The 68,236-nt window shown below is 48.8% G+C and overlaps 5 protein-coding genes and 1 pseudogene across 5 annotated transcripts; all 6 read right to left on the bottom strand.

Moving 5' to 3' along the window:
* Positions 1–9,294: 9,294 nt before the first annotated feature.
* LOC131590777 (keratin, type II cytoskeletal 75-like) lies at positions 9,295–16,073 on the bottom strand (annotated as a pseudogene).
* A 1,994-nt stretch (positions 16,074–18,067) lies between these two features.
* On the bottom strand, positions 18,068–21,689 carry LOC131590913 (keratin, type II cytoskeletal 6A-like). The gene is made up of 9 exons (XM_058861312.1): positions 21,198–21,689; positions 20,623–20,837; positions 20,278–20,338; positions 20,073–20,168; positions 19,661–19,825; positions 19,284–19,409; positions 18,667–18,887; positions 18,396–18,430; positions 18,068–18,276 (listed from the first exon to the last, which is right to left on the bottom strand). Exons 1-9 carry the CDS (start codon positions 21,681–21,683, stop codon positions 18,068–18,070), a joined length of 1,614 nt encoding a protein of 537 aa, XP_058717295.1. The 5' UTR covers positions 21,684–21,689.
* Positions 21,690–26,283: 4,594 nt separating this feature from the next.
* On the bottom strand, positions 26,284–30,536 carry LOC131590906 (keratin, type II cytoskeletal 6A-like). The gene is made up of 9 exons (XM_058861301.1): positions 30,042–30,536; positions 28,879–29,093; positions 28,308–28,368; positions 28,019–28,114; positions 27,614–27,778; positions 27,312–27,437; positions 26,861–27,081; positions 26,587–26,618; positions 26,284–26,480 (listed from the first exon to the last, which is right to left on the bottom strand). Exons 1-9 carry the CDS (start codon positions 30,534–30,536, stop codon positions 26,284–26,286), a joined length of 1,608 nt encoding a protein of 535 aa, XP_058717284.1.
* Positions 30,537–38,068: 7,532 nt separating this feature from the next.
* Positions 38,069–43,966, bottom strand: LOC131590776 (keratin, type II cytoskeletal 6A-like). The gene is made up of 9 exons (XM_058861079.1): positions 43,397–43,966; positions 42,615–42,829; positions 40,919–40,979; positions 40,214–40,309; positions 39,799–39,963; positions 39,289–39,414; positions 38,864–39,084; positions 38,542–38,576; positions 38,069–38,379 (listed from the first exon to the last, which is right to left on the bottom strand). The coding sequence occupies exons 1-9, from the start codon at positions 43,964–43,966 to the stop codon at positions 38,069–38,071; spliced, it is 1,800 nt and encodes a 599-aa protein (XP_058717062.1).
* A 6,914-nt stretch (positions 43,967–50,880) lies between these two features.
* LOC131590907 (keratin, type II cytoskeletal 5-like) lies at positions 50,881–55,226 on the bottom strand. The gene is made up of 8 exons (XM_058861302.1): positions 54,968–55,226; positions 54,453–54,871; positions 53,404–53,624; positions 52,508–52,568; positions 51,888–51,983; positions 51,617–51,781; positions 51,375–51,500; positions 50,881–51,105 (listed from the first exon to the last, which is right to left on the bottom strand). Exons 1-8 carry the CDS (start codon positions 55,224–55,226, stop codon positions 50,881–50,883), a joined length of 1,572 nt encoding a protein of 523 aa, XP_058717285.1.
* A 4,178-nt stretch (positions 55,227–59,404) lies between these two features.
* Positions 59,405–66,563, bottom strand: LOC131590900 (keratin, type II cytoskeletal 7-like). The gene is made up of 9 exons (XM_058861296.1): positions 66,018–66,563; positions 64,703–64,917; positions 63,596–63,656; positions 63,233–63,328; positions 62,303–62,467; positions 61,766–61,891; positions 60,969–61,189; positions 60,586–60,614; positions 59,405–60,471 (listed from the first exon to the last, which is right to left on the bottom strand). The coding sequence occupies exons 1-9, from the start codon at positions 66,561–66,563 to the stop codon at positions 60,068–60,070; spliced, it is 1,863 nt and encodes a 620-aa protein (XP_058717279.1). The 3' UTR covers positions 59,405–60,067.
* Positions 66,564–68,236: the final 1,673 nt, after the last annotated feature.

Genomic DNA, 68,236 nt, shown 5'->3' with positions numbered 1-68,236 from the left:
AACAAGTGACACGGGCTGAAGAAGCTCCACCGTATAACCAGCTGCCAGCAGAAGAAACACGCTACGCTCTGTTCACTGATGGTTCCTGTCGCATCGTAGGGATGAACCGGAAGTGGAAAGCAGCCGTATGGAGCCCCACACGACAGGTCGCAGAGGCCACTGAAGGAGAAGGTGGATCAAGCCAACTTGCTGAACTCAAAGCTGTTCAACTGGCCCTGGACATTGCTGAAAGAGAGAGGTGGCCAAAGCTCTACCTCTACACAGATTCATGGATGGTAGCCAACGCTCTGTGGGGATGGTTAGAAAGGTGGAAAAAGGCCAACTGGCAACGCAGAGGAAAGCCAATCTGGGCTGCTGATGAGTGGAAAGACATCGCCACCAGGGTAGAGAAACTGTCTGTGAGGGTCCGTCATGTAGATGCCCATGTCCCCAAGAGTAGGGCTAATGAAGAGCACCGAAACAATGAGCAGGTGGATCAGGCTGCAAAGATAGAGGTGTCAAAGACAGACTTAGATTGGCAACACAAGGGAGAGTTGTTCCTAGCTCGATGGGCCCATGACGCCTCAGGTCATCAGGGTAGAGATGCCACCTATAAGTGGGCACGAGACCGAGGGGTGGATCTAACCATGGACAGTATTTCTCAGGTTATCCATGACTGTGAGACGTGTGCCACAATCAAGCAGGCCAAGCGGTTGAAGCCCCTCTGGTACAGTGGGCGGTGGTCCAGATACAAGTATGGGGAGGCCTGGCAGATTGACTACATCACACTGCCCCAAACCCGCCAAGGCAAGCGCTATGTGCTCACCATGGTAGAAGCCACCACTGGATGGTTGGAAACCTACCCTGTGCCTCATGCCACTGCCCGGAACACCATCCTGGGACTTGAAAAGCAGGTCCTTTGGAGGCATAGCACCCCTGAGAGGATTGAGTCAGACAATGGGACTCATTTCAAGAACAGCCTTATAAACAGCTGGGCTAGGGAACATGGCATTGAGTGGGTGTACCATATCCCCTACCATGCACCTGCTGCTGGAAAAGTTGAACGGTGCAATGGCCTGCTTAAAACCAGCTTGAAGGCGCTGGGTGGGGGAACTTTCAAGAACTGGGAGATTAATTTAGCAAAAGCCACATGGTTAGTGAACACCCGAGGTTCCACTAACCGAGCAGGCCCTGCCCAATCTGAGCCCTTTAGAACGACAGATGGAGATAAGGTTCCAGTGGTACATATGAGAGGTATGCTGGGAAAAACTGTTTGGGTTAATTCTGCCTCCAGCAAAGACAATCCAATCCGTGGGGTTGTCTTTGCTCAAGGACCGGGTTGCACTTGGTGAGTGATGCAAAAAGATGGAGAGACCCGGTGCATACCTCAAGGAGACCTGGTTTTAGGGTGAACTACCCATGACACTGTGCTTGTATCTGTATCTGCATGTACATATGTATATAGTTAAAGTAGTATGTGTTAGTGTATAATTTAAAGGTTTAATATTTGATGTAACATTTTGGTATGGGAAAAAATTCGGGGTGGATAGTGTTGAGGGTTAGGTGGGAATTTTTACCCATTATGTGCTAGGAAACCTAACTACCGGTACTTAAGGGTGCTCACGAAGGACAAAGAGTAGCCGGGCCCAGGGTGGCGGGGAAGGGGGCAGAAAAAGGAGGGTGGGGACAGTTTTTGGCTGGCTTTTTCCTCGGCTTCGGGGAAGAAGGACGTTGGTGCGCTGGGTCGCGGAGCTGCTTCTTCTCCTTCTCCCCTCTTGGTTGGTGGCCTCGCACCCGCTGTCCTGCCAGGCATCGCCGTGGAGCTGCTGATCCACCTCATCCACCAGCCCAGGATCGCAGCTCGTCCCTGCTGTCCCAGCTGACTGTTTCCTCGGAGCCCTGCAGGAGCACCGGGACTGACTGCCCGAGGGGTTTGTGAAAACAAAGCCTCTCCTCCATCCCGTCTCAGCCGAGAAAGCTGTCCCGGGGTCCCTGGTTCTGTTTTCTTGTTATTGCTGTAGTTATTGTTTGTTTGTTTACCTGGTTATACTAGTAAAGAACTGTTATTCCTATCCCCAGATCTCTGCCTGAAAGCCCCTGATTTCAAAATTATAATAATTCGGAGGGAAGGGGTCTACATTCTTTCATCCCAAGGGAGGCTCCTGCTCTCCCTAGCAGACACCTGTCTTCTAGAACCAAGACATGAGCTTAATTATCCAAATACAGCTTCAGGTTATGAAGTCCCATCCTCTCAGTTTGCTGCCCTCAATTCGATGTTGTTTATACTTTTTGGGCCTAAAGCTGCAACAGTGTCTTTGGTTCTCAGGCTGGAAAGGGATTGTTTCATCTCATTAAACTGTGAAAAGAACTTGCTAACACTTTATGTGAAGTTCAGAATTATATAACAATGTAGGAAAGAATCTAGAAAATATGAAAGCTAAAACTTAAGGCATCAGTGGGGGAGGTGGTGCAGCAGGTGATGGGGTGATGGTGCAGGGGGTGCTGGTGCAGCAGGTGATGGTGATGGGGTGATGGTGATGGGGTGATGGTGCAGCAGGTGCTGGTGCAGCAGGTGATGGTGATGGGGTGATGGTGATGGGGTGATGGTGATGGGGTGATGGTGCAGGAAGTGCTGGTGCAGCAGGTGATGGTGATGGGGTGATGGTGATGGGGTGATGGTGCAGCAGGTGATGGTGATGGGGTGATGGTGATGGGGGTGCTGGTGCAGCAGGTGATGGTGATGGGGTGATGGGGTGATGGTGCAGGAAGTGCTGGTGCAGCAGGTGATGGTGATGGGGTGATGGTGATGGGGTGATGGTGATGGGGTGATGGTGATGGGGGTGCTGGTGCAGCAGGTGATGGTGCAGCAGGTGATGGTGCAGCAGGTGATGGTGATGGGGTGATGGTGATGGGGGTGCTGGTGCAGCAGGTGATGGTGCAGCAGGTGATGGTGCAGCAGGTGATGGTGATGGGGTGATGGTGATGGGGGTGCTGGTGCAGCAGGTGATGGTGATGGGGTGATGGTGATGAGGTGATGGTGCAGGAAGTGCTGGTGCAGCAGGTGATGGTGCAGCAGGTGATGGTGATGGGGTGATGGTGCAGGAGGTGATGGTGATGGGGTGATGGTGATGGGGTGATGGTGATGGGGGTGCTGGTGCAGCAGGTGATGGTGATGGGGTGATGGTGATGAGGTGATGGTGCAGGAAGTGCTGGTGCAGCAGGTGATGGTGATGGGGTGATGGTGATGGGGGTGCTGGTGCAGCAGGTGATGGTGCAGCAGGTGATGGTGCAGCAGGTGATGGTGATGGGGTGATGGTGATGGGGGTGCTGGTGCAGCAGGTGATGGTGATGGGGTGATGGTGATGGGGTGATGGTGCAGGGCTGGGAGGCTCTGCCCAGCCTGGAACCAAAGTTGGCGCCACTGTAGCTGAACCCCGCTCTGGCTGCACCAAAACTGTGTCCACGTGTTGGAGGACAACTTCCACCAGCTCTTCTGGGCCCTGACCATGAACCATCACAGTTTCTGCTGCTGGAGCAGCCCAGAGCACCCCAGGGACACAGGGCAGTGCTGAAACCACACCAAGTTCTGGGAAGAGCTATAGAGGAAAAGACAAAATTCCCTTTGGCGTGGCTGCAGCCCATGCAGTAGGAGCAGCAGGACATGGTGAGTGCTGGGACAGAGGTTGGTGCTGGAAACGGATTTGTGGGTGCAGTTCCCTCTGCAGGGCACCTTTTCCTTTTATTTGTGTGGGAAATGGGGTGAAGCTGCACAAAACTTCCACAAAATGTTTGTGCTGCAAAGAATAGGGACTAATTAACATTATTTGTGCTTGGCAGCCAGAGCAGCACCTGGTTTGTCCTGTTAGAGTTTGAGGAATGATTTAAAGTCACAGGGACCGTAGTTAGGCCTTGTGTAAGAACAACAAAAATTAGGGAATTTGGGTCATGTGAATTATTTTTGGGTGAAAATTCCCCTTTTTGACTAGTTGGGTGAACTGAAATTGAGATTTCAAAGGTGTAAAATGCTTTTTATCCAAGGAGATCCTAATTTTTTGCTGGTCCCTCTGCTTTCAAGAGAGAGATTTGAAGGAAAGAATGACTCTGGTTGTTAATAAAACTCTCAGCAATAAATGGGAATTTACTGGGAATTAATAAAGTCTGGCTGCCAGGTTAAGGGTAAATGACCATTTTGTTGTTGGTTCTACCTAGATAAAGGTAGAACCCTTCATTTCAATGCCAGGAAACATCTACAGGGCCAAATCTATTTCCCAAGGTGGTTTTCCTGTAGGTTGCTGATCTGGGTGTTTTCCAACACATTCATTAATTTCAGAAAACTGCTGATTAGTTTGAACCGAAGCCAATGCCTGGAATGTGGTGGCTTTTTCTAGACACTCATCAGCCAAATCCTTGGAAAAGCAGCATCTCCTCATCCTTCACTTGAAGGTTGGTCCCACCTGGTTTGGGGCAGGGCCTCTCTTACATTGTGCCCTTGCAGTGTTGGGATTGGGTTCTTCCTGCTGCTCCTGTTCGTGTTGGATCCCTGGAAGGACCAGATAGCGTTGGAGCTATGTCTCTGCTTGGAAGGGTGGTGTTTTGTAGGGAAAAGGTGGAAGTTTCAGATGAAGGGTTTGGTTTTGTTCCATGTGTTTCTTTCCTCTTCCTTGTCTTGTGGTTGGTTGGGATTGGAGCCACAATCCCCAGTTTTGTTGGAGGTATTTGGGAGGTCTTGGATGTTCTGGCTCCAGGGCTCTTGGGCATCCTGAGGGAAACTGGGCAGGAGAAGAGACTGAGTTAACCCCATGGTTCTCCTCAATCCTCATGTTGCTTCAGGTTTGGTTTTGGTTTGGGGCTCTCTGGCTGCAGCTCCTTTCTCCACATTTTCATCCTCGGGAATTCTTTCTGCTTTGGATGAGCCAAGTAACACAGCCAGACCTGGGGCAGGAATCTGAGGGAGGGGTTGTGGGAGGAAGGGTCTGCAGGGGTCTGAACCCAGAGGAGGAAGGGGAGTGGGTGAAGTTGCACCTTCTCCAATGCAATAGGGATATGTGTTGGAAATGTTACCAAATGGACTCCAAAGAAACCTCATCCAAATCTGAAATGTTTTGAATGAGTTCAGCCAAATAGAATTGTGGAATCATGGAATGGTTAGGTTAGGAGGGACCTTAAAACTCATCCTGGGTTCACCCCTGCTATGGGCACCTTCCACTAGCCCAGGTTATTCCAAGCCCCATCCAACCTAGCCTTGGACACTTCCAAGGATTGAGAATGTTCCAGTTCACCTTGGCTGGAGTGGCAAAGGTGCCAAAGCCATGGCTGAGCCTGCAGCTGGATGAGATCTGAAGCTGCATAAAACCTCATCTTCATTCATTGGAGGTCTTCCATTTGGGGAAAACCCTGTAGGTTTAGGATCTTTTGACTGAGAAGCAATTGGGTCCTCAAATGCCTGGATTAAATGCTGTAAAGTGTTTTGGAAAATGCTTTGGAAAGTGTCACACCCTGGGAGGTGGGGTCTCGGTGGGATTTGCTGCAGTTCCAGAGGTGATGGTCTCTGCTGTGTCCTCACTGATGTTACAACTGATGGTAGCTCAGTCACTGGCTGTACCAGACCCTTTATTGGTGTTCAGGTTACTCATGAGCCTGAGAGGTGCAGCTCATCTGACTCCCATCAAACTGCCTTTATTATTCCCATGCTATGGAAGAGGTTTGGAAAACCACAAATTTGGATTGCAATGGACACCTCAGTGTCCTGAGTCATCCTTCCCTGGGCTTTTGTGTTTCCCTGTTCCAGGCAGTCTCAGGATCACCTCCACAATTGCAGTCTTTGTGTCCAAGGAACTGCTGTCATTCCAGTGGTTCCTCTTGGTGTCTCACATAGAGGAGAGCAGGAACATGAGGAATACAAACAGAGCAAGGAGATGAGTCACTGATCAAACCCTTGGTGGGATTTTGGGGCTGCAGTCCCAAATCTGGGACTTGTTTCTGGGGACACAAGTGACTCAGCAGCAGCAAGAAGTGGACAGAGAACATGTCATAGATAGGGAAATCCAGCAGGGGCTGGGAAAATTGACCTTTAAAAAGCCTTTTTAATACAAATTTGGAAATCTGAAGGATGAAGCCCTTGGGATCTCTCTTCCCCATCAGGTTGGAACAGATTCCTTGGGACCTTGCACAAATAGTGCAGGAGTAACCCCTTTGAAATCCAGAGAAATCAATTGATATATGCTTGGAATACCAAAAATTTCTGGGATTTAGTGATGGGTTGTGGGAGCCCATATCCACAGAACCCTGAAGGGACATGGCAAGGAGGAAGAGAAAAGGAACACGTTACAGAGGCTCTCCAGTGCCCTTGGATGAGGCACTCCACCTTGGCTTTCAGCTCATCTTTGCTCACAGAGGCACAGTCCGTGTGTCCTGGAGCACTTAAAGGGTTTGGGAAATGGAAAAGTGTTTAATTGCAGCAGAAAATGAGATTTCAAATTCCCAGGGCTGTTCTCTTCAAGGACACATTTCCCTTCCTCTCAGGAAGATGACGGATGTCACAGGACAGAGAAGAGGAGGAAGGATTTGGGCCAGTTGGGGTTTCTAAAAATCCTACATGAACACACTCGGCTAAAGTTCATCCACATAAGGTGGGATTCTACTCTTTTTAATTAAAATCTGCCCAAAAGTTGGCCTTTAGGTCCCTCTAAAGTCTCTGGAGAGAGAGGGGCCTCACCTTCCTTCCGACAACATTGGCTGCTGTTCTCCCTAAAAGCCTGGAATAAATGTTGTATTTGGTTGAAAGAGCTCTGAGCACAACAAACTCCTCCTGTGCACAGGCCTGGGGGGTGGGGTTTGCTCCTCACACATGCAAAGGGAATTAAAAAACATCACTTTGCTCCTCATTATTTAGGTTAAACGCAGGAACATGGTGGGATCCATGGGATTGTCCTGGGCAGGGCCAAGAGCTGGACCTGATGATCCTTTGGGAGCCTTCCAGCTCAGGATATTCCATGATTAAACAGGAACATTAATCTAATCCCCCTCTTCCACCTCCAAATGCCCAACCCCAGCAGCTGCTGATGGAAGTCACCCATGAGCATCTGGGACAGATTCTGATCCTTGTGCAGCCTTTGCCATCCCAAAGATTGGTTCCATAGAATGACACCTCTCATCACTTGCAGGAGTGTCTTCCATGGGGAATTGATGCTAGAAAAACCAGACCTGGGCATTCCTTTCTGCTGGAATCGTTGTGGGTTTGGACTGTACATGTATTAATTTTTCAGTGAAAGAGGTGGGTTCAGAGTGGCAAAACTGCAGGAAAAGCAGATAAATATTTCCTGCAGAAATGAAATAGGTGATTTTCAGTCTCATCCTTGCTGGAATATCAACAGGGCTCTGTGCCATGGGTGTAAACACTCTTAATTATTTTGGCTGCAATAGGATAAGGCTTAGCCCTGGAAATTCCTCTTCTGAAAGTGCTTTTGTGTGGTTTTTTTTTGGCATTCCCATGGGCTGGGAACATGTTCTGCTCCATGGAGAAGTTCTTGCACGCAATCCCAAAAGCCACTCAATCTTTTAGGGTGAAGCTGTGTGGAGTTCTGGGAGTTGAGCACTTTTTCTTGGATCCATCCTAAAAGGAGCTCAGAGAGCTCAGCATTTCCCTGGTTGGGCCCTGGGTGCCTGGGAGAGTTGGCATCTCCTGGGAAGTGGAAGGAGTGGGATTGGCTCATTGTCTCTGGATATTTAATTGTGGAGCTGGGCTGATCTCAGCACCTGCAGCCTGGCAGACCTGGCCCAAACCTTGGCTTGGGAGCTTCTCCCTGCCCTGGAATCCCATTCTTGGTAACGCCTGGCCTGGTGGCTCTGCCAGCGGCTCCAGAGAGGGGATGGAACTGCTTTCCTTCATCTGGAATGAGCCTTTCCAAAAGTTTAGTTCTGATCATTTGGATCCATCTTCCTTGGCTTTAAAATCCGCTTGGAACATTCCCCCTCTTCTGGCATCTCCAGGGACTGCCTAAATGCTCTCAGTCCATGGGGGCTGGGGGGGAGTTGCTCCTGGGGAACAACTTTTGACCCCAAATTCTTTCTGCTCTTTGGCTGGTTGGGATGGTGGTGTTCATGGCCAGGTGAAACTAGCCCCACCTTCTGGTCTCTGTTGGCTGTTAAACGTGGAAAACTTCCCAAGGTGCTGCTTTGGGATCTCTCCCAATGCTCCAGTGTTCCCCTTCCTCTCAGGACAGAGACAGGGAGGACTGGGAGATGGGAAGGCTCTGAGCAACAGCCGGTGATGAGGCCAGATCTAAAGTTACTCTAAAATGACACTTGCAAAGGAATTTAATGGTAGCACAGAAACCCTACACTAGTTGTAGTTTGATTGCAGTTTATTGAAGAAATTTCATAAAAATAATATAAAAAGTTCAGCAGGAACAGAGAATGGGAGGAACGAGCTGGTTACATTTTGGCACAAAATTTCCCAAATATTTTCTTTGCCTCTCTCCCCTTCCCATAAAAAAAAACAAACCAAAAACAACAACAAAAAACCAAACCAAACAAAAAAACTAAACCTGAATATGCTAAAACAGAGATGTTTTTCCAAGATATGTAAAATTTATGGTTTGGGTTCAACAATTCTTCCCCTGCTTCCCTGTGTTTCTAACCTGTCTCCATCTTCTGAGAAGAGGAATGCTTTTCTGCTGGGACACCTGTGTGATATGTGGGCTTTGGGCACTTAAAGGTATCCCTTTGGGGTGGGTAAGGAATTCATTGGACATTAGAGAGAGCCCTTTGATGTGTGGAAAATTAAGGCTGAATTTTGGGATGTAGGTAGAGCAGGAGAGCCCTGGAGTGAGCCAGCAATGCCAGAGGAATTGGGAAATGGCAAAACTGCCTATGGGAAGATGTTTTGTTTTCAATTCCTCAAGAATCTGGGGAGTGAGGAAGGAGTAGGTGGGAGGCAACACCACCATGGGCTCAACTCTCCTGGATTCCTGGGCAGGTGAAGGAACAGGCTCTATTTCCAGATGTAAACATAATTCTTGCCCCTCCTCTGGATTGGCACCGGGGCACTGGGAAGATGCTAACTGAGCTATGATGTTAATGAGATTCGTTAATGAGACAGCTGATTATTCACTGACAAGCTGCACTCACCAGCTGGGGGAGGGATATGCAGGGGAATTGTTTGGACTGGGACAGGGAGCACTCCCAAGCCGAGAAATAGCGCTGGGAAGGTTTTCCCTCAATGGCTAAGAGACAAGCAGGGATTTTGAGATGATTCCAGGCTTTGTGCTGGCAGGTGAAGGTGCTGCTTGCCCTCCTGTGCTCCAGGTGAGTGGCTCAGCTCAGGTGGCTTTTCTGGATGGTGCTTTTTGACACAAATCTCACGCTGGAGCTGCTTCCTGCTCCACAGCCAAATTCCCCCATTCCAAGCCTGTTGAAACTGGGTCCCAGCCCCAGTGTGTCCCCACCTCAGTAGCTGCTCCCAGATGAGACCATGGCTTCGATGGGAAAGCAGGGGCACAGAGTTTGTTTGGAAGAGTACAAAGGAATTTTAAGCTTTAGTTTTACACATTTCAGTTATTTCTTGGACAGTCTATCACTGACTAGATTTCACACATCTCTGGCTTTTCTTCCTGGCCTGAGGCATCTGAGTTTCCCAAGGGACAATCTCAATCTACAAATCCCTTCAAATTTAAATCTGGTTGAGGAAAATGTGCCTCAGGTTCTTTGGCCTCCCTAGTCCTACCTAAAGGGCTGGGAAAATTAATATAATTATATTATATATATATATATATAATATATATAATATATATTATATATAATATTAGGCAAAACCTAATTATATTAATTTTTGTGCAAATAACTACAAACTGCATCTTCCTTGTCTTATCCTCAGTTCCAAGTACAGTCAAGGAATCACTTAATATATTGTTTGTGAGATGGATTACTTACAAATATTCATGGCACCAACACCTTCTCCAGCCAGCCTGGAAGAAAGAGAGGATGGAGAAGTCAAGGCTCGTTATAAGGATAATTTCAAGTAATATTTTTGCACCAAGAACCTTGGAAAACAGACCCAAGGGGGGCTGGGTCTGATGGGGAGCATCCAAGAGGATTTGGAATGACACCTGTAACTGTGTAGGATGGGGATGAATTTTCTCTGCAAAATTTTGCTGCACTTTCATCTCCTTGCAAGGCAAAGGTGAGAACAGTCCTGGATTTGGTTTGCACGGAGAGTTCCCACCTGTTCTCCTCACCTTCCAGCAGCTTCCTGTTGGCTGTGATCTTGATGTTCAGGGCCAGCTTGACGTTCATGAACTCCTGGTAATCCTGGAGCTGCTGGGCCAGGTGTGCCTTGGCTTTCTGCAGAGCATCCTCCAGTTCCTCCAGCCTGGCTCTGGCATCCTGAGGGCAACGTCCCTGTGCTGCTCCATGTGTGCTCCATGGCTCTCTGCAGCCCAGCCACCTGCGGGGAACAAGTCCAGTGACCATGTGATGGGTCTGGAATTCCTGATTTCCAGGCCCCTTCCAGCCAGGGGTGAAGATGGGAGTACCCCACATCTGGGGAGGTCCTGTGCCTGTACCTATTTCTTCACACTGTCCATGCCTGAGTGGAGCTGCTGGACCAAGCGGTTCATCTCTGAGATCTCCACCCTGGTGTTCTGGAGGTCATCCCCATGCTGCTGAGACCTGCAGCTCCTCATACTGGATGGGCAGGGAGGTGACATGGGGGGACAGGCAGAGAGTGACCCTGTTCTGATCCTCTCTTGACCAGGACTTTCCACACTCATCTCTGTAATAAATTATTGTTTGTATTAAAAATTCGAAGTATATCAACAAGACAAATGTGTTTTGCAATGACATGAAAATATGAAATGTATAAAGGCCTCTCCTCAGAGCGGAACGGGGCTTTCTCCGAAAAACCACTGATTGCCAGCAACACCCAGATAACGAACTCAGGCCGGCCCATCAACTCGAACAAACAGACAGGACACGGACCATCAGAAAGACAATGGAGCTGGCTCGGGAAATTATCTGCCTCCGGACCCGAGCAACGCCCTGCAGATTCCGGTAGGAAAAGAAACTGATCAACGAAAAAGACAAGCTCCAAAAGATAGGCTTCGCCAGACCTGAACATCCCGGTGTTGAAAAGGCAATCAGGAAAGACAAAGGGGAAAAGCCCGGCCGAGATATCCATCGGCACCAGCCCGGATTCCACCACCCTGCCATGAAAACCTAACGTTGCAATACATACAGAATCTCCTTTACATATGAGGAGATTCTGTCCGGACACTAGTTAATGTCATTATTCCATGTCAGGAAATCCATTCACTGGACAATCAAGGACACTTGGTGAATGGAGCCTGCTTGGAATTTTAGCCTGAGGACTTAAAAATCCTATAAAACCCCAATCCTGAGAACGCTCAGACGTGGATTTGGGAGACCTATACCTCTGGTGTAGACCCTGTCCACCCAGCGCTGCGCTGATCTTTTTATTGTGGGTTTTTATCGCTGTTTCGCTTGTTGTTGTTTATTAATAAATTTCTCTTTTTCAATTCATATCACGAAATTGCCTTTGCATTTATAACATCTCCTTGAGCTTCTCCCTTCTGTGTCCTTCTGAGCTCTCAGTACCATTCCCGTAGGGAATCGGTGTCCGTAGGCAAGCACATCCATCAGGACCTCAAAGAGGCCCTTTCTGACATCCCCTCAGGGTACTGGGGGCCCTGCAGTCCTCCCCTGCCAGGCTCGAGGCCACCCACCCAGATCCCTTGAGATGTGGCCCCACGGGGACCTCCTGGGGCCCATCAGAGTCCCCAAGCCCTTGCCAAGGTGTGGGGTGTCTGTGGGAGGGGTCTCCTTCTGCTCCTCCACCTCTCATTATCAAAGCAGCAATTTCACATAGAATTTTGAAGAATCATGGAATCCTTAAGGTTGGAAAAGGCCTTTAAGATCATCAAGTCCAACTGCCAAACATCTCCAAGGGACTATTTGAACTCCTCTCCAAATCCACTTCATTTTACACCTTTTTCCCCTGTCCTTGCTGCTTTCTTTCTCCAGTATAAATCAGCCTTTGCAAAATGCTAAACAAAAATCTCCCTGTTTGTTTTCACTTCTTCACCTTCTTCTGGTACCAGGACTTGGCCTCAGCACAGCTCTGGTTGGCAATGTCCTTGTACTTTGCCTTGACATCAGTGGTGATGCTGTCCATGTCTGGATTCCCGTTGTTGTCCATGGCCAGGACTGTGGAGGTGTTGGAGATCTGGGTCTGCATCTGGGACAGCTGCTGTGAACAAATTCATTTTCTGTCCCAAATGTTTCACTGTTTGTTTGTCATGAGCTAAGGGGTAGAAGAGAGTTGGGGAGGTGCTGCAGCACTGACCAGCTCTTGGGCTCTTTGAGCCTCTGTAGACTGGGAAAATGGGGGAATAGCAGACTGGGAAATCTGGGATACTCTTACTGCTTTGTAGAGGGCTCACAGGAAGTTAATCTCATCTGTCAGGGCATCCACCTTGGTCCCCAGATTCACCTTGTTCACATCAGCAGCATCTGCATCCTGGAATGGGGGCAATGGAGGTTGGACCAGACCTTCTCTGAGCCCTTGGGCAAAGTCTTTGTATCTAGCACAAACCTTTGGAGTTTCAGATTAAATTAAGAACTGTAATTTCATATTAAACCAGAAACTGAGGATTTCTTGACCTCTGCACCTTTAAACAGAGCCAAGAGTAAACTGATTTCTCACCTCCACCTTTTTTTTTGGGAGGGGAGGGGAGGAGGGAGGATGTCCATGGATCCAAACAATGTCACACCACTGAAATTCCCTTTTCCTGCCAATGCCCAGACAGATATTTTGTACAATACTTGAAACAGTGTAAGCTTCTTATTGTGTCGTCTGCAGGTGGGACCAGGGGCTGTGGATGCTGGGATTGGACACAGAAATGCTGAGGACTGGCAGAGCATCTGGTGAAGGGACGAGAGCTGACCCAGAGCTGATCTGGGGGACCAGATCAGTGGGATCTGTGGAATCTGTGCTGGTCTGTGGGACACTCCTGAGTTTGGGATGAGGGACCTGAAACAAGGAGGAATTTCAGACCAGCACGGCCCCACTGGCACAACTGGGTGTTTCTGCTTCCTGGGATGACTCCACCTGTTCCCGGTGCTCAGGGCCTGGCATTGCTGCATACAAAGAGTGATTTGAATGTGGTTTGCCTTTGCAAAGCTGTCCCTGCTTTGGTGGTGGTGCCTCCTCACCTTCTTGAACATGACAAAGTTGTTCTCTGCTGTCCTGTGCTTGTTGATCTCCTCCTCGCACCTGTGGGGAGGGAGAGCTCAGAATCCCTTCACAGCCTCCACCAGGGGCCTGTGCAAACCCCCTCTTCACACGAGGAGAGACCAAGGGGTCTCCACAGATTTTTGGAGGGAGCAGCACTGGAACAGAGTCCTTGATGGAGTCTTATTGTTTCTACTTCTATGTCACTGGTAATGATAGAAAAGGCAGCATCCCGGAGATGGGAGGGGCCGTCTAGAAAAGCTGCAGGCCCTTATTAAAGGCACCTTTTATCCCGTGAATGGGAGCCCTGTGCTCCTAAAATGTTCTGGGTGGAGCCGGGGATGAGCTCATCACCACACCTGGTTAGTCAGGAGGGCTGGGATCTGCCATGCAGCTCCCGCGGGATGGCCGGGGAGGAGGGCGAGGGTGGCCAGCGCAGGGAGAGCCAAGGCCACGCTCTTGGGAAAGGTCAGAACCCAGCGGGAGCCTGGACTGATGCCCAGCTCCTACGGAATGCTTAAATGGGGGAGATGAAAGGGAGGAGTTCAAAGGAAGGAGTCCGTGCAGGTAATAAACCCTGGGCGTCTCCTGGCGCTTTCATGGGGGAGGATTTATTCCCATCAGGAATATCCGTCCCTGAAAATAATTTCCGTTAAGCAGAGCCCCATTTTTGCGTCCATTTGTGGGTCTCAAAGCCCTTGGCCATGTAGAAGAAAAAAATTAATATCTATTTTTCTGTTGTTGGATTAATGTTTGGCCCAGAGGAATCAGAGGTTTGAGTTTGAAGGGACCTTAAAGATCATGTCATTTCAATTCCCATATTAGAAAGAAAATTTGGAACCCAAAAAGTTTAAAATAGATAAAGGTGGGAAGGACAAACTCCTAGGAAGTGGGGCAGGAGCCTGATGTCCTTTTGTAGGTGTGGATGCAAGAGGATGGTCCCTGCCTAGCAATGTGTGTGACGTCATTGAGCTTCACTCCAGAATCCGCTGATCCCAAAGGAATAATTGCCACTTTGTCAGACACAAGGAGAGCTGTAGAGTCTAAACTGCATCTCTGATGTGACCTTTGACTGTCCAAGGATTTCATGTGCATGCGGATTTCTTTCTCCAGGGCAGTCAAGGATGTTTCAATGCTGCTTTGGGGCTGGAGGGAACTATTCCTGTTGGGAAAAGCTGGCACAAAGTGTCAGGCATGTGATCTTCTGGGAAAGGAGAGCAGAGGGTCCAGGCAGGATGCACATGGCCTTGTTGGGAGCTGGGATGAGCACTTTGCTCCCACCTTTCATTTTTCTGGCTCTACACTGGCAATTTAAGCTCCTCATTTTTTCACATCCATTCCCAGCAGATCCCTCATGGCCATGGGAGCAGACACAAATACTGGATGGACGTTTTCCCAAAGTGCAAAGAGCAGAGGAGAGAGGGAACTCCTGCTCCCAACAGCCCAAAGAGTTGCTGAGCTGAAACTCTCACCCAGAATTCTGGCAACTTTCCATGGGGCAGAAGGGAACTCCTCACTTTCCAAAGTGCTCAAACTATCCAATACATTGAATGAATTCTCATTCAGCTTTAAACTAAGAGAGGAGAGTTTTAGATGGGGTATTGGGAAGAAATTCCTCCCTGTGAAGGTGGGGAGGCCCTGGAAGGGATTTCTCATGGAAACCTGGGAGTGTCCAAGGCCAGGTTGGATGGGGCTTGGAGCAGCCTGGGATAGTGAGAGGTGTCCCTGCCCATGGCAAAGGCTGGAATGAGATGATCTTTAATGTCCCTTCCCATTCAAACCTTTCCATGATTCTGAGGTTTTTGAGCTGTCTTGGGCCTTTTCACTGATGTGGGAAGAACAGAGTGAAGGAAAACTGGACAGGTCTTTCTATGGGTGTTGCCTACCTGACCTTGAAGTCCTCTACCATGTCCTGCATGGCCTTGAGCTCGGAGCTGAGCTGCAGCCTCTCTCCTCCCAGAGTCTCCAGCTGCTGCCTCGTGCTGTTGGTGTGCAATTCAAATGTGGACTCCAGGTTATTCTGCACAATTTTTTGGTCTTTCAAGAGGCTCCATTTGGTCTCCAGAACTTTGCTTTGTTGCTCCAGGAACTGCACCTGAAACCCAACAGAGCAATATAGATAATTCAGGATCCTCTGCTCAAAACTTTCCTTGCTTTTCATGAAATGGAGGTTTAATATGGCAGGGGTTGTAAATATTTTCTGTAATTTAAAGCGTGATTTGATGGGCATGTCACCAGAAGATCATTGGTGGGAAGATTCGGGAGCCAGGAGAAATATCCTCTGCAAGGAAACCTGGAGAAATAATTTGCTCCACCTGTTGTCAAAAAGATCTGTACGGAGAGATGGACAAATGGATATGGAACAAAGTCCTGCACAAGATCCTTAATTCTGCTTTAATGATTTAGAATTAAATTTCTAACACTGAGAACTGCCTGACTCCATCTCCAGGTAATGCAGGAGCTGGAGGAGCAGAACGTGTCACACCTTGTTAATAAAGAAGGAAAATTTGTTGTTGAGGGATTTGATCTGATCCTTCTCCTCCTGCCATAGCTGCTGCATGTTGGGGTCAATCTCCAGGTTCAGGGGCACCAAGAGGCACTGGTTGACCATGACCTCTTGGATCCCTCCAGGGTCACATCCAAGCCCTGCTCCTCTAGCCCTGCCTCCTGCCCTGCGGCTGTATCCTGGTCTGGCAGCCCTGAGCCCTCCACTCACGGCCATCCTTGTGCTCACCCCAAGGTTGTGAAGGTTTCTCCTGCTGAAAGCTCCATTGATCCTCCCCACGCTTCCAGCAGGGCTGTGGGATACAGACACGGAGCTGAGTGTGCTGCACTGGGTGGGCATCACAGCAGGAGCAGCACCCAACTCCCAGAGACCCAACACTGAACGAGGACAATGAAGTGAGGTGGAAGAGCAGCAGGAATCTTTGGGAGCTGGGATCAGGAGTCCCCTCAGCCTTTTATGCTTTTGGAGAGCTGGGCTTGACCACAGCTCAAGGGAGTGAGCTCCTAGGTTTGGTGTCTGGCATCCAGCCACCCCCACCCACTCTAATGCCATGAGCTCCAGTGACAGCTCATTAATCTTTCTTACCCCTGTTTTCCAAGATGTTTTTCAAAGAGGAGATTACTGGTGGGGCAAAAAAAAATGCATTTCCATCCACAAGTTGCCTTTGGGCTTGATTTTAGCTTGGTTAATGTGGTTTCTGTTTAGTTTAAAGCTGATGGGACTGAAGTTGCCACAAGAGGGAATCCAGAGATGAGGAAAATGCCAGTTTGATGTGCTTTGCTAAAGAAAAAACCTGACTCTGACCCCAGATTTCCAGCCATTGTGGGGTAATGACAACCTGTGCTGATCCAGACAAGAAGCTCCTGTCTTGGTCTGCACTTCTGAGGTTTGCAGGCAGAACTTCACCTGCACTGAGGTGCTGCTGGTAAAGCTAGGGTTTTGGGAGGCATCAGTGCCTTTCTGGGAGCCCAGGTGCTTTGAGTCAAAATGCAGACTGATGAGAATTCTGAAAATCCAGGGTCCCCTGAGAGAAAACAGCCTGAGGTGTGAAAGTCTTGTTCATCAGAGGAGTCACAGAATGCTCTGGGCTGGAAGGCACCCACAGAGACCATCGAGTCCAACCCCTGGCCCTGCACAGACACTTCAAAATCCCATCCTGTACCAAAGGGCATTGTCCAAATGCTTCTAGAGCTCTGGCAGCCTTGGGGCTGTGACCATTCCCTGGGGAGCCTTTTCAGTGCCCCACCACCCTCTGAGGAAGAACCTTTCCTGATATCCAACCTAAACCTCCCCTGACACAGCTCCATCCATTCTCTGGGTCCCTGGTCCCCAGAGATCGGAGCTGCCCCTCAGGATGAAGCTTCAGACCCCACAGGGTCTCACCTCAGTCTCTTCTTTTCCAAGGTGGACAAACCAACCCTCAGCTGTTCCTTGTGTGGCCCCTGCAGACCCTTCCCCATCCATGTAGCTCTCGACTGAGCTTTGATGCTGGACAGTGCTTAAATAACAAACTAAACTCCAGCTCTGCTGCTGCCAGTGGGATGTGGACTGGAGATGAAAGATGGGCAGGTGCTGAAGACAACATGCCACTTCCTTTCCAGTGCCCTGAGGGTCTTTCACTGTCTCCCAACCTCCTCTGGAGACATTATTTCTCCCAAAGAGGGTTACTTTGGGCGTTTAACGAGTGTCTTCCATTTCTAATTGTGGTAATGGCAGTGAAGGTGTTTTATCAGTCCCTGCAGATGTGTGTGCAGAACAGATAGGCTACAGAACTCATTTTCTTGGGAAAACCAGGTTTATATCTCTCCATGACTCATCCCATTCAATTACAGAGGTTTGAGCATGACCACTGTGGCAAAAAAGGCTGAGATCTCTTAATGTAGGAATTAAGATAGGAGGACTTTCTCTTGTGCCAAGTAGGAGGGGTAGATATCTTCCCATCCTCATGGAAATGGAACATCCAAATGTTCTATTTCTGCTGGAGATGAGGTTCATGGAGTTGGAGAGGAAGGAGATGTCTCAATTTGCATGTGATTTTTTTTTACCTTCAAAGCAGCAAAGTTACTCTGCTGTACCAACCAGCCTTTGCCACAAGGTAGGATAAAATAATTGGAATTAAAAAGAGGATGCGACATAATTAATTCCACATGCCTTTTATTAGCCAAACACTGGGAAATGAGGGATGTTGAGGGTCAAAGGACAAATGGGAGCACAGCTTCTTTTATATAAATAATGATAGATGGGTTTGATTTTCAAATCTTTTGAAGAAGCTGGATAAGGATTGGACCCAAGAGGAGCCTCTGCTTGTGGCACTTGGGCCTGGAGTCAGTTCCTCAGTAACATCTCTTGGTGGAAGAGTTGGTAGAGATGGACTTGAAGCTGGAGCTGCTGTCTCTGACCATGCATGAGCCACCTGTGCCATGTCCAGTTCTGGAGATGGAGCCTATTCCCGTTCCAGCACAGACCCCACCTCCAGCCCCACCACTGAAGCTCAGGCAGTCCCCGCTTCCGTATCCTGTTCCTGATGTTGTTCTGGTCATGGCTGCCAGAGGAAAACGCCCTTGTGAGAGGAATCCACAGGCAGTATATGTGTGGGATGGGCTATGAGCAAGGGTGGGAGATAAATCTAGAAAGCGCCAAATATCTCTAGAAGTTACTTACAGATGTTCACTGAGCCAGAACCTTCTCCAGAGAGCCTGTCAGGGAGCAAAACAGAGCTGGTAAGAGTTCAAGGGGAACCTGTGAGCAGGACTTGCTCACAATGACAGGAAAATTTCCTTGGAATATTCTTGAAAGGTGAGAAGTTTGTATGAAAGGCTGCTGTTCCCAAACAACTCCTCTTCACAGGTACTCACTGAATGTGGGCTGAAACCTGAGCAGGGTCTGCAACTCCATTGCACCTCTGAAAACTGGGATACAAAATCTCACCCACCTGCTCTCCTCGCCCTCCAGCAGCTTCCTGTAGGTCGCAATCTCAATGTCCAGGGCCATCTTGACATTCATGAGCTCCTGGTACTCCCGGAGCTGCCGGGCCAGCTCAGCCTTGGCTTTCTGCAGGGCTGTCTCCAGTTCCTCCAGTTTGGCCCTGGCATCTTTGAGGGTCACCTCCCCATGCTGTTCAGCATCGGCGATGGCTGTCTGCAATGCAGTTACCTGCAGGGGAAAATCCAGGTTTTCATTTCTTATTGAGAGCATAATCCAACTCTTTGTATCCTGAGGTCCCAATCCCAGGTCTGATGTTTGGGTTAACATCAATATGTGTGATCTTAACCATCACTGATCCATGAATTGAATTCAATCCATTGAACTGATGCATGTTCTGAGCCAGGTCACAATCTGGATTTACCTCCACAGCTCTAAGAGTCTCCTTGGGGTCATTGATATTTCACTGAGTAACTCTTGGTGGTATCACTGCTCTGATATAAATCCTGTCATGTTCATTCCTGATCCAGCAGAAATCCCTTGGATGAATTTATTTTTATTCCCTGGACAACCCCGAGGTTGGGTCACAGCAGGAGTTACATTTGATGCATTGGTGATACCCTTTACCTGTTTTTTCACGCTGTCAATCTCAGATCGGAGCCGCTGGATGTGGCGGTTGAGCTCTGAGATCTCCTGCTTGGTGTTCCGGAGGTCGTCCCCATGCCTGCCAGCTGTGGCCTGCAGCTCCTCGTACTGTCACAGAGAGAAACAACCAGTCAAAGGAAAATAAGCTGGATTTGGAGCTCAACAGTGTGGGTTTGGGGGTGTTTGTGCTGTAAAATGTGTGTGTGTTCCCAATCCCAAATTAAGACTTCTGAATTTCATAGGGTTATTAAATCTGAAGACATTCTGTGTTTCAAAACCACAGCTGCACCCACTCACCAGAGGAATTTGGGGATGGGAGGGTGGTTTTCCCATTGCAGAAAGCCTTCCCAGGCACTTACCTTGGACTGGTACCAGGACTCAGCCTCAGCACGGCTCCGGTTGGCGATGTCCTCGTACTGCGCCTTCACCTCGGCGATGATGCTGTCCATGTCAAGGCTCCGGTTGTTGTCCATGGTCAGGATGATGGAAGTGTCAGAGATCTGCGTCTGCATCTGAGACAGCTCCTGCAAAAGTAGCAAATACTCCTGAGAGTTGTGACACAAATGTTGCTTGGAGGATGGAAAGCCCCAGGGTTAGAGGGGAGAGCTGAGCAAACAAAAGGATTTTTCCAAGACAGCTTCATGCAGAAATATGAAATGGAAAAACCATTGAATTATTTAGTGCAACAGAGGGGAAAATAATCAGCTCTGAGGCTCTGAAATGGGAAAGGAAGGCAAGGACTGGGACAAGGATATAAGTTCTGGTGCTCACAGCTTCGTAGAGAGCTCTGAGGAAGTTGATCTCCTCTGTGAGGGAATCCAGCCTGGCCTGCAGCTCTGTCTTGTCCAAGTAGGCAGTGTCCACCTCCTAGGAGAGGAAACACATCACCAGAACGGGGTGGGTTTCAGAGAAGCAGAGGAAAAGCTGGAGAAGAGGTTTCTTGCAGGCCTGGGAGGCCATGTGGGTGGGCACCCACCTTCTTCAGGGTCACAAACTTGCTCTCAATGGCCATGCGCTTGTTGAGCTCCTCTTCATATCTGTGGAATGGAGGTGGAGGGGTGGTCTAAGCTTGTTTTAATATTATTTCATGTATTCAGGACCAGCCTCTGATTTTTTTTTCTGTACGTACAGTTCCGTGCCTTTGCCCTGTCATTTTTTTATTCTTTTTGCCCTGTAATTTTCTGCCTGTGACTTTTCAGCCATATCTTGTGTTAAACTCAGGCCTTTCTCAGAAGATTTAATCAGCAAAAAAGCTTTTTTCTCCTGTTTTCTGCATCTGTTGCAGCCCACCCAGGCCCAGGCAGACCATGAACAGACTCACTTGTTCTTGAAGTCCTCAGCAAGGCTCTGCATCTTGCTCAGCTCCCCTCCCAGGTTCTCTCTGTCTGTCATTAGACTGCTCAGGTGGCTCCTGAGGTTATTCAGGTAGGTCTCAAAGAGGGGCTCAATGTCCTTTCTCACTGTTTTGTTCCCCTGTTCTTGCAGAAGGGCCCACTTGGTCTCCAGGACCTTGTTTTGTTGTTCAAGGAATCGGACCTGGGGAGAGAAAGGTGTTCTAAGATTTTCCTTGGAGATGTGAGGGACATTCTGCAAGGATTCACTTGCTGGAAGATGAAAGGTCTCAGCCCTTTGGGAACAGCTGGTAATTTAAACACTCCTGCTCTCTTTCCCGATTCTGCTTCCTTACATCCAGTACCGCCACTTTGTTCCTGTTTTCTGGTCTCACCTCAGCATTCCCAGAAGATTTAAATGACCTCAAAGATGGAAACCATCAGGATTTGTTCCCAGGCTGCTGGGATGTTAGAACAGGAGCAGCAAAATTGTGGCTAAAGATATAATTTTTGTACTTCCCCACCAAAGAATCCCCACAGCATAATCAAGAATCTCAGGTCTCACCTTGTCAATGAAGGAGGCAAATTTATTGTTGAGGGTTTGAATCTGATCCTTCTCATCCTTACGGATACTCTGGATGTTGGAGTCAATCTCCAGGTTGAGTGGCTTCAGAAGGCTCTGGTTGACTGACACTTCACGGATGCCCCCAAATGGGACACCAGGGAATCTAGGGTCACCACTAAACCCAAAGGGACCAGCAACTGCCCCACCAAACCCACAGGAGATCCCAGTGCCAGCACCAAAACCTGCAGGTCCATAGAAGCCACCACCTCTTCCAGCCACAGAGATCCTCTGGTATCCACCAAGGCTGTGGAGGCTCCTGCTTCCAAACCCTCCAGTGAACCTTCCACACCCAGTGGTGGTCCTGCAGCTTCCAGCTTGGGATGCAGGTTGCAGGCAGAGGCTGGAGCTGCTGGCATTTGGGATGAAGGCAGAAGCAGCGCTGAAGCTGTTTCTGCCCTGGCTCCTCACAGTGCACTGGCGAGACATGGCAGCTGCCAGGAGTGATCCGAGGAATAAAGGAATGAGAGGAAGTGGCTGGAGATGAAGTTGTGCTCCTCCAGCCTGGGACTGGCCTTTTATACCCTCCTGAGGAGGGGACATCTCCGGTGTGGGGCTCATTCTGCTGATTAACTGGGCCCGGCACACCCACAGTGAGTTCACCATAAGCACCTATGGAGCTTTCAAAAAAGTGCAGGGGTTGCATTATTTTGGTGTTGAAATAGCTGAGAAAACCTCAATAGTGGCTGCTCAGCTCCTGTTTGCAGCCACCCCTTTCCCACTCCCTCCTTCCACTGCTGCATGAGATGGTTCCTTGTTGGGTAAGTGCTCACTCATCTCCAGCCTATGGATGAATCAACCCAGGTTGTGTAAGGTTAATTTGGTTGATTTTGGAAGGTTGGTTCCTAGTGCAGGGTCTGAGCTCTGGAAAGTCTCTGATCATGGCTTGTGCTTTTGAGCAAACTCCAGAGGTGCATCAGCACCTCAGGCCCCAACCCGATGGAAACTGTTCCCTTGTTCTTCTGCCCAAATGAGAGTTCTATAAAGCAGAACTGGTACAGGACAGGGAAAGAGGTGATGGAGGGAGGGCCAGGGTGGTGATGGAGGAGTCTTGGCGCACCAGACACCAAAAATCAGCTGGGGAGTGGGAAGGATGTGGAGGGAATTGTATGAACAGTGTTCTCAGACCTTTTCTTTCTGTGAAAACTGTCCACATTCCACACAAGCATCAGGGTTGGAAGAGACCTTCCAGCATGACCTAGTCCAGCTGCCAGCCCAGCACCACCATGACCACCCTAAACCATGTCCCCAAATGTGCCAAATCACCCTGATTTGGACTGACAACAGATGGTGAAATATCAGAACCTGCCCCAGAAGGGAATTTCCATCATCTGTGATGCCACAAATGCTGACTCTGCAATTTCTCAGGGCTTCGCCTGCGAAGATTTTTGAGCTGTTTCCTGACTCATGGGATGACCTTGTCTCTACATGGTGTTACCAGGCTCCCCTCCCCATGCCTGTTGTCTTTCCCCTCTGATATCCGTTACTCACCAGGAAATTCAGTGCTTACAACATTGCTCACAGACACCTCTCTTCACTCCTACCCCCTGTGGCTTCCCAGGAAAGCCAAGCAGGTCATTTCCCCGGTGAAGGACATGGTGTCTCAGCTCTGGCACACAGGGGATTATCCTAGAGCAGGCAATATGCTCCCAAGTATCTCCCAGTCCCTTGTCTGGATGCCCAGGGGTGGGCATGCTTTTCCCAGCTCCTGCAGCCTCTGGGGTTGGTCAGAATTTGTCTCTGCTGTGAGTGCCCAAGCTGAGCACCCACTCCTTGGAGGAGGTGCAGCTTTCCCACAGAGCATTCCTGGGAATCCATGGCTTTCCCCATCCATGTCCAGGCACCGGGATATGCCGCAGGTGTTTGCAGGTGCATCTTTCAGGAGTTTGTCCTGGTACATGTGGCAGCCAGACGGAAAGCTGAATGTGATCAGAAGGTCTCAGGGGGGAAATGGGCACTTTCCCATCATATCTTTTTGCCTTTCAGCCAAGCTTTTTTATTTTTATTTCTATTTTTCTCTCTCTCTTCTTGTTGCATTTGCATTACACACCATGGAATGACAATAACTCTTGGGAGTGTTTCAGCTCCTTTGTGTAACAACAAACAGCTGTTTTTAAGAGAGAGGAGCTCCTGTGACTGAGCCTCAGGCTGTCCTAAAGAACTCTGTAAAATCCTTATGGACACCAACCTGCAATCAGCTCCCTCCACACACTGCAAATTCAGGCCCCTGAGTGCCAGCACCATCCATGTCATTATGACTAAGGCTTTAATCTTGGCTGGGCTAGGATTAATGGGGATCATCTTCTCCTACTGAAATACCAGCCCCAGGTCATGGCTGCAATCTGTCAGGATGCAGGAGGTGACAGCCTGGTGACCAGGGCCTTGCTCTTGAGCAAGGACAGCTATAGGTTGGTTAGGTATCCAGAAGTGTGATGCCCGGGAAGAACAAATATTCTGGCCCTGGCATTTCCCAGGCTGGATGAAAGGCTTTGCTCTCTATGCTATGACCCAGGTGTGGATGCAGTGGGCAGCACGTTCTGATGTCGCTGTTGGATGTGGGACCAAGTGTTGGTGTCACAGATGATGGAAATTCCCTTCTGGGGCAGGTTCTGATATTTCACCATCTCTTCTCAGTCCAGATCAGGGTGATTTGGCACATTTGGGGACATGGTTTAGGGTGGTCATGGTGGTGCTGGGCTGGCAGCTGGACTAGGTCATGCTGGAAGGTCTCTTCCAACCCTGATGCTTGTGTGGAATGTGGACAGTTTTCACAGAAAGAAAAGGTCTGAGAACACTGTTCATACAATTCCCTCCACATCCTTCCCACTCCCCAGCTGATTTTTGGTGTCTGGTGCTCCAAGACTCCTGCTAATGCCCCGTGTATTGACCTTTCACAACATTAGGGGCTGGAGCATGTCCAGAGATGGGAATGGAACTGGGGAAGGGGTTGGAGCACCAGAGAAAGGTCTGGAGAGCTCCTGAGGGAGCTGGGATGGATCAGCCTGGAGAAAAGGAGGTTTTGGGGAATTCCCTGACAGGAGGGGGCAGCCAGGGGAAAGTCAGACTCTGATTCAAAAGAACAATAAGACAAGAGGAAGCAGCCTCAAGCTGTGCCAATGGAACCTTAGGTTGGACATCAGGAGGAATTTCTCCATGGGCATTGGAAGGGGCTGCCCAGGGAGGTGATGGAGTCCCCCTTCTGAAGGTGTCCAAGGAAGAACTGGACACGGCACTTGGTGCTCTGGGCTGGGTTACAAGATGGGGATTGTGCACAGGTTGGATTCAATAGCCTGGGAGGGCTTTTCCAACCTCAAGGATTCTGGGATTTTATGATCCCATATGGTCATCATTAGAGAGGGTGTGTTTGGGCAGCAGCAGAAGGAAAGCCATTGGCTGACCTGGTCCATGCTGCTCTTCTGAGGGAGGATATTGCTCCTTCCCTGGAGGCTGCTGAGAGTGGTGGTGGAGCAGGAGTGGGGACCCACAGCAGATCCACAACCAAGCCTGCAAGATTTCAGGAAGGAGATTTCCTCAGGGATGCACAGGGCATCCTAGAAAATGATGGGAAACTACTGGTCCTGAAGGAAACCCTGAATCCAGTCTGTCATTCTAGCACTGTCAATTCCCTTCTATTTCCCCAAATCTTTGAATATTTTCCTAAGAGGGCTTCTCTATTCATTACTTGAACCTCTTAAAATCCAGGGAGTGAGGGCTGGGATGTTTTTTCCGGTCACATCTGTTCATTCAAATTACCTTCCAGCAGTGAGATCTGTCGCTGCAGATGTTTCTCTGCTTTTACTTCTCCATTAATTTCTCCCAATTAGTCAGAACCACATCTGAAATCCCTACGCCTCCTCTGGTTTTTCTCTCACCTTCTCAAAACAAGGAGAAGGTGAGAGAATTGTCTCCAACATATCCTAAAAACCCAAAGAAATGCTGGATCTTGAAGAATTTCACTTTTCAGCAGTGAAATAAATCCCTTTCTTGGGATTTATTTATAGCTTTTTTATAGCTACTGGGTCAGTGACATTTAATTGAGTGTAGGACCATATCTGGTTCATAATTCCTGTTGACCAGATTATGGACCTGATCCTGCCACTCTGTATGGTTAGAGTAGAGGGAACACCAGCACCAGGACCCAAACTGAGCACCTTAGCCAGGGAGGGCTCTCAACCCTCTCAGGCAGATGTTGGCACTGCTGGCTCCAAGGTGTGGGTGAGACATGGGGTTTGGGATAGATGATTCACCTATCAAGGCCAGGGGGGCTGCTCTGGCTCCCCTGGGAATTAATTCCCTCTTGTTTGAGGTTTGTGTAAGTACATCAGACACCTGGCACTGGGATCCCACCCCCAGGATCCAGGCTCTTGGATGCTTGATGGGCTGGGAGCTGCAAGTAAATTAAACTCAGACCTTTTCCCCTATGCCTAACTCCTGCCTTGGCGTGTCTTGGTGTTTGGCTTCCAGGTGTTTTCCCTGAACAGTGGGGAGGGAATGCTGAAATCAACACTAAGCCTCCCTTTGAGGCTCTGCTGCACTGGGTTGTTCTGGCTGCTGACAATGAAATTCTGAGTGAAATTCTGAGTAAATTTGAGTGAGGAGCAAAAATCTGAGCTTGGTCAGGACCTGAGGGAAAGTTCTTGTTACCTGTGTTTGCATTTGCTCTTGCACCTCTTTAATTAAAAGGACCACAAAATAGAATAAATTACATGTGCATTTTTATTAGACAAACCCCAGAAGGTGAAGAGAGACAAACAGTCATGGGACATATTTTATATACAAAATCCGGCCAAAAAATTGCTGAGCTGGAGCAAGCGAGCTGCAAATTTAACCCATTGAGACTCAGGTTCCAGGGCTGAGCCCAACAGGATGTGTGCGAGACAACACAGCTGAGAGAGAGTTCCTAAAGTAGAGCTCCTGTAGGACAGGACTTGGGGTGCAGGTGGCCCTGGTTGTGCTTGACCCCACCATGCCCCAGTAAAGGACCAGTTTCGGTGCTTTGTGGTGCATGGTGGTGACTGGAAGGAGAATTTTAGCTCCTATAACTTCTTCTGGTGGAGGAGCTGGAGACAAACTTCATGCTAGAGCTGCTGCCAGCTCCGAGGGTGGTGCTGCTCATCCCGGGAATGCTCCCACAGTTGAAGCTGTTCCCCAAATTGCAGATCCCCCCTCCCATGCTGAGGTTGCTCCCTCCTCCGTATCCTGTTCCCACTGTTGTTCTGGTGACGGCTGCAAGGAGGAGAAGGAAATGTTTTAGTATCTCTGGGCATTGGCTTCTTGGTGCAGAGACACAGGAATTTTTAAATAAGGTAATTTTTATATTTTAGAAACTTACAGATATTCACTGGGACCCCATCTCCAGCCAGCCTGTTCAGGGATGGAACACAAGGAAGAGGATTAGAAATCTGTTGATATTGGGAGGGGAAAATAGGGTACATTTCCCAGAGGTCTTTGGGGAGAAAAATAAAATGACAGTACAATTAGCAGATTTTTGTTCTTTGCATTATCTGGGACAATCTCTCCAGTCTGTGCCCCCTGTTTAGCATTTCAGAAATGCTGAGCTTCTCCTGTGCCATTCCCAGCCCCAGGGCTGGATGTTTCCCACCCACCTGCACTCCTCGCCCTCCAGCAGCTTCCTGTAGGTCGCGATCTCAATGTCCAGGGCCAGCTTGACATTCATGAGCTCCTGATATTCCCGGAGCTGCCGAGCCAGGTCAGCCTTGGCCTGTTGCAAAGCGTCCTCCAGCTCGGCCAGTTTGGCTCTGGCATCCTTGAGGGTCAGCTCCCCGCGCTCCTCGGCCTCAGCAATGGCAGCTTTCAGGTTTGCACACTACGGAACACAAAGGTCTACTTGAAGTCCCCACTCCAGACTGAGGTTGTTCTTGCAATCACAAGGCTTTATCCCAGCACCATCAGCTCCACCAGCTTTAGTGACAGTTTTCTTTTTGAATTGAAAAGAGTCAAACTGAGCTGAACTGCCCAGGTTGCTCCAACCTTGTCCTTCCTCTCCCTGCAAGTCTGGAGGTAAATTGGTTAAAAGTGGGGTTTGCTGCCCTTTACCTGTTTTTTCACGCTGTCAATCTCAGATCGGAGCCGCTGGACATGGCGGTTGAGCTCTGAGATCTCCTGCTTGGTGTTCCGGAGGTCATCCCCATGCCTGCCAGCTGTGGCCTGCAGTTCCTCGTACTGTCACAGAGAGAAACAACCAGTCAAGGAAAAATACACCATTTTTGGAGTTACCAGGGGCCTGAAAATCCCTCCTCAAGCCCAGATCAGCAGCTGGGAAGTTTTTTTCAGAAGAGTCAGTCTTTATCTGCTCCAGACAAGATAAAGAGATGTAATGGAAACCTCAGATCCTTCACCTTGGTCTGGTACCAGGACTCAGCCTCAGCGCGGCTCCGGTTGGCAATGTCCTCGTACTGTGCCTTGACCTCGGAGATGATGCTGTCCAGGTCCAGGTTCCGGTTGTTGTCCATGGTGAGAACCACAGAGGTGTCAGATATCTGGGTCTGCATCTGGGACAGCTCCTGCAAAGAGCACAGGGAATGAGGTAATTCCCTTGGGAGATGCCTTTTCACCCTTCCAGGTGAGCTGCAGACCTGGGAGAGGTTGTTACAGATTGTTATCTGGACAGCTCAGGTGTTGGTGCAACTCTACAGGGAAGGATTTAGCATCTCCCGGGGGAAGGAATTAGAGGCTCTCAGAGGAATGGAGGGAGAGAAGCTCTTCACCGAGGGCCGAAATGTTTTGAAGCTGGTTGTACTCACTGCTTCATAAAGTGCTCTCAGGAAATTAATTTCTTCACTCAGTGCATCTGCCCTGGCTTGGAGTTCCACTTTGTTCATGTAGGAAGCATCTACATCCTGGGGGATGAGAGATTTTCAGGTGGTTTACACCCCTATCAGTAAATTAGGAACACACATTATGGTAACAGTCCAGGAAGGAAACCATAAGAAAACTAAAGGGGTTGGAATTGTAATGGGTGGATTTGTGACTGAGTGGGTGATCAGAGCTCTACAGTGAGCCATATCACAGCGTCCTGGAATTTGCTCTCACCTTCTTGAGCGTCACAAATTCATTCTCTGCAATGGTCCTTCTGTTGATCTCATCTTCATACCTAAAGAAGGATAGCACAGGGAGTTATTGTTTGGGCAGGTAACAGGGAGATTTGAGTTTCCTGGAATGAATTTCCTTCAGAGCATTTTGCATACAATGCTCTTTTCCTTCAGTGAGAGACCAGGAGCTGAACCAGTTAAAACAAGTACCTCAAAACAATTTTAACGAATCCATTATTTTTTACTTTGTTTTTGGCCATTAGTCATCCTCCTTCTGCTGTTTTAAACAAATGAAGTGTGCTGCCCTGAAACTTTCAGACCTACTGTGTAATTTTTCCCTCTCAGTAGGTAATTTAATTAATAAGTCTTTGATCATGCTCCAAAGTATTCCCTAAATGTTGGTGTACTTGGATCTGTTACTTGGTTACTGAGAAAATTTCTCCTTGAGAAAATGGTCATTGCTGGGAATTCCAGGATCCCAGACTCTCCTGGATTGCCCATTTGGTTTAACGATGTTGAGAGGAGAAAGGCTGCACCTGCCCAGGTGAGTAGAGCATTAGCTCAGGACTTACTTCTTCTTGAAGTCCTCGACCAGGTACTGGGTGTTGACAAGTTCTCCCTCCAGCCTCCCCTTGTCGCTCAGCAATGAGTTCAGTTGCACCCGTAGGTTGTTGATGTAGGTCTCGAAAAGCGGCTCCAGATTGTTCCTCACTGTTTTCATTCCCTGCTCCTGCAGCAAACTCCACTTGGTTTCCAGCACTTTGTTTTGTTGCTCAAGGAATCGGACCTGGAAGGAGAAATATCCTGAAGAGGCTTTGAAAGAACAGACTGGAGAGAATTTCCCTGCAAAATGGGAGGGTCTCAGAACTGGCTGAGAGGGTGAAGTGCTCCTTCCAGCTGGTTTTCAGAGCCAAATTCTCATCTATTGGGAAATTTGACTGCAGGGACCCTGTTCAGTGTTACAAACTCTGGAACAACCCTTGATTTTCTGGCTTCCCATTCATTGTTTAAATTGAGACCAGGTACAGGGATTTTGTGTGAAAAATATGAGCAAAATCAGATAAGGAGAAAAACAGGGCTTGCTCTCTAATTAAAATATCACTGTTAAGGTTCTGCTCCTCCTTCCCTTCAGTAGAGCTCCCCTACCTCACTAAACATCAAAAATATTTCAGCATTTTTCTTGAAACCAAGGAGGAGCAGTTTGATCAGAGCAGGAGCTGAGCAGATGTTCTTGTGCATCAGTGAAATATGGTGGACAGACAGATTTGGATCAGATTTTGATATTTTGAACTAAAAATCCAAACATTTTGGTAACAGATTTAAATGCCTTTGAGGGAATTCAAGAATTGAGAAGCTGCTTCTCCCTTGTGCCAATTTCTTGGTAATTTTAGGTGGGTTTCTGGAATTCATTTAATCATCTACAAAGCTGTTCCCAAGGCTCCTGAAATGCTCACTGGAGGAGCCTAAAGTCTCCAAAAGGGTGGGATTGTCCTCTGGAGATTTCTTTCCTACTGCCTGTGATATGTGGAGCAGCAAACAAGGAAGAACTCAAACACTGGATGATTAATTCATGGCAACCGCTATGGAACAGGTGCCATTCCCTGGAGCTTCCAGGGCATCTTCCAGTCTCATTCCTCACTTCTATTCCTCCTTGATCAGCTTTTGCCTTCATCAAGCAGAAAAGAAAAGTGTCCCTGTCAAAAAAATCAGATATTTAGGAAAGCTCAGATCTCACCTTGTCAATGAAGGAGGCAAATTTGTTGTTGAGGGTTTTGATTTGTTCCTTCTCCTCTTTTCGGATCCTTTGGATGTTGGGGTCAATCTCCAAGTTGAGCGGTTTCAGGAGGCTCTGATTGATGGAGACTTCGTGGATGCCCCCAGCTGGGAATCCAGGGCCACCCCCAAAGGCCCCATATCCATAGCCAAGATTGGCTGGAACACCAAAGCCGCCCCCGTACATGCTCCCGGCGCCACCACCAAACCCTGCAGAGCCATAGAAGCTGCCACCCCTTCCAGCCACGGAGATCTTCTTGCAACCACCAACATTGTAGAGGCTTTTGCTTCCAAAGCCACCCCCAACCCTGGCAAAGCCACTGCCAGCATTGCAGCTGCCCAGGCGGGTGATGGAGCAGGAGCTGAAGCTGGTCCGGCAGGTGTTGGGGACCACGGCTGAAGCAGCACTGAAGCCACTTCTCCCCCTCTGAATCCTCACAGTGGACTGGCGAGACATTGCTGGGGCTTTTTGGATTGAGCAGATGCTGAAGCTAGAATAAAGGAGCAAAGGTGCTGGCCTGGAGCAAGGAGTAGGAGGGGAAGGAGAGAGGTGAACCTGTGCTCACAAGGGCTGGGGAGAGCCCTTTTATGCATGTATGAGCCTGGGATGGGTTGGATGAGGTGGATCATCTTTCTGATGAATTAGGCTTGGCATGTCCAACAGCATTCTGGAGAGTGAACTCACTCCGCACACACGCCCTGCTAAAATAATACAGCCCAGGTTCTCAGCAACAGGGAATTGTTTGGGAATAACTGTCGCCGGTCTTTGTAGACAGCCAGACTCGTCCCCATTTCAAAGCTGGAAAGTGCTGATGAGTCACGTTGGGCACTGGCAGCAAAACACCGCTCAAGTGCCTGTCAGTCAACACCTCTGTCATTGGAAAACTTCATCCCTCGGGATTGCTTTCGCCCCTACTTTTGTTCACAAGCAGGGCTTGGGAAAGTTTAAATCCTTTTGCTTTAGGAGTGGGACCAGTGCCAGTTCCACAGCCAGCCCTGCAGTCAATTGTTTTATCCTGGGATTTGGGAATATTTTTGTGATAAGATTCTTGTGAAATTTGCCCAGAGAGGTTGTGGACTCCCCATCCCTGGAAGTGTCCAAGGCTGGGTTTAATGGTACTCGGAGGAACCTGGTCTATGGCAGGTGTCCCTGTCCATCAGACTAGATGATCTTTAAGGTCCCTTCCAACCCAAACCCTCCTGTGATTCTGTGGACCCACAGTCCCCTCTGAGCCACCACAGTAATCAGCAGATACAGTTTTGCTCCCCATACCTAAAAAGCTCAGGTCCTTCTGGAAATCTTGCTGGAAATTCTGCTTCTCCAGGCTTATTCCACTGTCTTAAAGAATATATTTATGTGAATAAAAATGGAATATTTTGACAAGATCTTTTTGTTCCTGTGTGGATTTTACAGCTGCCACTGAGCTCTGTCACAAACACGTGCTGCTACCTTGGGTTTGAGGGTTTGGACTTTATTTTAGCAGGATGAAAACAAACAAGCAAACAACTCAGAAATAAATACATAGGAGGAAAGATTGTGGGAATGGGAACTGCTTTGACTCCACTGTCCCTGTGGAAATGGAGTGCTCCAGGGCTGTTCCCAATGCACACATTAAACACAATGTCATTTCTCAAGTATTTAATCAACTCCTTCAGCACATCTGGAAGTGTGATCCTGCCTGCTGAAATCCACTGGAAAGTGCTCTACAGGATTCCCTCTGCCCAGATCCACAGGACACTCTAGGACATCCTGGGTCTTTCCTTTCCCACCACAGGTAGCAGCACACCCCTTTGCATTTAACAGGTGGTTTGACTAATAATAAAAGATAAAATGTAAAAAACAATTCATTTTGAGGGACAAAAGTGCTTGTGGTGTTTTGTGTTGTTCAGGAAAATAGGATTTGTATTTAATTTATTTATACAAAAGACTGAAATTGTAAATGTAAACCCCTGAGCAGCTTCCCCTTGTCCTGGCTGCAGGCCAGAGCAGCTGCTGCAGCAGCACAGGAAGAATGGAATAATGAGGAATCAATGGAATAATGAGGAATCACCACGGTGGGGGCAGTTGTGCTTCCATCTGCCCTTGCCTGGCGATGTAGCCAAGTGCAGGAAACTCCCAGAAATTCTTTGTGTCCCCATTGTTTCCCAGCTGTCTGAGGGACAATGTTTGCAATGGAGGTTTTAAATTCAGTGTTATTCTTAGAGAGTGTTTGTCAGGCTGGTTTTGTGTTTATTGTCAGACTGAGCTTTTATTGCAATGAAGAGCTGAATTCTGCAAATTTTGCAAAATGAGTCTGTCACTGGGTCTGACTCTGCACCCCTGGGACCTGGAAGCAAACAGATTGTAAGCAAAGTCTGTATCCAAAGGGCATTTTTTAAAAAAATATTGATCAGCCTGGAGGCTTTGCCCACCAACATACAGATATCAGGACTTGAGGTCATGAGATTCATTCCCACATGCTGGATTTCAGTCCCAGGCAGAAAGATTTCTAACTGAAAGAGGAGAAAATTGGGTTGGATATTGGGAAGAAATTCCTCCCTGTGAGCATGGCAAGGCCCTGGCACAGGTTGCCCAGAGAACCTGTAGCTTCCCCATCCCTGGAAGTGTCCAAGGCCAGGTTGGAGCAGCCTGGGATAGCGGAGGGTGTCCCTGCCCATGGCAGGGATGGAATAGGCTTTGAAGTCCTTTCCCACCCAAACAACTCCATGACTGTAAGATACTCAAAAGCAGCTGGAATTTGCTAGCCCATGGTTCCTTTGGGAATTGCTCTCTCAGCTCTCTCCATCTGCCCTAACTCTGAGTACCTGAAAGGATTTTTATTCCAATTTTTCCAGTAGAGATCAGCACCAAAGGGCAGATCCTCCTTTCCCAGGGAGATGCACAATGTGGGGAGTTCAGGTGTGCAGGCCAGAGCCCCCCCAGTTCTCCCAGTAGGATGTGTCAGTGCTTTCCTTTTTCCAAAGGCTTCCTTTACATCTGAAACTTGTCTTTTTTTGGCTAAGGAATCTACCAAGTGTGTTGGAGCCCATAGTTAATAACAGTAGTAATAATGCAGATCCTCCAAGCAACTGAGAAGGAATTAATTTCTTTCCATTCCACATTCTGCCAGGGTGGAGGTAATGTGGTTGTCACTCATCCAGAAGGAATTTCAGAGGTAATTACAAAAGGCAGAACTGGGAGCACAAGGAGCTGTAGCTACAGGTTTGGGATATGAGCTGATGGAAAGGGGGGTCCCCACCCTGCTCTGTTGATGAAACACAGAGTTTCCAGGTAGCTCCTGGGAGAGTGTCTCCCATGATCCTGCAGCTCCAGACATGGAATGAATTTGCTGCTCTGGTACAGGAGCCTCCTAATACAGAGGTTCCAGAGGATGGTGCTGGAGGTTACCCACTGCTCGGGAGCTCTTCCTCCTGGTCCTACCTCAGCAGCTGTGTCTGGGCAGGTCCCTCTGGGCCAGAGCTCCCCCAGTGTGAGAGAGGCTGGGCTGGTTCTGGAGCTCACTTCCTTCCCCCTCGTCGTTTCTTCCCACCAGGATGAATAGTCTCTGCAAGGCCAGAGCAAGAGGCAGGAGAACATTTTACAAATGCTGTAAACCTGGGAGTAAAGTCTTGGCTGAATTTGCATCTGGCACCATGTTACTGTCAAGGTAAAAACCTCTCCTTTGAGAGTAGGGATTTCTGCCTCTGTCAGGGCAATAAATGCAACTCCAGCCCCTTTAGTGAGAAATCTGAGCCATTTTCCTGTGGTTTAGTGAACAGGGATGCCTCCAACAGCTTTTCATCACCTCCTTTCCATCTCTCTGCTCCGCCTCTCCTATCCAGAATCCACTTTGGAATCCTTCATCTGATGCAACTTCTCAGACTGAAATTTTTGGATGTTCCTCTCTGTGTTTTGTTTGCAAAAATAACCATATTTGTAAAACAAGAGCATGTCAAAGTACCTTGAGTTGGTTCACCTATGCTACCTAATCTCAGTTTAATTATCAGCAAAGTCAAGACTGTAATTTAGGTTAACTGTTTAAATTAAAGCCTTTGGGTTAATCTTGGGCTTCCAAAGTAAATTCAAACCCGACTCATTTTGGGCATAATTTACTATTTCATCCCGTATTAATGAAGACCAGCAAGACTGAGGTTTTTCCACAGGAGACCACTGAACTCACAGCATCCCTGTGCTGTGGGGCCAGGCCCCTCTGAGACCTCCTGGGTGGGAGACGAGAGTCCATGAATCCCATTTCCTGAAGGGATGAATTAGGATGAGCTCCTCAAAAAGTTTTCCCATAGGTGTTGCCCTGTGCTGGGTCCTTTGAGCTTGTTCCCAGCAGTGTCTGGAGGCCAGTCAGCTCCAACTCCTGGGTGACTTTGAAGTGTAGGTGTGACCTGCTTTCCCCAGATAATTGTTTTCTGTGCCAGCACGGAGACTCTGGTCCAGTCCAAGCTTTGTGAAGAGCTTCACCTCCGTCACTGCTGCCTTGTACACACCTGGGAGGGCTTGCTCTCTCTGGAGTCTGTTGCATCTTGAAGGACCCTCAGACTTTTGGAGGGGTCTGGTACCTCCTTTCTCCTGTTCTGGTGCCTGGATGGTGGCACCTTAAGGAACCTGGGTCCTCCACATCTCCTTGTAATGCCGTTGGGGTATCCCCTGCTCCAGGCTGGGCTGCTGGGCTGTGACCCTGCATGAAAACATGAACTCCAAAGGCTGAAGGTGGTCACAGGGTATTTGTCCTATCCCATCCTTTCTTCTGGCCCTGGGACATGGTGTTTTTGGGGAGTCCCACAGTTTTGGTGAGCTCTGTGCACATTCCACATCCCTCAGCTCCATCCTGCTCCTGGCTTGGCTTTCCTTCCAAAGATCCATAGGAGTTTAATTTCTCTCTGTTAAAACAAAGCTGGATTGGCACAAGGAGGTGGGAAGATAAACAAGGATTATCCATGTGTCCTGGAAATTGGATCCAATCACAGGGCAGCAATTCCAGGGGACCTCATGTTTATTTACCACTTTTCTGTCCTGAGGGATTGGTTCCATTCCTGACCACCAACTGCTTTGGGCAGCAGAATATTGCTCCAAGTGAGCAGATGCCAGGTGGGAATATTGTTCCACTCTGGATTTTCTGCATCATGTGTTGCCTTCCCTGCAGGCATTTTGTGTCTTGTTTCATTCACAGCCTGTGCAAATAAACAATTAGCAAATTAAAATAATTTTCTTTGATGGAAATTCTGCTTTTAAGTCAAAAAACCTGCCAGGTTTCATTTTGGAATTGTTAAGGGAAGTTGGTTCAGTTTTTGGACAGGATCATTCCCATAGGAAACGTTGAAATTAAATGTTGGGTTTCAGAAAATGTTTCACCCTGTGTTTTGGTGGCAGCTAAAATCACATGTCATGTTTGACTTGAGTGTGTTAAATTTTCCAGGTCTCTGCAAATCAGGAGGATGGAGGTTGAATACAGCTTTTTGCATCTACGCTGAAAACTCAAAGATGTGCCAGGATGGACTCTTAGAACACTTCACTGGAAAGAGAAAACACACAGAGCTGCTCAGGGCTTTTTTGGCTGTATCCTCACTCTCACCTGCAGGTGACAGACCCAGCACTGGCTCATGGAGACTCAGGAGCTGTTCTGGGGCCATGGGGATGGGTAAGGATTGGCAAAGATGTTTCATAGAGGGTTCATTGGTGGTGGACTCATGTGTTGATGTGGCAGATGGTTCAATGTGTTTGTGCAACTTGGGTTAAAAATCAAAAACCATCAGATTTGACATTTTCAGTAATAAACCCCAACAAATTGGGCTGCTCTGCCTCCAGCCACCACCTCGGCTCTGGGAGCTCGTCCCCATTCCCTCAAATCAGTCTAAGAAACAAGGCTAGATGCTTGAAAAGTGGGTAAAACTCTTCATTGAATGGAGCTGAACCATTCACCCCCCATAAAACCTCCTGTGGTGCAAAGGAGCTGCCCCAGCTTTCCCAAGACATTGTTCCATGGCCCTTTCCAGGCGCTGGAGTGGAGCCTCGGGATGTTCGTCCCACCATTGGACCATTGGGCGGGACCATTGCTTTCCCTGCTCTGGGTCCCCACCTGCTGGAGATGCTAGGCTGGCTTGGCCAGGACTCTCATACCTGCACCAGGTGATGGATGAGGAGGTCTCATTGCTGTGGGAGCTCAGAGGCTTTTCCCCGGAAAGCTGCTCTGGAATGTTGCACCAGGGGCTTTTTCTGGCAGACCCAACTAATGCCCCCTCTCCTCTCCACACCCAGCTGGAGGTTGCAGGGATTGAGGAATGGGTTGATGGACACTGACCATCTCCTCTTGGGACCAGCATTCCCAAAGTGTGGATCCTTCCTCATCTGTCCCCCTTCTGCCCTGGCTCTTTCCTTGCCCGTGGTTCTTGTTCTGCCGTTGGGGCTGGATTCCCACCTCCTGTGGTGCTGCCCCATTCCTGCCAGGATCCACACCTGGTGCTGGCAGGGAACGGGATCAGGGGACACCTGTGGAGCCACTGGAGCGAGCCCAGGATTGGTATGGGATCTCAGCTGAAACCAGGCAGGTCCTCCTGGGCATGGAAACCTCCTGGGCAGCTTGGTGGGAATTAGGAGACTGAAGTTCTGTGGGCACCTTGGAAGACCTCTGGTTCACTCCAAATGAGACCCTGAAACTGCCCTGGCAGAGGAGCAGCCAGGATGTTTCATGGGATATTTGCATGTCTCAGGGGAAACCTCAGTGTGCAAACAGTGTCTGTGTGCAGATTTTGGGTGCCTTGCCCTGTTCCTGCCCCTGCAGCTGCTCTTCCCAGTCAGGGCAATGTCCACCTCCTCCATCCCCCTCCTGCTGTGTGCCAATATTGCTGTGTCCTCACCATGGTGCTGATGCCAGAGGTGGGCTACTCTGATGTACCATTTACTCCAGCTTGTACAAACTAATGGCTGAGCCATGCCCTGCATGAGCCAGCCCATGAATCCCAAATAAACCTTTGGGAATCACCTTCCTTTTCCCCACTTCCCTATACTTCCATTGTCCTTCAGTGACAGGCAGAAAGGGCAGGTAACCACCATAGTGGGATTCATCCAGCTTTTGGCTCAGATCTGAGGCAGCTTTTCTTTCCTGTGCCTCAGTTCTCTATCCATAGACTCATGGAATCCTTTGGGTTGGAAGGAACCTTAAAGTCCATCCAGTTCCACCCACATGCCATGGGCAGGGGCACCTTCCACAGACCAGGTTGCTCATCCCACCCTCCTTTCCATTTGTCCCAACTTGTCCTAGAGCCCAAGTCCTAAAACTGAGTTTTGTTTCCTCAAGGAGCCAATCCTGTCTCAGGAACTGCCCTCGGGTCATCCCCAGTGCAGCAGGGGCACAGCACAGACCAATACCCACAGCAGGAGAAGGGAAGAAAAGCCAAAACCCATCAGAGTTTAAAAATGACAAATGCTCTTTTATTGGACCTTACAGTAGGTTAGGCATGGAAGTGAGGAGGCTGCAGCCATGAGGATAAGTAGTTAGAAATCTTATACACACAAAGCAAAAACCTTTCCCACAAGTGCTGGAGAAAACAGAAGGGGCTGGAAGAAATCTTTAATTGCAGACAAAACCTTTGGAGGTTGTAACACGTTGGGGGGCAGAGGCTTTTAGAGCCTCTTGGAGGTGTTTTCACTGCTGAGGACCTGGGACTGTGGTTCCACAAGGCTGTGATTCACCCTTGAAATGGGATGAATGAAATGCTTTTTCCCATTCCACATAGTGCTTCCATTTCCCTTTAAAGGCCTGACTTTGAGGAGAGACCAAGGGCTTGCTGACAGAGGGGCACCATGGAGTCCATACCCAGTCAGTTACCTGTTACAACCTGTGCTTCTGCCAAAGGTGCTCCAGATTCTCACGGAGGGGTCCTGGTCCCCCCCACTGCCCCAGAAGTGAAGGATGGAGGAAGGAGAGGCTCTAGCACAGCTATTTACATGATCTGCAGGGCAGGAGGCCAGAATTGCTGATGGTCATGTGCTTGCCAGCCTTATCTGATGGTCTTTTTGCTGGTGGTGGTCTTAGAAACGATCCTGACACTGCCTCCCGTGCTGGAGCTGATGCCCCGGCTGCTCCCAGAGCTGAAGGAGCTGCTTCCACCATAGCTGAGCCCCCCAGAGAAACCTCCACTGCCTCCTCCAAAGCCTCCGCTGCCGCCGAAACCTCCACTGCCACCTCCGAAGCCGCTGCTGCTCATGGTGTAGCTGCTGCTGCCGCCGCCACTGCCCATGCCGAGCCCCCCGCCCAGGCCCAGGCAGTTCCCGCCGCTGTAGCCCATCCCACTGGAGCTGCTGACCACGGCTGAGAAAGAACCAGGAACACCCATGTGAGGGGACAGCTGGGCCCCCGAGGTGGGGGAGACTGCAGTGTCACCCCCTGGGTGAAGGGTGGGTGGGAAGAGGTGCAGATACAAAGAGGTGGAAGGATGGGGATATGAAGAGGTGTAAGGGAGGTGATACTCACAGACACTGACAGCTCCAACGCCTTCTCCAGCAAGCCTGTTGGGAAAGGGGAAAATGAGCAATAATTGCCAAAACCTTGTCCATGGGACCATCTAATTAGGCCTTCAGTGGGGTGGGGTGTGTTTGTGTTACAGGTGAAAGGTGACAGTGATAATTTTTATCAGTGTCAGGTGCCAAGAGCTGGAGAAAAAAAACTTTGCCTACAAAGTTTACAATTTCAAGCATCCCTCTGTCTGCCCTGGTGCTCCAGACCCTTGGGAAGAGCTGTTTGACACCAAGGAGATGGTCCCTGGTCAGCAGACAGCAGGTCTATGTGTCCTCACCTGCTCTCCTCGCCCTCCAGCAGCTTCCTGTAGGTCGCAATCTCAATGTCCAGGGCCAGCTTGACATTCATGAGCTCCTGATATTCCCGGAGCTGCCGGGCCAGGTCAGCCTTGGCTTTTTGCAGGGCATCCTCCAGCTCGGTCAGCTTGGCCTTGGCGTCCTTGAGGGCCATCTCCCCACGCTCCTCGGCCTCAGCAATGGCTGCTTGGAGGTTGGCACACTGGGATTGGGGAGAACAGGTAGTTGTTTCATTTGGGCTCCCCAAACCACTCTCCCAAGTGTTGCTGAGGGGTTGTGGACACTGGCTGGTGGCTCCCAGGATGGCACTGAGGGCTCCTGGTGTGACCTAGCTCTTCCTGCTGTGCCTGACCACCATCACCTCCCACCCACCTCCTGCTGCTCTGCAAGAGTATCCCACTCCTACCTGTTTCTTCACGCTGTCGATCTCATTTCGCAGCCTCTGGACCATCCGGTTGATCTCTGAAATCTCAATCTTGGTGTTCCTCAGGTCATCCCCGTGTCTCCCAGCAGAGACCTGGAGCTCCTCGTACTGGCGCAGGGAAAGGAGGAGAGCACTGGTGAGCACTGGGAGCTCAGAGAAGGGTGAAGGGACTTCAGGGAACATAGTGCAGGTCTGGATGAGGGTTAAGGGGTGGGAGACAAGATTCCTCTGAAATCTGCCCATGGAATAACACTACTTGCCCTTAGGTCTCAATATGTGCTGGGAAAGCAGTGCCTGATGACACAGGAGACCTGGGCGTTGTGACCTACAAGAACCTGGAAGGGGAAGTGTTTAAGGCCAGTTCTATCAGTGACTCTGTGAGTCCAAGGTCAAAACTTTTGAGCATTTTGTCCCTGTCTCTCCTCAGGTTATGGGAAATAATTTCTGATCTATTCTGACCATGGAAATCAGTCTGTCACCTGAGTTACCCACCTTATTCTGGTACCAAGCCTCAGCCTCAGCGCGGCTCCGGTTGGCGATGTCCTCGTACTGTGCCTTGACCTCGGCAATGATGCTGTTGAGGTCTAGGTTCCGGTTGTTGTCCATGGACAGGACCACGGAGGTGTCGGACACTTGCTGCTGCATCTGGGACAACTCCTGTAGAAGATGCAAAAAGTGAAGTTAATGGTCTGGTGTCCATGGTGGAAACCACAGAGATGAGGTGATCTGGGAGTCCTCCCCGCCAAGCTGTTTTCTTGCATTTCCCCTGCTCCATTTCCATTTTGTAACTTATTTCTGCATTATCATTTCCAAAAGGCTGGGACCACCATCTCCTCTGCTCCCATAGAGCCCTGGGTGTGGGGTCTATGGGGCAGGACCTGGGGGGTGGTCTCCAGGAGCCACTCACCGCCTCATACAGAGCTCTCAGGAAGTTGATTTCCTCTGCCAGTGCATCAGCCTTGCCCTGGAGCTCAACCTTGTTCATGTAAGCACCATCCACGTCCTAAAGAGAAGATACCAATTGTTTCTGATGAAATCAGAACCCAAAGGGGCTTCAGGACACCAATGGGACCATGTCTGCTTCTGGGTCTATTATTCATAGAATCATGGAATGATTTGGGTTGGAAGGGACCTGAAAGCTCATCCAACTCCCACCCCTCCTGGGGGCAGAGATGCCTTCCACAGACCACATTGCCTTGGACTCTTCCATGGATGGGGCAGCAACAGCTTCGCTGGGAAACCTGTGCCACTGCCAGCACTTCCTTAGGCTCATTTTTATGTCCCTGTGATCAAGGTAATTCTTAAGGTAATGCTGGACATTGACTGTGAGCCAGAACCAGGTTTTTGGGCAGAAGGCAAAGCTGTGACTCACAAGGATGTGACCAGAGACTGAGCTGAGCTGAGACACAAGAGACCAGAAAACTGGGCAGCTCTATCAGCACAGAGAAGGTTGGGCCCATTCCTGGCCTCAGGAGGACCCAGCCCAGGTTGTTCTGATCTCACAGCCTGACCCAGCCATGAGAGTGTAGGACCCCAACTCCTACAAGCTTTGCATGAACTCTGCAAGGTGAGTTAATTCCATTTCCTGACTCAAAATTCCCAACCCACTCACCTTCTTGAGGACCACAAACTCATTTTCAGCACCTGTGCGCCGGTTGATCTCATCTTCATATCTGCCAGGATAAAAGAGTGAGGGGGTTTCGGTGGAATGAAGAGGTGGGAGCACCCCATTCCCAAACCATCAGTTGTGGCTCATGGATATATTCTGTACTCCCACTTGTTTATCCAGAGCAGACACAGAGCAAATATTACTGTCTTTGAACTGTGGGACTCTGTGGTGTGAGTAGTCCCAGTTAAATTAATATATTTTAATCATTGCCCATAAAGTCAAGCTCATACATAAATGTGCAGTTTCAGAGCCTGTTTTGGCAGGAAGCAGGAGCAACCATTCCCGGTGACCTTTGCTCCAAGCAAAGTTATGCAAAAGACTTTCAACAAAGCTGCACTGCAATGCATACAAATGTATAATAAAGCAATCATTGGTATTTGATATTATAATAATGCTAATGGCTCTGTAGAACCCACTGCAGCATTTAATTAAAACAAAAAACTCCATGGTTGTGCAAGAGAGGATCATTACAGCTCTGACAGTGGTTCTGTGGAACTTTTTATGGCTCTGAGCAACATCCTGTCATCAGATAATCAGGGCAGGGCTTAGCTAGAAAGTAGACTAAACATGCAGACTCTTGAGACAAAGACCTGGCTTTCAAAGGCAGGTTCATGCCAGTCCTCTCACCAATACTGGCAGAGTTTTCCTTGCAGCCAGATCTCTGAGTGGACAAGGGAAGAGGTGGAAATTAGCTAGTGGACTGTGAACAAACTCTAGACTTGAAATAGAATATGTTCTCTTTCTCAGGAGATAGCTCTGAAATCCAGACTGTAGAATTCATTGTTTGGGGCCTGGCAGTATTTCTAAGAGCCTAGAACGCATTTCAAGACCTCAAATGCACCCAAAACCACAGCAGAAGCTCTGCCAGTCCCTCCTGTTGGATCTAAGTGTCTCCTTCCCAGCCCCTCTCCCAAAAATCTGTCTCTTCCCATGCTTAACCACCTAATATTAACATATTCCAGCCCTCCAGGGTAATTCTCAAATTTGCAGTAGGCCAGGGCTGGTTGAAGAAGGGACAGGTTGTTCTCAGCCCAAATAAAAGTCAATGGTCTCACCTAAAAATCCCCCCCAAAATCCCCTCCAGGCAGCAGGTGCTGACTGATGCATACTGAGAATGACCCAGCCTCCTTCCACTGGATCCCGTGTCTCAGCAGGGGGTTAATTCCCTCCCCAGGGAAATTTTTTTGCAAAGGGCTGATCAGCTTCCAGGTGATGGGAGCTGTGTGAGCCTGAGCACTCCCAGGTCACCTGGGCCCTCTAGAAAGGCTGGAATTTCCTTCACAGAATGGAAAATGGGGGATTTTTGGAGCTGAAATTTTATTGGCTATGTTTCATTCTGGTTTTGCTTGTTAATTATCCTCACAATTTACTAAGTTTTCTGTTTCCAGGTATATTATTTCAGGAGACTCCAGGGATCAGACCATGACCTCTGTTATGCTGGAGCAGTTACCCAGGAATTCTGTGCTAAACACTGACCTTACTTATGATAAATGTAAAATAACAAGACATAATTCTGGGAAGATGTTTTATGCTGGGAAGAGGAACCTGGATCAAACACCATGTGTGCACCAGCAGGAATGAGCACCAGCCAGAGTTTTCCTAGCTGGAATGACTTACGCTGCAGAACGCAATTCCTTACTTGTTCTTGAAGTCTTCTACCATGTCCTGCATGCTCCGGAGTTCAGAGTCCAGCCGGCCCCTCTCTCCCATCAGGCTGTCGAGCTGCCGCCGGAGGTTGTTGATGTAGGCTTCGAAAATGGGCTCCAGGGACTTCCTGGTAACAGTGTGACCCTGCTCTTGGAGAAGGGTCCACTTGGTCTCCAGCACCTTGTTCTGCTGCTCCAAAAAGCGTACCTGGGGAGGAACAAAACCAGGGGCATGAGTGAACAACACACAAAAAAGTTCACAACTGCCAGGAAAAAGTGGGATTACCAATAGAAAAGGTCTAGACATGTTGGGACAATAAGAGGGGAATTATCAGGAGTGTCCCAGTTTAGGGCATTGGATTCTCAAAAGTATTAGAATCTTCTGGAGGTATTTAGCAAGATTTTTTCGTGAGTTTTAATCAGGCCAAACACAGGTACTTGCAACTTTAATGTTTCTCCCCCCAGTAGATATTCAGCCCACCTTACTGGTTTAAATGGGTTCTATTCCATTGTAGAGGAGAAGATCCATCCTCCCTAGGATGGTTTTTACAGGGAAGAGAGAGAATTACTTTGTCAATAATATAAAGGTGCTGAAAAACGCATCCTTGCTAAGAGGAAACATTAAACAGTTCTTAGTTTTCAGCCAAGCTCACACTGTTTGTTGGCTGAGATCAGTTCAGGCAAGTCCCTAAATCCAGATGAAGGTTCTTCCTGAAGTTTTTTCCTGAGGCAACTGATAACGTGCATGGCTTAATGGTTCGGATCAAACTCTCACCTTGTCGATGAAGGAGGCAAATTTGTTGTTGAGGGTCTTGATCTGCTCCCTCTCCTGTGTTCGCACCTTCTGGATTTCCGGATCAATATCCAGTTTGAGAGGTGCCAGGAGGCTCTGGTTGACAGTCACTTCATGGATGCCACCAGGTGGGCAAACAGGGAACCCAGGGCCGCCTCGGCCACCAAATCCGGGCCCTCCCAGCCCAAATCCACTTCCCAGCCCATAGCCACCACCACCACCAGCTCCTCCTAAGCCAAAGCCAGTGCCTGCTCCACCACCATAGCCAAGACCAAAGCCGTAGCTGCTCCCGGCTCCACTCCGTAGACCTCCACCGACCGAGCTGTAGGAAATTCTTTTGCTTCCACCTAAGTTATAGAGACTTCTGCTGCCGAAGCCACCGCCAGCTCCAAAGCCTCCTCCACCTCCAGCTCTTCCTCCTCCAACTCTGGAGACAGAGACAGAGCTAAAACTGCTTCTGGTCCCACTGCTACCACCTCCTACGATAGCAGAGCCTGAGCTAAAGCCCCTCATGCCCCCTCCAGTAGATGATCTGAAAGAGATCCGGCTCATGGCTGGTTCAGTCGGGAAGACAAAGAGTAGGAGAGAGGAAAACAAAAAAAGGCTGCGCAGCAGGAAAAGAGCAGAGGGCAATGGAGACAGAAACCCCTGTAATGGGAGAGCTTGGGAGCCTCCTCTTTTATCTGCTTGGAAAACTTGGCACGGGAATTCAGAACTTGACGTGCCTTGCAGCGACTTGCCTTGTCAAACACACCTCGGCTACGGCGAGGTGCTGAAAAATGCATTGTTTGCAGGCAGGAAAGTAACGGCGAGAGGGAGCTCCCCCCTTCACCAAAGCCACCGCTCTGAGTCATGGAATTAGAATTGAATGGGACAAGGTCTACACTCAGGGGCAGGATGCAACATGATTCCCGAGACCCTGGGAGCTGCTTTCCCTCAGGCGAGCCAAGGACTCGCTCGCTTGAGCAAAGCAAAGATTTTGCAAGTCGCATTTTAAGGTTTAACACATTGCAAAGGAAAGAAAAATAGGGGCTTTTCCAAGATTTCCAGCTCTGTGACTGGCCATGCATGTCCTGTTGTTGGCTCAGGAAAGTTTGGTCTGAAGGTGGTTTTAATGATCAGTGCTGATACTGTGATTTTTTTTTTTTAATATTCAAGTTTGGTTTTTTTTGTCCTGGATCTAAATGTTCATGGTCTTGAAGAGATGAGCTGAGTGGAAGTTGTGTCATGGCAGTATTTTCTAGGATCTTACAAAAAATCATCTCCTCTTATTCCAGGGGAAACTGAGGAATTAGTTAACATGACTTTGAGAGATGGCAAGTAAATGCCTTTTCCAAAATTACATCAAAATAGCCTAAATAGTATTTTCCTTAATAGAGACTTTTACTATTAAAAAGCTGCTTGAAATGATTGTGTTTCTGTAGTATCTCCTGGTCAGGCTCAGGGTTCAAAAGCCCCCTGTGAAGTGGTATTTTTATTGCTTTTTCTGCCCCCCTGCCTTATATTTATCCAACAGTTTCCACGTCATTGTTGGCTCTCCAAGATGTTCTGTGGAGGGGAATTCACCCACTTTCCTTCCCACCCCCTCCTTCACTTCACTGAGATCACACAGTTGGAAAAACTTTCAAAAATAGCTTGTGCCTCTTGATGTTGCTCCTGGGTGAACCCTTGTGCAGGAGTTTTAACCCCCACAATGAGTCTGGGTTGTGTAAAGACGTGAGAGCTGGGGATCCTTCTCTTGTGTCCATGAAGAGCTGGACACGAGATACAGGAGAAGAAATCCCCTCATTCCCACTCAAAATACCTCCCCAAATACTGTTCTGAACTGGATTCTGCCTACTGGCCAGGTGAAGTAATAGTGAAAGACAGAGAGATGAGACCCTGAGCAGGTAAACCAAAAAAATTCCCAAATTCATCTACGTGAGCAAAAAGTGCAGGAGCTCAATCCAAAAGGAGGAGCTTAAGGGGATTGGCTGCATTTCAGAACTTGTTTGTGTTGATGTGTTTCCAACCACTGCTTTTTTCTGTCTGGGAACTTGAAAGAACCTGAGCAGGAGGTGTTTGGTTAGGTTTGGTTTGGTTTGGTTGGGTTTTGTCTCCTTGCAATGAGAAAACAGCAGCGCTCCCAACTCCCATCTCCTTTGAGCACTCCTGATTCCAATAGTGAGTCACCACGGGTGCGATTGGAGCCAATCCCTGGATGAGCTGATCCAAGAGCCCTCCCGCGGGTGGGGAGGCGGCTGGGCTGTAGCAAGGGGGTGCTCTCACCCCAGTAGTAGAGATGTGGGAATATCCTGCACACTGGAAATGCAGCGTTTTTCCCAGGAAAACTTCACCCCTCGCTCCATCCATACCCAGCAACCCCCAATTTCACAGTGGCAGGAACCTCAGCCATGAGACCTCTGGGCACTAAAAATAAACACAGTGATACTGAAAATAAATAAACTCTCTTCCAAGCATGGCAGATCCATGGAGATTTGCTTTCCTATGCCTGCCCATGTGAACTGGCGCAACTGTGCCAAGAGCCTGTGGATGGGGTCCAGGCAAGGAACTTGCCTTTGACTCCCAAATCACTTATGCAAAGACACACCTGGGAACAGGAGCACAGGTTTTAATTAAAGCACAGGGAAAGGATTCATGTGGAAGGGAGTCATTACTTCCCCAGCTCTTCTAGGAAAGCCTGTTGCTGCAGACAATGACAATTAAGTGGAATATTACAAAGGATTTGGAAGAGCAAAGTAAATGACGGTTTAGGCACCAAAACAAGGAAAATTCTTGTGGAATCTCTCAGTCCCTCACACTTTCCTTTTTTTGGTTTGTGTCACTCATGCAGTGTCCCACTGAAGGTGTTCAGGGCTTCAGGGAGACTGTGCTGGCCTCTCAGGTGGGACACTTCCCTGTGGAGAGGCAGGACATGTCATGGAGGGTTGCTTGGGGGGTGAGAAAACTGCAGAGAAGGGAAGGAGGAACAGGGCTCCTGTCTGCAGGAGCTCAGCTGCCTCTGAGCTCCAATTTGCTCTTTTTTTCAGAAGGGACTGGAAAAAAAGATGCTAAAAACTCTCCAGGTTGGTTAAGACTGGGTTGTCATGAGCTGTGTTAAATCCTCGCACCCAACCTGTACAATTTTGGCGGGATCAGAAATCGAGGTGACTCAGAGTTTATTTTTTAACTTTCACTGTTTTTTTTTGCCTGTTTGTAACATCCTCTGGACAGCAGGGACTGAGGAGTCTTGGTGGGTGACAGGTTGACCATGAGCCAGCGTCCCTGCAGTCAGAAGTAATGGAATTCCCCATGGGAATTCCCTGGGATGCCTCAGGAAGAGCATGGCCAGCAGGTCAGGGAAAAGATCCTGCCCCTCTACTTGGTCCTGGTGGGGCCACATCTGGAGTGTTGTGTTTTACTCTAGACTCTACAGTTCCAGAAGGACAAGGAGCTCCTGGAGAGGGTCCAGTGGAAGCCACAAAGGTGATGAGAGGTCTGGAGCATCTCTTTGATGAGGAGAAATGGCAGGAGCTGGGTGTGGTCAGTCTGGAGAAGAGGGGACTGAGAGGGAATCCCAACAATCATAGGAATATCCAAATATCCATAAAAATATCTCATCTGAGAGGGTCTCTCATCAATCCATGTGAACATCTCCAAGGGGTGGCAGGAGGATGGTGTCAAACTGTTCAGTGGTGCCCAGTGACAGGACAAGGATCCCAGAGTTCCTGAGGTGGGAAAAGTCCTCTAGGATCATCAAGTCCAATCTGTGCCCAATTCCCACCTTGTCACCAACACAGAGCACTGGGTGCCACATCCAGTCATTCCCTGCACGCCTTTAGGGATGCCAGTTTCACCACCTTCTGGGGAGGGAGAAGTCATAGCCATAAAACTAAAACACAAGAAATTCCACCTCAACATGAGGAAGAACTTCTTTCCATAGAGGTGTCAGAGTCCTGGAAGAGCTGCCCTGGGAGGGCATGGATTGTCCCTCTCTGGAGATATTCCAAGCCCACCTGGACACCCTCCAATGTCACCTGCTCCAGGTGTCTGTGCTTTGGCAGGGGGTTGGACTGTATGAGCTCCAGAGGGCCTTTCCAGCCTCAACTATCCTGGGATTCTGGGATTCTGAGTCCAGTTTTGCCCCTGGTTTTGGCCTTTCACTGAAGTTCCTTTGATTTCCTAGGCAAAGGGGATGAGATATTGCTGTGTTTTGGTGCACCTGGGTTTGAGTGAGGTTTTGCTGAAGTGCCTCCTTTGAACTTGCCAGGACACGCTGGCATGTGTGTTCCTGCTCCTTCCCATGTTCCTGCTCCAAGTTCTGCCTGGAGTTATGCAGGACCAGGATGTTGCAAGGTCAGGGCAGAGCAAAGCATCTGAGCCTTTGAAAGTCAATAAGGGCTTTGCAATAATGTTTGGCTGAGGGCTTTTTCTCCACTTTTTCTTGGTTTTATTCTCCTTTTGCAATGACTGACTGAAATATCTGCATCAATGCTGTTGTTGTGCTCCAGCACCCATCCCCAACCCAGATATTCCAGATAAAGCCTCCTCAAGAGCCTTGCAGACACTTGGGTTTGCTCTGGCTTTTTAAGAAAGCAAAAATTAAATCATGAGGTTTTTTCTGGCTGCCCCAAACCTTCCCTTCTATTGAAGAAAAGCTTTTGGATTAACCCAAATAAGTTAAGAAATGAATGGTGATTAATTATCTTGTCATTTATGGATAAATCTCCAGCCTCCTCCTTTTCCTCCTCTTCCTCCTTCAGTTTTCTCCAATTCTTCAATTAATTTTGGGACAACCGATTTCAAGATTTTCATTATAATTTAATCAGAATTTCAAAGCTTTTCCCTGGAAGTAAAACAAATACATGTCCAGCTCATTCTGATGAAGGTTGTGAGTATTTTGTACTGCTGGTTCTGGTTTAGAATAAAAAGATAAATAAAAAGAACAAATAAGTTACAATCTGGTTTTATTGGACATGTTCCAAATAGTGAGAGGAAGGGAAACATGGAGTCACATCACTATTACAGAAGTATAAAAAGCTGCAATTTTCTTTTTTAATGGTACTTTCCAAAAATAAAAAGACACTGTGGAAGGCTAGAGAGGTAAATTCCATCAGAAAAGGGCAAAATAGATTTGGGACACTGGAGTTCCTTAGGGATCCTGCTCTCAACTGTGTCATTTCTCACACACTGGTCTGGAACCTGCTGCACTTCCCAGTTTCCCAAAGGTCTTTCTTTTGGCAGAGGAAACCACAGAGAGAGGAGGTGCTGGAATTCCCCCATGAGCTGTGTGGACATGACCCTTCAGGCAGCTTTTCCAGAGTGATTTTCACAGTCTCAGACTTTCTTCACCTGCTGCGACTAAGGCTGTGGGGAAAGACTTGGAATGCTGGAGGGTTTGGGAATTTTTGAGGACATTACAGCAAAACCTTGTATGGGACAGGACAGAAACCCCATTTAACAGCAAGTACTGATCTTGCTTTTGAAGGACTCATTGTATCAGACATTATTTAGAATTTGAAAATCCTATAATTTAGAAAATAAGCCCTTTTTTATAGGTTTTGGACCAATCACTGGTGAATCCTCTGACAAAAAACCACTCCCGAGATTATGTGTTAGGGCTGCTGTGGGCAAACTCATTTAAGAAGAGAAAGGACAGGAATGGGAGAGTGATTGTAGAAAAGCTTATTGATAAGCTTGTGACACATTGAATTCTCATCTGTGGGTGGAGGGAGCTCAGGCTGCTGCTTGAACATTAGAATCCAAATCTCTGGTCAGGCTCAAGTGCCTGAGCTGACTCAGCAGCAAAACTTGGAAATATCTGGAAGAATCATATATTTCAAAACTTGGCTGTGAATGGAAGAAAGAGAGATTTTCCATCTCACCAGAATGACTCAGAATGAAGGATATTTTACGAGGGACATTACAAGCCATTGTCTGGGATCTTTGAGTAGCCTCCAGGGGTACTTCTAGATAGCAGAAAAATAACCCAGACCTCTGATGCAGACGAACTTCTCTTGTGAAGGTGCGAGTTGGGCTCATTCCAGCAGTGAAGGCAAAGCAGAGTGAGTTAAACACACATTTCCAGCCCATCCCTGGGCTTCTGGGGGCCAGAATTGAGGTAACACTTTTCCTGCTATTTGCTCTGTTTTAGCTGATAGCTGTGGGTGGCCACAATCACAAACTGCTTGGTCTTATTAAAAACAAACAAATGGAAAACCAAACCGAATCCCCGTTCAGAACAATCACTTAGGCCCATGTTTTCCTTTAACTCCTGTTCCAGGGACTTGGAGACTTTGGTAACTGTGTGTTCCACTGCTTTTCTTGACCAAATGCGTGAGAACTACGGAGCAGGAGCAGGGCAGGGGCAGCTGGAGGGGTGGAGGCCGGGGGAGAATGGTGGGCAGGAGGAACAGAGGAACCATGGGAAGGTCTGGGCTTGGCTTCACTCAGACTCTGTGGCATTCTTCAGGCTTTGGCTTTTTATGCTCTTTTTGCTGGAGGAGGTTTTGGAGACGATTTTCACTCCTGGGTTGGTGCCTTTTGCACTTCCAGAGCTGAAATTCCCTCCGCTGGTGCTCAGGGCGCTGCTGCCACCTCCGGCATGGCTGTAGCTGCCAGCAGTGCCCAGACCACTCCCTCCTCCAAATCCACCTCCATGACCACCTCCAGTCCCGAGTCCAAGTCCTCCTCCGCTTCCAAAGCTGTAGCCTCCTCCTCCTCCACTGCCAGCTCCAAGATTGAAACTGCTCCCACCAACTCCTCCAAGGCCAAAACCACTTTCAACACCTCCTCCAAGACCAAAGCTGCTCCCACCACCTCCTCCGAGGCCAAAACCACTTCCGCCTCCTCCTCCACTCAGGCTCAGTCCACCAAATCCTCCTCCTAAGCCAGCTCCACCAGCAATGCTGGAGCTGGAGCTGATGACTGCTGCAAGGAAAAGCAACCAAAAGATTGAACATCCGCGTGGCAGTGATGGAATCATGGGATGGGCTGGGCTGGAAGGGGCCATAAAAGCCATCCCATCCCGGCCCCTGCCATGGGCAGGGACTCCTTCCATTATCCCAGGTTTCTCCAAGCCCCATCCAACCTGGCCCTGGGCACTTCCAGGGATGGGGCAGCCATAGCTTCTCTGGGGAGTCACCCAGTTCCAGGAAGCATCATCATCATTATCAGGACCTTGACCCACAGGACTTAAACCCAACTTCCACCCCCTGCGCAAGACCCTAATGACAGTGGAGGGCTCCAAAAGTCTTATGTGGGGCCAAACTTCCCTTTTCCCAAGGTTTCTGCCAGGCCTTGCTCCCAAAGCCAGACTTTGGGGTCCAGAACTGTGATACTTACAGTAGCTGATGGGGTTCAGTCCCTCCCCGCTGAGCCTGTTGGGGGTTAAGAAGAGATTGGAACAAAATTATGGAGACAGGCAGAGGGACCAACCTCTGATGGGAAGAGTGATAGTCACTATTATCCTCACAAGGATTTTTCTCCTACCTGCTCTCCTCGCCCTCCAGCAGCTTCCTGTAGGTTGCGATCTCAATGTCCAGGGCCAGCTTGACGTTCATGAGCTCCTGATATTCCCGGAGCTGCCGGGCCATGTCAGCCTTGGCTTTCTGCAGGGCATCTTCCAGGTCAATCATCTTTGCTTTGGCGTCCTTGAGGGCCAACTCCCCACGCTCCTCAGAGTCTCCGATGGCCGTCTGCAGGGTGGCACACTGCAAGGGATGGGGGGGCTTGGAAAGCTGCTCTTCCCTTTGGGTGAACTGGGATGTTCATGGAAAATGTACCAGCTGAGCTAACATGGCTGGAGTTGAAATGCCAGGCTGGCAAGGACTTAATACTTAAATTTTACAGTGTGAAGTCCTTTCCAGGAGGGATTTCAACACCTTCAGTGAGGCTGGAAAAGCCCCTGATCAGCAAAGCTGAGCTGCAGTGTTGAGGGACAATAGAATGGGGCTCTGTTAGCTCCTTTTGCCATTCCTACCTGGTTCCTTGTGTTCTCTATCTCGGAGCGGATCCTTTGGATGAGCCGGTTGAGCTCTGAGATCTCACCCTTTGTGTTGCGCAGGTCATCACCGTGTTTCCCAGCTGTGGCCTGCAGTTCCTCAAACTGAGGAGGAAAATGTAACCTGAACTGTCTGAGGTGTCTGGCTGGACAAGACATGGTTCAAACAGCCCCTCTTAAGGAGAGCAGGGATTTCCTGTGGAAATGACGGTTCAGCTCACCTTGGTTTGGTACCAAGCCTCAGCCTCAGCCCGGCTCCGGTTGGCGATGTCCTCGTACTGAGCTTTGACCTCTGCAATGATGCTGCTCAGGTCCAGGTCCCGGTTGTTGTCCATGGACAGGATGACAGCGGTGTCGGACACTTGGGCACTGAGCTGAGCCAGCTCCTGTGAGTAGCACATGGGAACTGCACTTACCTCTCCCAACCCTCAGAGTGGTAGCAGTCCCCAGCCAAGGACAACAGCAGGACAGGAATCAGGGATTTGTCTGTACCGCCTCATAGAGGGCTCGAAGGAAGTTGAGCTCATCACTCAGGGCGTCCACCTTGGCCTCCAGCTCTACCTTGTTCATGTAAGCAGCATCCACATCCTGGAAAAGAGCAGTTGTGGGGACACCTGTGGCACCTGGATCCTCTTCTCAGCCAGGAAGAAGTCCTTTGGCACAGCCAAGGAATGGCCAAGCCTGGAGATGAGGCTGCCCCTTTCCCTGCTGCCTGGTAGAGGAGCTGTGCTTGGCACATCCCGCTGGAAGAGCACCAAGAGGGCATCTCCTGCCCTGGAAAAGTGCTGTGTGTAATTTGGAAGTGGATAAGGAGGGAGGTCCTGGCTCTTTGGCCTTGGTACCTGGGATTCCCAGCATGACTGATCCCCTTTATCTCTACACGGTCTGTTTTGCACCTCTGTGTGTGGTGGGACAGGAGTGGGAGGAGATTTTTCTTCCCTCCTACAAGCCACTCCATTCCTTTCCCACAATACCATGGTCTAATGATGATTTAAAGCCCTTCTAAAGGATGAGGATGCAGCTCCATGAGATCTCCCATCCCTCAGGATATTCCCAGTCCATGATATGATTGGGGTTGGCTCAGCATCTGCAGCACCTCCTGTCTCACCCACCTTCTTGAGCACCACAAATTCATTCTCTGCTGCCGTGCGCCGGTTGATTTCCTCTTCGTATCTGCAGGGATAAAGGGAAAGAGGTGCTGGATCAGACCTCAGGAAACAGAACAGGTGTCTAGGTAGGACTGAAAGATGATCTGGACTGTGGGTGGCATCTCCAAATCAGCCTCCTGGGAGCTGTCCAGCTCGAAAGTGTGAGATTCTCATTTCTCTAAAGGTGGAAAGAACGTTTTTGACTTAATGCAGATAGAAAAAGGAAGGTAAAGCTGGTTTAGAGGATTTTCCTATGCAAGAGCCATCACAAGGTGCTGTGTCTTGGCAGAGTCTCCAGTTTTTGATGGTAAAAATGTTGATGGACCCTTTTTGGTGCTGTTGAGGAAAATGGGTCCTGCAGGGAGAGATACCTCTGAGCAAGAAGTCTTGGAAGTGATTAGTGATGCTCTATGTTATGGGTCGGACCACAAACCAGAGACACTTTTTCCCCTTTCCTGGAGAAATTTCCATTAATACTTCTGACTGGATGTTTGACTTTCAGAAATCAAATTTTTTGAGATGGATCATAGAATCTCAGAACTATAGAATCATAGAACCATAGAAAAGTAGAATTATAGAATTACAGACTCATAGAATCCTGGAATTATAAAATTATGGAATCATAAATTCAGCTGAGATGGAAGGGACCCATGAGGATCATTGAATCCAACTCCTGGCCCTGCACAGGACATCCCACCAATCCCACCCTGTGCCTGAGAGCATTGTCCAAACACTCCTGGAGCTCTGGTAGCCATAGGGCCATTCCCTGGGGAGACTGTTCAGTGTCTGGTCACCCTCAGGGTGAAAACTCTTGCTGCTCAATATTCAGCTGAACAATTTACACCCTCTTTCACACTCACTTGTTCTTGAAGTCCTCCACGAGGTCCTGCATGTTCTTCAGCTCCCCATCCATTCGTCCCCGCTCATTGAGCAGGTTGGCCAACTGCCGCCGCAGGTTGTTGATATAGGCCTCGAAAAGTGGGTCCAGGTTGCTCTTGCCAGAGTTGTTTTTTTGGCCCTGCTCCTGCAGAAGAGTCCATTTGGTCTCCAGCACCTTGTTCTGCTGCTCCAGGAAGCGAACCTGAGGATTGGGAAGCAGAAGAGACTTAGGCAGAGGATACCTGTGAGCTGACAGCCAATATTCAATAACTGGGAGTGATACATGGCAGGAGCCAAGGATTCCCAAACTAAGAGTTTCCAAGCTGGGAATATCCACTGGATTATCCAGGGCTGTGTTAGCCCAACCTGTAGCTGAGCAAATCCACCCTCAGTGGACAGTTCTCTTCAGAGGCAATTTAATTTAGGAAGCCAACAAGTGATAGTAAGAAAATGAGTTCAGCTCTTTCTTCACCAGACAGTAAAGTTCTTCTTTCACACCCTATGGTATTTCTTTCTTTGTAAGATATTTATCTTTCTTCATTAAAGCCATGGGCTGAATACTAACACTAAAAGGCTTAATTGCCTTTCCTTTTGCTCACACATACAACATATTTATCCAATTAAAAGCCAAGGATGGACTTGAGTGGTTGAGTCAATTAAGTCAGTACAAAAATGATTTTATCTTGCAGGCAATAAACAACAAAGACCAACACATCTGCTGTTGCACATTGCCCAGAGATAGAGCTGGGTTGAGCCAGTAGACCTGGATCCAAAACTGACTTACTCCATTTCAACTAATCTGTGTTATTTCTCAGGCACAAAACCTGGATCTAATCACATTACTACAATTTTCTTGTTTTGTTTTCTCCCCTGTAAACATTCACAAGGGTGTTATTGTTTGAGGGAATTAACGAAGACATGCAGGGAAGAAATGAGTGAAGGACTGGAGATCTCTGAAGTCATATTTTTGTATTTCCTAGATCCTCACTCCCCGTCTACCACAGATGCCCAGCACCCAACGAAGTCTCACCTTGTCAATGAAAGAAGCAAATTTGTTGTTGAGAGTCTTGATTTGCTCCTTCTCATCTTTCCGCACCTGTTGGATGTTTGGATCTATCTCCAGGTTCAGTGGTGCCAGGAGACTCTGGTTCACAGTCACTTCTTGAATTGTACCCACTCCAGATGGGCCACCAGAAAATCCCACTGGGTTCCTGCCACCACCCAGCCCTGCAGGGAATCCTCCCAGACCCCCCAGTCCACCAAAGCCAAACCCTCCGCCACTCCCATGTCCACCACTATAGCCAAGCCCACCAGCACCACCACCAAAGCCAAATCCACCACCTGCACCACCAAGCCCCAGTCCAAGCCCCAGCCCAAGCCCACCACCAGCTCCACCACCACCAAATCCACCTCCTCCGCCACCAAGCCCCAGCCCAAGCCCACCACCAGCTCCACCACTGCCAAACCCACAGCCACCCACTCCACTGCCACCTCCCAGGGCAGAGCCACCAGTAGCTCCACCTCCAAAAGCAGCTCGGAAGCTGCTTCCAACCCCGATGGAAATCCTCTTGCTACCACCAAGGTTGTAAAGGCTCCTGCTGCCAAAACCTCCACCACCGCCAGAACTTCTGCTGCCACCTCCTCCAATGAGCCTCCCAAAGCCACCTCCTCCTCCTCCTCCTCCTCCCGATCGTGCCACAGACACAGAGCTAAAGCCAGCCCTGTTGCTGCTTGGAATTATGGCTGAGGCAGCAGTGTAGGACCGGCCTCCACCTCCTGCCCTCATGCTGAGCGTTCGGTTCATCACAGCAGCAGAGAAGGGCCCTGCACAGCCAGAGAGACTCCACAGCTCCCTGAGGAAAGGGAATACGGGTACCCTTTTTATACCTCAGGGATCTGGGCTTGGTTGCATGGAAGTCCAGTGATCAATTTAGTGCTTTCATGGTTTTGACATGCCAGGAGGCAGCTGTCTCACTGAGACTTGTTAAATCCTGATTGCACCCAAACACACCTCCTGGGGCTGGATCCACTCAGCCGAAAGAGTTATCTAACACCCAGATTTCTGGCAGGGAGAGCTCAGCCTGATGCAAAACTTCTATCTCCTCACAGAGATGGGTTCTTTTATTTTGTATTTTTTTGCCTAACCCTGGCAGTGTCCAAGGCCAGGCTGGGAGGGACTTGGAGCAACCTGGGTTAATGCAAGGTGTCCCTGCCCATGGAGGTGGGAGGGTGGAATGAGATGGTCTTTGAGATTCCTTCCAACCCAAACCATTCTGGGATTCCATATTCTATAATTCCCTCACTGTGAGAGAAAATAACTTTAAAATATTATAAAGCCAGAAATAATGTCTTGAATTCCCAATTCTACTTAAAAGATGAAGCACATCAACACAGAGATCAGTGAAGAGTCCTCTGGACTAACTCCAAAGTGAAAGATGGTGAAAACAAAATGGTTAAATCTGAACAAAAATAATTCATGGGGTTTCTTCACCTGAAGGAAGAAGGCGGCTTGATGTTCATGAAACCTGACATCCCTTTTGAGGTTCTAATTTATCCAGTCTGCTGTTCCTACTCCCTGGGCAGGGACATCTCTTTGGGATGACTTGACAAAGAGGTCCTGATCAAGTTTTCCTCTTTACCCCTTCCATATGTAAATATCACCTGAAATTATTCCCATTTATATTCATTATTTAGCCTATGGCAAGTTTTCTAGGCTTTTCCTTTGGATGTTTGCATTTCCAGAGTAAAACTCCATTCCATGCAGAGGCTGTGTTATCTCCAGCTAGCTGATGATGTGATTGATGCATTTTCATCTTGACCTAAAAACCATTTAAAAAAAAAAAAAGAGGCAGATTTTCTGAAAAACTCTCTGGCCAGCTCTGTGGAATGATGGCATTTTCCCACTTTAGGATGTTGTCAATCCTGAGTTTCTGGCTCTCTCTAGCCCTGATTTCTTTTAAAGACCTTTGAAACTTCCATCCAAAACACTCCAAAAGCAGATTTAACCAGGACGAAAAATACTCCCACAAATTCTCCTTATTTTACTTCCTGGAGTCCTTGGGAAAAAAGGATCAAATTCAACAGGGTGTGGTGACATTTTCTGGCATGTCAGACTTTGTGGAACTGCAGTGTTGAGAGTATTTTATCCCTCGCATGTCAGAGCTCAGCTGGTTTTTGGCATGGGGCTGGCCTGGTGGCTTGGCCTGCACTCTGCAGGACTGGACCTTAAACAGGACTCTTCTTGCCCTTCAAAACACATCCCTGTGTCCCAGTGCTACAAAGCCATTAAGGAGCTAAAATTCCACTGGCATCTCTGGAAGAACAATTAAACAGGTGCTACAAATACACAAGACCAAATATCTTATTATCCCTGGAGAAATGCTGTCAGGCAGGCTCAAATGGGAGAGTTGGGGCACTGAAAGAGAATTTCCCTTTGCAGTGAGAAATTATTCCCACATGGTGCAGGTCAGCTTGTTTCTTTTTGGAAAATGTGGGTATGAATCTGGAATGTCATTTGAAATTCTTAAACATCCATTGCCTTGATGATTTGCATAAAATTCAAAGCCAGGGTGTGATGGGAAAATTAGATTTTGTCTTCATGGTTCCTTGACCCCAGTAAAGGCAACTTGTCCTGAAGCTGAAAAACGGGTTCAGATCAGATATTAGAGCTGAGTGAATGTAATGGGATTAAAGGTGGGGCTGCCAAGAAGAAAGAAGGAATTGTCACTTTAGGCTCCCATACTGTTCTCCCCTTGGCTCGTTATCCACTGGGTATGTGAGCGATGCAAAGGCCACCTGAAAAACACTCCCTTTCCTTCCCGGGGTGGCTGGTGGTGTGGAGGAGCCTAGGGTTTGGGCTCCAAACACAGAGGCAGATGTGACATTTTCATCTCTCTGTTTGGATCAACTCTGCCAGGCTCTGGATTCAAGCTGAAAGCGGGGAAAGTTGAAGTTAAATATATGGAAGAAATTCCTTCTATGAGGGTGGAGAGGCCCTGGAATGGATTTCCCAGAGAAGCTGTGGCTGCCCCATCCCTCCAAGTGTCCAAGGCCAGGCTGGACAGGGCTTGGAGCAGCCTGGGATAGTGGGAGGTGTCCCTGGCCATGGCAGGGGGTGGAATGAGATGGTTTATAAGATCCCTTGTAACCCAACCATAGTTTTAGACTATCAATTTACAAAAAGGTCTATCAAGACTGACACTGTGCAGGATTTGACCTGCATCCACCCCAAACCCACATTCCCGGCTTTTTTCTCTCCAAAATACCCTGATCTACATGAACATCTTCACACAGACAGCAGCAAACGTGGGTTTTGCAATAGTTGGAAGTTGAGGACAGGGATGATTAAAGGTTTTCTCCCAGAAATACAAGAGCTGCCAGACTGCTTTTATCCCCTGGGGAGCTGCCTGGTGTTTGTTCAGGTATTGCTTTGCAAGGAGATGATCAACATAAATTATGAGCTGTTGGGGCACTGGAAGCTTCTTGTTTGGGGTGTTTCTGCTTGGTATTTACATGGAAATGAGATGGAGCCTGAGTCGTGTTCATGGAGCAGAAAAGATGAAGACAACATTTCCAAAAACATCTTTAGTGGGGTGAGTTTTGCTTTCTCACCAAACGCTGACCCACTTGGCTTTCACCACCCCTCAGCCACTGTGGCATTTATTAAAATAGAATTAGTGCTCTGCTTCCTGTTGATCACATCCAATATACCACAAGGGGAGCTGGAATGCCTGATGCTGGGAGAGCAGCAGGGGCTGGAACTCATCCCGTGGTGGGTTCATCCCCACCCTGCCAGCGAGGACAGACCAAGTCTTGCATGGGGGCTGAGCTCATTTTCCAGCCCTGAAGAGGTTGAGGGAAAGAAGCCATGAGTCAGCAGGGAAGTCTTGGAAGTGGAGTGGGACATGGGGGAATAAATTACAGCCCCTGGTTTTTGGTGAGCCTTTCATGGGCAGATGAACCTGCCCACACCCTGTGCTGTTCCAGGCTGGACAAGGACATGGGGATTTCTCCAATGGTGATGCAGAGATGGTTCAGGGGCTGTTGGCTGTGCCATGGGGAGCTGTGGGAAGGGAGGAGCTGCAGGGCTGGTTGGTTTTCCCATGATTGCAGCTGTGCATCCAGCTGGGTTGAGTTGTCACCATGGCAATATCCTCCCAAGTTGTAGAGACCAGTGGGTGACTGTCCAGGAGAACTGGGAGCCCTGCAGAACTCCAGAAGCATTGGGACAACACTCAAGCATCTGGTGGGATTTTTGGGGTGTCCTGTGCAGGGCCAGGAGTGGGATTCACTGATCCTTGTGGGTCCCTTCCCACCCAGGATATTCTGTGATTCTATGACACTCATACAGAAAAAGGAGAGGACTGTGTGATTTCTCCTAAATCCCAGTTTCCTAAAACTGTGTGTGTGTGTGAGAGAGAGAGAGGGGGTTTTTCCTCCCTGGAAGGGATGATGGAGGGACATGTCCAGCCACATCTCCAGACCCTGTTCTTTGTGTGAGTTCACATATTTTAAGGAAGGTGAGGATTAGGAAGAAGCCCCGGGTGCTACATTTTGGGAAACCGAATTTTCCTCTTTCTTCTAAAATCAACCTACTCTTGTGAGAGGGTTTCGTGGGTGTGGTGTGGGATTATTTTCCTGTTACTCCCTGATCTGGTTCTCACTGATTTCTTTAAACAAGGTCCTGGCTGCCTTTTTGTTCTGTCTCCAGAGATCCCAGATGCTGTGAGAGATCCCAAGCAAACTGCATGTCCCACAGATGGTTAAGTAGCCTGCTTTCCAGACTTCCTTGTGGCCACAGTAATCAGTGGATGGAATAAAGGTATGCAAAGGTGCTTCAGGAAGGAGAGCAGACAAAAACTTCTTGAAGCTCCAAACTCCACCCATTGGGAGACTCAGGTTTGAGGAAATTTCTATGATTTGCAATATCAGGTAGGGAAATAAAGCCCAGGTGGTGCAGCATGAATTATGCATGGAGTTTATTGAAGGTACAGCTGAAAGTCTGGAGTAAGCAAAGGGTAATAACTCTGTTCACTTACACATGAAAAGCTTTAACTCCGTCTATTGCACACAGGACAAACAACGCATGCATTTAACTACAGAAATATAAGGTGCTCGTTGGGGTGTAATTAAAATCTGCTCTACCAAACGCAGTGTAGCAACCTGGGCCAATTTACATAAGCATTCCCAACACTCTTGTAAACAGGAAAAATTGGATTTTCTGCTGTCATTAAAGATGTTAAATTACAGCTGCAGCTTTTTCTTGGACAATTAAATTGTGGCTTCTCTCTCTGAAGTTGGGATGACCAAATTTTTCATCCTTTTGCAACAGCTGTGTTAGGGAAAGAAAGTCTCTGCTGGAAAGGGGTCAAGCAGGGCAGGGTGATTGAAAAGCCAGGATGATGTGTGGAGACAGGAATGCTCTCTGAAATGAAAATCTCACCTGGCTGAGGGGGGCAGGGGGAGAGTTTCCCCCAAGAAAGACATCAGGGAGAGGGTGGGTTTTGTTTGGCAAAGGGTTTAGGCAGAGCGATGTCCTAGCGCATGGCTGTGTGATCCCTGTGGCTGTCAGAGGGAGGGGGAATACTGTTTTATTGCAGAAATGCTGATTATTATAAAATCTGCCGTGTCAGGCCCCACAGGTCTCTACCGGGTCGTCCTGACCACGCGTACGGCTGTGCTGAACCTGTTCCCACAGACGCCCGGGGGCCCGGGGATGAGCACGGGCCCGGCCCCGCACTGCTCCACCCCCGCGCACACCACGTTGCCCAGGTTGCCCAGGTTGCCCAGGTTGCCCATCCCGGGGGCGCACTGGACCCCGTCCACCCCCGTGAGTACTTCCCTCCCCACGCAGCCAACCGCGCTTCTGGCCCCGAATCCAGCCCCGACCTTGGGGACACAATCCACGCTCCGTGTGCTGAACCCGGCGTTGCCGAAGGACGAGACCATGCCCAGCCCCGCGCCGGCCCCTCCGGTCTTGACGGTGCATTTCCCTCCGATTCCAGACAGGGATCGGCACTCCCCGACCGTGCCCCCGCCGCTGACCACGGCTGCAGGAGAAAAACAGGCTCGGTCACGCCCAGAGCAGCGAAAACCCGGCTTAAAAGGAGCGTAACAAGCTTTAAAGGCTTGTAAGGAAATTAAGCGGGGGTTCATTAACTCACCTACGCTCACGGGGTTGCCGGTGCATATCCTGTCAAGGAAAGAAACGTCTCAGAGATGTATTTAGGGACATACTCCTCAAATTCACAGGCAAATAGAGCCCAGCCACTGCCTCCTTAGAAACCTGACATGTCCTTTGGCTCTTTAGGTGCACCTGCTGAGAGATGCTTGCTCAAATTGCCCACCAAAGCATTGCAGGGTTGGATCCCTAATTCCATGGTCATACTAATATCCCATCCTCTTTTTGGATGAAGGTGTGATTCCCTCTGCATCCAGTGGGAGGGAAAAGAGACCCTGCTCCCCTCTGCACCCCTGAGTACAGCATTTCTTTCTCCTCCCGTTTTTGCTGACCATCCTTACAAGGTGCACCCAGGGCTGCTCCTACCTGCTCTCTTCTCCCTCCAGCAGCGTCCTGTAAGTGGCAATCTCAATGTCCAGGGCCAGCTTGACATTGAGCAGCTCCTGGTAGTCCCTGAGCAGACAGGCCATCTTGTCCTTGGCCTGCTGTAGAGCTGTCTGCAGATCAATCAGCTTCTGTCGGGCATCCTTCAGGGCACAGTCTCCCCGTTGCTCGGCATCACAGATGGCTGTCTGCAGGGCTGAGATCTGGGGGCAGCCACAAGAGGACATTCCCACAAAGCTTCAGTAAAGTGAAGCCCACCCAGTCCCATCTCCTGCCATGGGCAGGGACACCTTCCACTAGCCCAAACTGCTCCAAGCCGCATCCAACCTCTCCTCGGACACTTCCAGGCATAATTTCTCTGGGCAAGAGGGCAGCCAAGGGTAATATTAAGGGCTATCTCCACAGCATTGCTCATATGACCCCTTATTTCTCAGCCAGGAAGTGCCAGAGAGACGAGATTTAGGCTGGATTTGTGGTGGCCAAGCTATTTGGGATGAATGGGATGGGATCTGTTGGCTGCAACCTGGTGGGATGTTGGCTGTAACGTGGTGGGAGCCCAGAGCAAACACTGATTCTGGTACCTGCAAACCAATGCACTTCTTATTTGCCAAGTGAAAAATAAATCTGCTTTTTTGTGTGCATGAACAGCAGATGAGAAGTTAAGATAGATCTAATCTGGGGTAGGAGGTTCTTTTCAGCTCCACAGAGTGGGAGCTGATAGGACAATGCCCTTTGATGGAGGAGCTGCCCTCCCATATGGATCCATCCCTTGGTCCTACCTGTTTCTTCACGTTGTCTGATTCACACTGCAGCTTCTGGATCATCCTGTTGAGCTCAGCAATCTCGCTCTGGTTGTTCCTCAGGTCATCACAGAACTTGCCCCGGCTGCTGTGGAGTTCCTCCAGCTGTTGCACAGGAAGAGGATGATGTCAGTGCACCCAAATCGCCCCTTCCCAGGGCCCACCTTCCTGGGAAGATGGAAATCTCTGGAGCTGCACCAAGGTTGATGTCCCCAGGGCACCACCCAGACATGGCCTCAACCTGGACAAGATGAGAGTCTCAGGTGAGTCCTGGACTTGCTGATCTTGGAGGTCAGGGTGCACGAAGGGGATACCTCTGGACACTCTGATCTGCTCTGCTTGTATCAAAATGTCTCAAACCACACTTTTAAGGTTGGTTTGGGTTTGGGTTTTTTTGGTACGACTTTCTTAAGCAAACTGAAACTAATACACAATGTGAGGTGCATTGAAGTGGCATCATGGAGGATAGGAATGGTCTCAGAAACGGTCTGTCGTGGAAATTCATGGAATACTCACTCTGGTTTGGTAGAAAGCCTCCACCTCGGCCTTGCTTTTCTGGGCAATCTCCTCGTAGCAGCACTCCACGCTTTTGATGATGCCCTCCATGTCCAGGTCCCGGCTGTTGTCCATTTGCACGATGACAGAGGTGTCACACAGCTGACAGTCCAGCTGAGCCCTCTCCTGCAGGACCAGAGCATTAGTTCGATTCCCTCAACCAGCCCCAGCCAGGCCAGCAGCAGCCCCAGCAAGGGGGGTCTGGTTGGAGGAGGTTCTCCCCTGAACTCCCAACATGGGGTTCTCCAGTTGCACGACTCATGTCCAGCAAGACCTGGCAGCTGGGGCCTGTTTCTGTGGTACAACATGGGATGGCTGCGTGCAGTTCCCTAAGGAAGAGCGGGCAATCCTGGTGGAGCAACCCACTCCTGCATTACTGGCTGTGCCAGTGCTTTCCTGGACTGGGAATCCATTGGGTGTGAGTTCTTTGGGCTCCACTGACCCCACCCAAAAAGGTGTCAATGCAAAGTGTCCCCTGTGTAAAAACTTGTCAAAAAAACCCTGTTAAAAACTTTTGGAATTTTAGACAGAAGTGTTATTTGCATAAAAATATTTTGACTAATGTAAAAAAAAACAAATGCTAGAAGTATTTGTGCAACCCAGGGGTGATTTGGATTAGACTTTGAGAGGTTTTCATGCAAAAGATCTCTCCCCTTGTGGGCAGCAATGTAGGAGACAACCAAAAACTCCTTTGCCTTCGCAAAGTAGGTGTGACAATATAGATGTAGATTTAGAGGTATCAAACATATCTAAAAGACATACAGTTCTGGGCTGCAATTCCAGGATTTTCAGGAAAGACACCTTTCCCTGTTCTCTTGGTGTAAGACTTGGGTGGGGAGGGCAGGAGGTGATGCCTCACCCCAGGGAGCAGATTGGGCCAGGAGCTCTTACCTCAGCATAGATGCACTTCAGGAACTCTAGCTGCTGCCGCAGGAGACCCACCCTCACCTCCAGCTCCTCCTTGGTCAGGTAGAGACAATCCACATCCTGGAGAGATACCAGGAATTTGATGAAAAGAGGTGAAGGAACGACCGTGACTGGTTTTCTTTGGATTTGGAGGAAACCCCACTATTTACAGCCCTTAGCACGATGTGGGTTTGGGCTGCATGTGGTGAAAACCGCAGAAAGGCCCTTCAGATTCCTTGGGTTGCCTGATTTTTGGGGCATCAGGCTGTGTCATGGTGTCAGGACCCCCCACTTTTCCCACTGACCTCACACCTGGGGTTTGTCTACCCTCAGCTGGTCCTGACTCACCTTCTTGAGTACCACAAACTCATTCTCTGCTGCTGTGCGCTTGTTGATCTCATCTTCATACCTGCAGGAAAGCGGAGTAGGGGAATGCTGAGCCCTGGGGTCCACATTTCCATCACACAACCATCCAGTGCAGACCATGGGAAAATGAGATTTCACTTTGCACCTCATATTTTATCATTCTCTTTGTTTTGTTGCTGTTTCTTACCCCTTCACTGGGCTTTACTCAGCAGTTTTAGCCATGCCAGTGGTTTGGGTGGCTGGAGTCGGAGGACAGAAAATCCAGCCAAACCACCAGAAATGCAAAGCTGGAGGGTTGGATTGCTGCTTCCAGCCCTTCTGCTTTGTGAGATGTTTTTCCAGAGCATCTAGGACTCTGCTCAGCGTGTTTATGGGAAGACTGTGGCCAAAATGCCTCAGGGGAAGGTCAGGAGCTTGAGCAACCTGTGAAACTCCGGGGTGCAGTGAGGAGCATAGTCAGGCCATAATGACTCAGTAATTGGGACCTGCAAGAACTTTCACAAGATGCTGATTCTGTGAGTTGGACCTACTCGGCGGTGGCTCAGCAAGAAAAAACACCTGAGATGATGAACTCTGGTGAAGGTTGATCCAGTGACCTGGTCTGTGGCTTAGCAGGGCACACAGGGAGATATTAAGGAGTATCTACACCTTAGATTAAAAAAACCAAACAATTCTCATATTCCCTCTGGAAAGAGAGACTGAATCCCAACATGATATGGGTAAAGAGTGGGGTGGAGAAAATTGGCTGAGGGTTTTGTTTGTTTTGTGGGAATGGATAGCATTGGGGAAGATGCAGGCACAGGTGATCAGGGAGATTTGATATGTCAAACCACCAGGCTGTGCAGGAGGCAAAGTGGTTTCCTATCCTGCTCCCTAAGGAAACTGGGCTTGAAAACATCTCCCAGTCCATCAGCAGCATCTCCAGTGCAGCACTGGATGCCCAGTGCAGGAAATTTGCCCAGTACTGTGGTGACTTGCCCTGTGCCCCAGTTTGTTGATCCATCCAGTGCAATTTCCTTAGATTCACACTCAGGAACACCACCCAGGCCAGCAACATCTAAGTCTGCAGCTTCCGTGTGTGTAACTTACTTGCACTTGAACTCCTGAACCAGATCCCGCAGGCACCGCTCCTCATTCTCCAGCCGCTCACGCTCCCCCATCACACACTCTAACTGCTTCCTCAGGTTGCAGATGAAGTTCTCAAACACAGGCTCCAAGTTTCTCCGGGATGCTGGGAGCACATACTGCTGCAGCAGCTCCCACTTGGTGGTCAGCACCTTGTTCTGCTGCTCCAGCAGCCGCACCTGGGCAGGGAAGAGATGGGAGAATCAGACTCTCCTGTCCCAGGATTTCTGCACTTCCCAAACAGAAAAGTGAAAATCAAATCAGAATTGCAAATGGTCAGGTGCTGCTGTCTCAGGGGCTTGAGTAGGACCAGCATCTTCTCTGAGCTAAACTGGTCCTACCCAGGACTCGAATCTCAGGCTGAGCAACATCAGTGCCTTCACTCTGTGTTGAGGCAAAGCCACCTCCCCTCCTCCTCCAGAACCAGATCCTCGGCCTTCTGATGGGCCCAGGGCAGTAACAAATCTTGCTCAGCACTAAAAGCTCCATCCAGGACTTCATTTGGATGTATCTGATTTAAACTCCAATTGTGGATACTTATCATGTCTTTCCACTTCTAGATTAAAGAGCTCTCTAGGAGCTTGATGGGTCATGAATAAGTCATTTTACAAATGGGAAGAAGCAGGAGTTGCTGCTCCTGAGTGGATTCAGTTTTTCCAGTTGCAGAGAACAACTCTCCAGGAAAATCAAGATCAGATCAGACAGAGCAGATTTTCTTTGCTGTTTGAAAAATTCTTTCCCATAACAAGTCTCAAAACAATGATGAAAACCCTTAATTGTAGGCAAGAAAACAATGATAAATTACATCTTTTTAGGAAATCCTGAAATAATTTTGTTCACAGAGTGAAGGGACTGAGAAATTAAAATAGTTCCTCCCATTTTTAGTTAAATTCATCCTTCCACATCACCCTCATGAAACACATACTATTTTAAGAATGCAGGAGTACTTTGGAGTTTATAGATTTGTGAGAGCAATATCAGATTATACACTTGAAATAAATTTTCTGTCCTTCTGTGTCTTCATCTCATCACTCACAGGTTTGGATTTACTACATCCCCTGGAGCTCTTTAGCAGGTTGTTGACCATCCAAAGGTACAACACTGGTAGTACTGCCCTGGTGTAAGGCTTAAATCCAGAGGGTCTCCAGGCCAGGACCACCATGGTTCATCAGAAATGTCAAAATACCAGGGCACCAAGAGAAATAGCTCCCCATGTTGTCTCTGGGGACATGCACCCTTCGGAGCTGAGGGACATGGGGCAGAGAAAGTGGGGTCTCACCTTGTCAATGAAACAGGCAAACTGGTTGTTGAGATTCTTGATCTGCTCCTTCTCGTGGGTCCGCACTTGGCACTCCTCAGGATCCACGCCTACGCACAGGGGCTTGAGGAGCTCTGGGTGGATGCTGACGCCGCGAATCCCCTCGGACCTCCCTCCGCCGAGGCCAATGCTGATGCCACTGCCGTAGCCCCCCATGGCCACACCATCCCCGAGGCCTCTGTAGCTGCCCAGACCCCCAAAGCTCGCACAGTTCCCGAAGCCCACAACGGTGCCAAAGCGGCCCCCGCCATAAGCAACACCGCAGCGCCCAACGCTGGCACCGCCGTAGACGCCACTGCGGCAGCTCCCACCGAAGGAAATTCTTTGCCCTCTGCCCAGATCACAGACACTGCGGCTGCTGAAGCCACCGATCCCACACCTCCGTCCCACGGGCTGGCACACGGAGGCTGAGCTGCTGTTGGCCCTGCCCAGGCCGCAGACGGCGGATGCTGAGGAAAAGCCTCGTCTTCCCAGGATGGAGCCAGAGGTGTAGCACTGCCGGCTCATGGTGGCTGGGTTGGGCGGGCAGTGACGGCGATGCAGAGGAGCAAGAGAGGAGCAGGGACTGGAAGAAGGAGATCTCCTTTAGCTCCTCTGAGGCAGAGCGCTTCTCCTTATATACATTTCAGGAGGTGCCTCAGATGCAAAAATTTAATTTATCCACTGGGTTTGGTCTGCCTGGCAGCAAGGAATGGCTTCCAACATTTTAAACCCACAGCAAACACTTCTATCTCATATGAAATAATGTGGAAATTAAAATAAACTGCTTTGCTTGCAAGCTTCAGTTTCAGGACTTATATTTTACTTAATTAATCTGCTTCCTTATTGTGTAATTATAGTTTAGCAAAATAATTCAAGGGGTTTTTATTCATGGCTTGTTTACAGTTTGGTTTCACCACAGCGTTTAATTATGTTTCAGGACCTCCTGCAAAATGTCGTGGGGATGCCGCCCCTTTCAGGGTCCATGGCCAGCTCCGGGCGAGCTCTTGAGCAATGACTGCTGGTGACAGGGAGAGGGAAGGCGGATCCATCCCGGCTCAGCACTGACGTTGTTGGGAGCATTCTTGTAAGCATTTATTCCTTCTTCTTGTGGGGATGGCTGTGGCTCTTGGAGAGAATTCGGATGCTGACCAGCAGGATGGGGTTGGTGGTTTCCATACTGATGGAGCAGGAACCATGTGAGATGGTGCTGAGGATGAGTTTGGTCATGGGGAGAATGCTCTGGGAAACGGAGAGTTCACAGGATCATGGAGTCATGGAATGATTTGGCTTGGAAGGGACCTTAAAGCTCATCTTATTCCACTCTCTGCCATGAGCAGGGACACCTTCCATTATCCCAGGTTGTTCCAAGCTTCATCCAGCTTGGCCTTGGACACTTCCAGGGAAGGAGCAACCACAGCTTCTCTGGGCAACCTGTGCTGGGCCCAAGGGGACTTCCACTGCCCCTTAGAATACCTGAAATTTAGGATAAGACATTTCTGGGAAATGACAGTGATTTATTACTAAGTTATGTGCCCAGGGAAGGTGCTAAATTTGGAACATGGGCGTGATGGGACTGAGGCATACAGCAGTTTCACGAGAACAGGAGAAGTAACAAAGAAGGGAAGTGTTACAAACAAGTTGAAAAATATCAGCTGGAGTGAAGGTTTTGCCTGGTCATCCCTTGACACGCCTTTTTGACATTAAATCCCTCCAGTAGTATCTGGTAATGAGAAGACATCATACCTTCTTAATTAAAATTCTTTAAAAGATTTTTGAATTTGCTTGGAAAGAAATAAAGCTATTTTTGCCTTAAAAAGGGGGTCTAATCACAGAAACACAAAAGATTGCAGAGCTTGCCCTGAGAAATCCTTACATCTTTACTGGGGTTCTAGGTGGACTCAGTGCCATTTTCAATGTGAAATGCAGTGTCCTGAATTAAATGTCAGGGAAAGGAATCAGGATATTTAGAATATTTCCTGGAAAGGTCTTTCCTTTTTTAAACAGATCTGATAATGGGTTGAAATGAAAATAAATACTATATTTAATTATAATCACGTAGTAGTTACAGTATAGTTGTGTTGGTCTGAGTACATTGGGATGCACATCTTGCAGTGGGGTATACTTCCACAGAATCATGGAATCATGGAATGGTTTGTGTTGGAAGGACCATAAAATTCATTCCAACTCCATGTTGTGGC

This window comes from Poecile atricapillus, chromosome 35 (assembly GCF_030490865.1).
Source record: "Poecile atricapillus isolate bPoeAtr1 chromosome 35, bPoeAtr1.hap1, whole genome shotgun sequence".
Classification (NCBI taxonomy): domain Eukaryota; kingdom Metazoa; phylum Chordata; class Aves; order Passeriformes; family Paridae; genus Poecile; species Poecile atricapillus.
The sequence above is the reverse complement of the archived record's forward strand: the minus strand, read 5'-3'. Positions and strand labels throughout refer to the sequence as shown.

Excerpts from the sequence above, each read along its gene's own strand:
- LOC131590913 (XM_058861312.1), bottom strand. The coding sequence starts at position 21,683 with ATGTCTCGCCAGTGCACTGTGAGGAGCCAGGGCAGAAACAGCTTCAGC. Across the intron at positions 20,339-20,622 it reads GCTGAGGACTTCAAGAACAA|ATATGAAGAGGAGCTCAACA; the intron begins GTGAGTCTGTTC and ends TCCATTCCACAG. Across the intron at positions 19,410-19,660 it reads AGTCCTGGTACCAGTCCAAG|TACGAGGAGCTGCAGGCCAC; the intron begins GTAAGTGCCTGG and ends TCTCTGTGACAG.
- LOC131590776 (XM_058861079.1), bottom strand. The coding sequence starts at position 43,966 with ATGAGCCGGATCTCTTTCAGATCATCTACTGGAGGGGGCATGAGGGGC. Across the intron at positions 40,310-40,918 it reads AGTTTGTGGTCCTCAAGAAG|GACGTGGATGGTGCTTACAT; the intron begins GTGAGTGGGTTG and ends TCTTCTCTTTAG. Across the intron at positions 38,380-38,541 it reads CGTTGGAGCTGTCAGTGTCT|CCGTGGTCAGCAGCTCCAGT; the intron begins GTGAGTATCACC and ends GTTCTTTCTCAG.
- LOC131590907 (XM_058861302.1), bottom strand. The coding sequence starts at position 55,226 with ATGAACCGAACGCTCAGCATGAGGGCAGGAGGTGGAGGCCGGTCCTAC. Across the intron at positions 52,569-53,403 it reads GTGGAGGACTTCAAGAACAA|ATACGAAGAGGAAATCAACC; the intron begins GTGAGTGTGAAA and ends TTATCCCTGCAG. Across the intron at positions 51,984-52,507 it reads AATTTGTGGTGCTCAAGAAG|GATGTGGATGCTGCTTACAT; the intron begins GTGGGTGAGACA and ends GCTCTTTTCCAG.
- LOC131590900 (XM_058861296.1), bottom strand. The coding sequence starts at position 66,563 with ATGAGCCGGCAGTGCTACACCTCTGGCTCCATCCTGGGAAGACGAGGC. Across the intron at positions 61,190-61,765 it reads CAGACAACGTGAAGAAACAG|ATCTCAGCCCTGCAGACAGC; the intron begins GTAGGACCAAGG and ends GGCTGCCCCCAG. Across the intron at positions 60,615-60,968 it reads CTGGAGGGAGAAGAGAGCAG|GATATGCACCGGCAACCCCG; the intron begins GTAGGAGCAGCC and ends TTTCCTTGACAG.
- LOC131590906 (XM_058861301.1), bottom strand. The coding sequence starts at position 30,536 with ATGTCTCGCCAGTCCACTGTGAGGATTCAGAGGGGGAGAAGTGGCTTC. Across the intron at positions 27,779-28,018 it reads TGAGAGCACTTTATGAAGCA|GAGCTGTCCCAGATGCAGAC; the intron begins GTGAGTACAACC and ends TGCTCTTTGCAG. Across the intron at positions 27,438-27,613 it reads AGTCCTGGTACCAGACCAAG|TACGAGGAACTGCAGGCCAC; the intron begins GTGAAGGATCTG and ends TCTCTGTGACAG.